General features: G+C 38.9%; 6 protein-coding genes and 1 pseudogene across 7 annotated transcripts in view; 3 read left to right on the top strand and 4 right to left on the bottom strand.

Moving 5' to 3' along the window:
* Positions 1–13,416: 13,416 nt before the first annotated feature.
* LOC108277762 (prostaglandin G/H synthase 2) lies at positions 13,417–17,368 on the bottom strand. The gene is made up of 9 exons (XM_017490656.3): positions 17,205–17,368; positions 16,905–17,030; positions 16,664–16,807; positions 16,115–16,425; positions 15,905–15,988; positions 15,516–15,762; positions 14,915–15,201; positions 14,466–14,613; positions 13,417–14,056 (listed from the first exon to the last, which is right to left on the bottom strand). The coding sequence occupies exons 1-9, from the start codon at positions 17,263–17,265 to the stop codon at positions 13,644–13,646; spliced, it is 1,821 nt and encodes a 606-aa protein (XP_017346145.1). The 5' UTR covers positions 17,266–17,368; the 3' UTR covers positions 13,417–13,643.
* Positions 17,369–17,508: 140 nt separating this feature from the next.
* Positions 17,509–19,479, bottom strand: LOC128635315 (uncharacterized; annotated as a pseudogene).
* A 9,176-nt stretch (positions 19,480–28,655) lies between these two features.
* LOC108277763 (prostaglandin G/H synthase 2) lies at positions 28,656–31,695 on the bottom strand. Its single transcript, XM_017490657.3, has 8 exons — positions 31,517–31,695; positions 31,221–31,346; positions 30,980–31,123; positions 30,431–30,741; positions 30,221–30,304; positions 30,021–30,065; positions 29,668–29,815; positions 28,656–29,260 (listed from the first exon to the last, which is right to left on the bottom strand). Exons 1-8 carry the CDS (start codon positions 31,575–31,577, stop codon positions 28,884–28,886), a joined length of 1,296 nt encoding a protein of 431 aa, XP_017346146.1. The 5' UTR covers positions 31,578–31,695; the 3' UTR covers positions 28,656–28,883.
* Positions 31,696–34,916: 3,221 nt separating this feature from the next.
* pla2g4aa (phospholipase A2, group IVAa (cytosolic, calcium-dependent)) lies at positions 34,917–51,111 on the top strand. 2 transcript variants are annotated; one of them, XM_047161205.2, is made up of 19 exons: positions 34,917–35,045; positions 35,936–36,053; positions 36,444–36,525; positions 36,616–36,764; positions 37,327–37,440; positions 38,691–38,728; positions 38,842–38,986; positions 39,332–39,468; positions 39,597–39,819; positions 40,586–40,700; positions 41,364–41,501; positions 42,559–42,651; positions 43,346–43,411; positions 43,863–44,102; positions 44,768–44,920; positions 45,195–45,379; positions 45,664–45,853; positions 46,966–47,123; positions 49,060–51,111. In XM_047161205.2, the coding sequence occupies exons 2-19, from the start codon at positions 36,021–36,023 to the stop codon at positions 49,207–49,209; spliced, it is 2,409 nt and encodes an 802-aa protein (XP_047017161.1). In that variant the 5' UTR covers positions 34,917–35,045; positions 35,936–36,020; the 3' UTR covers positions 49,210–51,111. The 2 variants fall into 2 exon arrangements, with proteins under 2 accessions (XP_047017161.1, XP_017346144.1); XM_017490655.3 differs by lacking the exon at positions 44,768–44,920.
* Positions 51,112–52,955: 1,844 nt separating this feature from the next.
* On the top strand, positions 52,956–58,685 carry arpc5a (actin related protein 2/3 complex, subunit 5A). Its single transcript, XM_053687297.1, has 4 exons — positions 52,956–53,207; positions 54,071–54,142; positions 55,604–55,780; positions 56,364–58,685. The coding sequence occupies exons 1-4, from the start codon at positions 53,064–53,066 to the stop codon at positions 56,424–56,426; spliced, it is 456 nt and encodes a 151-aa protein (XP_053543272.1). The 5' UTR covers positions 52,956–53,063; the 3' UTR covers positions 56,427–58,685.
* Positions 58,686–60,449: 1,764 nt separating this feature from the next.
* rnf2 (ring finger protein 2) lies at positions 60,450–66,976 on the bottom strand. Its single transcript, XM_017490658.3, has 7 exons — positions 66,886–66,976; positions 65,853–65,970; positions 64,783–64,943; positions 63,968–64,183; positions 62,755–63,027; positions 61,625–61,796; positions 60,450–61,501 (listed from the first exon to the last, which is right to left on the bottom strand). The coding sequence occupies exons 2-7, from the start codon at positions 65,937–65,939 to the stop codon at positions 61,400–61,402; spliced, it is 1,011 nt and encodes a 336-aa protein (XP_017346147.1). The 5' UTR covers positions 65,940–65,970; positions 66,886–66,976; the 3' UTR covers positions 60,450–61,399.
* Positions 66,977–69,076: 2,100 nt separating this feature from the next.
* The window catches only part of niban1b (niban apoptosis regulator 1b), a 33,772-nt gene continuing 31,657 nt past the window's right edge, over positions 69,077–71,191 (top strand). The window contains exon 1 of the mRNA XM_017491389.3: positions 69,077–69,250. Within this exon, the coding sequence (XP_017346878.1) occupies positions 69,196–69,250 (55 nt within the window). The 5' untranslated portion in view covers positions 69,077–69,195. The remainder of the gene's footprint in view (positions 69,251–71,191) is intronic.

The raw sequence follows: 71,191 nt of genomic DNA, 5'->3' as shown, positions 1-71,191 counted from the left end.
GCAGCTTTCTTCAGCAATATAATTACTATCATAAGGCAAAACATAGTCAGCAATTGTCCTGCTGGTATGTAGTCTAACTCTCCACCTGTTAAATGTTCAATGTAATCTATCCTCTTTCTCAGTGGTCAGCCCTCACACGCTTGCCCGGTTCTAAATTCTTCTAGCTGCTCTCTCAACCTATTACCCACCAGCTTTCTTAAATTGCTTTTAAATTCATTATTACCAGACATCCTGAGCATTGTTAATCTGTCCCTCCAGCAAAGAGTTTTTTTCACACACCTTTAAGACAGCTATTGTTAGGCTTCTGCTGAAGAGAAACAATCTTGATTCTTCTGTGCTCAGTAACTACAGACCTATCTCGAATCTTCCATTTCTTGGCAAAATAATTGAAAAAGTTGTGTCCATACAGCTCAATTACTATCTCAACGTCAATAATCTTAATGAGACATTTCAGTCTGGCTTTCGGTCCAACCATAGCACAGAAACTGCTATTCTAAAAGTTTTAAATGATCTGCAACAAAATAAGGACTCAGGTAATCTGTCAATTCTTGTTCTTTTAGATCTTAGTGCTGCCTTTGACTCAGTCGACCATGCTTGACTGGCTGCAAAACTGGGTTGGTTTATTTGTTTTGCCTTATGGGCCTTTTAATTATTTTATTACTTTTATTGCTTATTTTTATTTATTCTTACTACTGATTTTATTTTCTTGTATCTATTGTATATGTCTTCTGCAAAGCACTTTGTAAACTTTGTTTTGAAAGGTGCTATATAAATAAAGCTTTACTTAATTACTTACTTACTATATTCATTAATAGATTGTGGTACATCTGGAGCTTCTCTTTTTTTCAACACTGAACACAAGGGACACATTACAGACCAACACACACACTTCACAGTCGTTCAACAAAATTAAATGTAACTATAAATGGATAAAAAGTACAATGTGTCATTTTTAATAAATAAATAAAAAGTTTTCTGTTCTATTCTATTCTAGTCCCTATTGCTCAGAAATCTGTGGGGGATAATCGGTATATTCAGATATATATCATTCATATGAGGATTTCTCAAACAGCTAAAAACAGATGTGTTTTAAATGAGCTCATGACATAAAAGTGCACCAATGTTTAGCCTTACAGAAGTTGCAAAATAAAACCAGTTTATAAAAACTTCACATTTGGATACAATGTTAAACATTTATACTTATTATTTAAATTCTTTAAATCTTTTGACTAGACCCATTAATTAAAGGGAAGGTCTGTTTCGGAAATCTGACTGAATTTAATTCACCCTCCATCAACTTAAACACTCCACAAAAAAACAAACAAACAGAGCATGTACCTTAGCAACAGCACGCATGCTTTCACATGAGGAAAGCCCTTATAAGTCACACACATCCGCTCTGAATTCTGTCACATCCCAGATCGCGTATTCACCTCTCCTTTACCTTATGCCCTCAAATCAGACAGTGTAATCACCTTTACACACACTTACACTAGAAAGATTTTATATGGTTTAGTTCTGCATCACAAATTTATCACAAAAGGTTTTCATTGTTTTTTGTAGAATGGAAATTTTCTATTATTTATTTATTTATTTATAATTTTTTTATTCATATATTCATTTATAGCAAAAAGGCTGCTAATCTGAAATCTGAAAACACCTATAAAAAAATATTTCTGCTAAAGGGGGCAATGCTACCTTCTTAGGCCAAGGGAGTACTTACTATTTCCACAGAAGTATATCACATCTATTGACATTTCTGTTAACTGATTAACTAATAAATGATTGAAAAAGCAAATTTTCCTTGTGGTTTTTTTCAAGTTGTGATCACTCTAGGCTGGACAAAAGGGGACAAAAGTGCTCTGAGGGTGTCTGCACGCTTACTGGGGTGTTGTAGACAGCTGGCCGTACACTCTTGAAGATTTTGTATGGGCCCTACCAGTGAGCCAGGTATTTACAGGAGGTGTTCGGGAGTACGAGGAGCACCTGGTCGCCTGACTGGAACACCCTGGGGTGGGCTGGCTGGTTGTAGGCCCTTTGTTGGTCTCACTGTATTGCTTCCATATGCTCCCGGACAATCGGTGTTACATGGTCTATTCGTTCCTCCACTAGGGAGTGGAATAGCAAGGGCTGGGCTTCTCAGGGTTCCCAGGCCATGTCCAGCAGTGCCTCTCAGATGATGAAGCGCACCCATCCTGGGGAGTTCCATAGGCGGGGCGGCTGTCATGACGTCTCCTCTCCCTGTGGAGGTCCATTTTGTTCCGACATGGGAGCTGGATGCGGGGTGGGCTGGGGGAACCTCCTCTCACTCTCCCCTCCCAATCTACAGGGTGGCTAAGGCACACTCAAGAGTCTCTTACATTTCCTTTGTGGTGCTGGAGCCTTGTGTCCCTACAGCCTTGTGTTCTTTGGGTGGCAGAGCTCTTAAAAATCTGTCCATCACAACCCGCTTGACAACCTCAGTTGTCAAATGGTAGTGTGCTGTTCTGGTTGAAGCCACCTCTTAACGGTGCGGAGCAGGGTGTCCATTTCGGTCCTAGAGATGACTTCAGAGATGTTGGACCACCGTTGAAACTCTGCCGCTGCATGGGAGACAGGCCCAAAGAGCCAGGATTTTGCATTTGAGGATCTCATAGGGGTGTGTAGTAGGCAAGTTGCGCCTCCCCCAAGAGAAATGGTGCAAGTATGTTAGGACAGGCGTGCTCCTCCCAATCCTAACGCAGGGCAACTCACACGAAGGTCTCTAGAAAGGCCTTGACGTCGTCCTCACTGCTGAGCTTGGTGAGCAGGAGCTGGGCATCTCAGCAGGGTTCCGGGAGAGGGATGGCAGCAGCGGAGTGGGGATTCTTCAGCTGCAGGCGCTCCTGCATGGTGACAGGAGGCTCTGGCCAGCTCCTGATTAACTGCCTGCTGCTGGATATTTGTCTAAAGCAGGTGCTGTTGAATGGGGTCCATTCTTGGGGTCTGGGATGGGCCTGTGCTCATGTTCACATTCTCCACCACTGTGGCTATTCTAGGCTGTGGTGGGTGGAACACAGATACTCAGGAGGCAGGTGTGAGGGAAAGCGCTCTTTTATTTTAAAAAGTGGGAGAATGGCGAAGGTGAGAGAGTGAGGAATTGTAGTGGATGTCAGGGTCTTCAAGGCATGGGGAGTGGCAAGTGGGCTGGAGCAGTGATGAGGTGGGACCCAGGGAGCATGGCACTGGTCATGGGTACCGGTTGAGGGCGCAGAATGGCCAGGGAGGTTCATTGTCTTTGCTGTCAGCGTCAGCATCGGTTTCTGCAGCTGCAGGGAACACAGAAACATAACCTGGACAAGAAAACTTGCTCCCCTCTCTGGGTTGGCTGCACCCTTTTATACTCTCCTGGCTCTCGCAGGAGGATGAAGAGCAGCAGCTCCACTCATTGGCTGCCAGCTGTGTGTGCTTTTGTCACCCCAACTTGCAGCCATGTGCTGAAGCATTTATCCATTCAGCAGCCGGGTGGCAGTTGTGTGAGCAGTACACTATTTTTGGTGCATGTGGACTGCAAGTCCGCCGTCATAAAGAATATCAACTTTATTAATAGGCACTCTTTCAAAGAAGATCAAATGTTTCCTTGTCCAAATATGTCAAAAATGCCAAGAATTTCCATGGGGTGTACTTATTGTCCATATGTACCATCACAAAAGGATTTCTAGTGTGGGGTACTGCTGCTTTCAGAAGCTTTAAAGCCTTCAACTGTTTTTTGCCTGTCAAGTCAACGCTGGAATTGCCGTTGCTTCACAAGCATGGCCACTGACTATAACTCCCAAAGCCCAGAGTGGCCCACAAACACTTTGTAAGTACAAACAAACTGTTCTTTGTTGCCTGTTGATTATTATTACTCTGAGCTTGGCATGGGAGTACAGCAGAACACAATCAGAACATGAAGTGATAAATGTGTTGCTCAGCATGAACTCATGGCTATAAGGTCTCTTCACACTGAACATTATTTGTTTTGCATGAAATGGAGGCACATATAGGTTTTAAATAAATGCATGCTTTACTGGACAGCACAGTGGCACAGCGGGTAATGTTCCCAACTGATGGTGCCAGAGTCACTTAGTTGATCTTGATCTCATGATACTGTATGTGTGGGATTCTCATATTCACATGAGTGTCTTCTGGAGTCTCTAGAATCCTCATGCTGTATTTCCCCAAAAAAAGATGGTTTGGCTACTATGCATTCGCACTGGGTGTGAATGAGTGTGTATCAGTATGTGAATGAGTGTGTTAATGAGTGTGTGAATGGGTGTGTATAGCATCCTGTCTAAACTTCCAGGGTGTATTCACACCTTGTTCCCAGTGTTCTTAGGATAAGCTCCTGATAAAGCAGTTACTAAAGATGAATGAATAAATAAATGCGTTTGAACATTTTGAAAACAATACTCATGCATTGCAATGACGTATCAGAGAATGCCTCTGTTAAGCCTTGATTGTCTCAGAATATTAAGAAGCTTTTTTGACACAAAGCCAACTTCCATTGTACGTAACCAACAATGTGCTATGGAATACTGAATATGCATGGGGGAAGTTATCATTTGTTGGGGGGAGGGGGGTGTTACTACTCTTATTCTCTTTATTGTTAAATTGCTGCTCCAAATTTTAGATGTTTACCTACATCTATGCCATGGCACACTTCAACAATGAATGGCTGTTGACTACTGACAATTTCAGGTTCTCAGCATGGAGGGTATAACCATAACAGGAAGCAGGGTATGAACAAGAGGATTTCAGAAGTATGGAGTCGGTTACTCAGCAGTGACTTTCCTGCTGGGAATCTCACTAGGAGGTGTGGTGTGTTGTGTGTGGGAATGTATGTGTAGTGTGGTGGTGTGTGTTGCCCTGGCACTCTGATTTTAGCCGCATTGTTGGCATCTGTCTTGCTTCTTGCCTCTATTAACTTTGTTTGGACCTGTCCATGTGAGACAAAGTTTGCAGAATTCGGAAGTGTATCTCAGTTACGCTGAGGACAGCCCGACACGGACAGCCGAAAAATCAATGAGATTACTGAGATTAACACTTAAAAACCAGGAAGATGGCTTGGGGCTGCAATTGATATGAACAGTTTTTCTACACTGGCTTAGGACTAGAGTTACTATGATAGCTTTAGGATTGCAATGACCACAAACAGTTTTGCCCTCAAGTCTCCAAGAGTGAACAGTGGATCACTTCAACAAAATAGACTTTGCATGAAAACTATAATGATTTTCCTGGTTATACAATTGCACTTTTTGACCATGTCGTACACAGTTATAGAGAAGATTTGTTTATAATTACCACTGCCACCTATGGCTTGCTCATTAGCAATAAAATGATCAATTTAAAATGTATATCCTGAATTTATATAATTCTGTGAAGCTGCTTTGTGACAATAAAAGTGCCATACAAATAAATTTGAATTGAATTTGATTTGAATTGCGTTATCTGTGATTCTATTTTTCTTGCTATATATATCCACTCTGGTAGTCATACTGTACATACAGTACATGACTTTATGGAATAAACAATTGGGGAAATTGTCCACACATCTGCTGCTCCCAACAGTAGCCACGGTCCTTTTCACCAATGTACTTCACCGATGTCCATATGGAACCAGTGGCACTAAGTATGCATTAACAGTGCCAGTGGGGCTACAGCCTTAGTCACTGTGGAGGCCAGTATGGCTTTGGTTGCATTAGGCGTGTTGGCAAGGCTGAAGGACTAGCAGGGTAATCGTATAAGTACCAGAGGAGGCGCAACAGGCAGTAATTCCATAGCAAGTCAACCTTTACCTTTTATCGTTTTAGAGTTCATAAAATGGTATTCATGAGTGCACTAATGCTGCATTTTACATTAGATCTTGTTGTGCAGCACTAATAGCTTAAAAATGGAGCTTTTATTAATTTGATATAGTTTTCTTTCAGCACTATTATCGCTGTGGTATCTAAGCAATGTTATTGGTTGCCAGTAAGGTAATGTGAGTGAATCTCAGACTGAACTGAATTGAGACTTATGTGCAAACATGACAAATTGATGTAATTGTCTAGGATGACTCAATGCTCTCAACTTCAATATATTTTTAATATATTACAATGGTTATAAATTTTTAATTTTTTAAAATAATATTAGTGCTCCTTTATGTCTGCTACTTTATTTATTGCTTTTCATTGTTTCGTGCTTTTATTTTACATTATATATTTTTTAAACTGTAAAAATATTCAAATCTCTCAGTCCACATTTCCTATTCCCCAATTGTTTCAGGCTTACAGTCACTTTTGTTTAAAGGTGTTGTCTAGACATAATTGGAAAAACTAAAGAAAAGCCTGGCGACATCCAGGGTGTGAACTGCATACATGTAATTTCGGTAATCTGAATTAGTCTGTTTCAGTTTAAACACCCGTTTTAACACAAACCTGAACAAATCTTTGAATTTTTGAATTGCATTCAGATTTAACCTCTGCACACTTGGAATGGATTTTTACTCTTTCTATCAAAAGTGTCGAAAGAGATGTGTCAACCCTGTCCAATAAAATTAAAAGAGTTATTCAAAAAGAACAAATGGTTTTTAGTATGTGTCTGTCAGTACATGGGAATTGCTTGTGAGTGTGTAGGAGGTGAAACAGAAGGTGAAACTAGTTCTAAGCCTTTACCAGCCGTTTAAACCAGTTTTCAGTACACGCTCTTTTAGGAGGCATGAATGCACTGTTGAGCTTCTTGCGTTGCACATGTGCCTGAAAAGGCACGTGAGTGATGCTGCTTGAGTTGGGCCACTCCTCAGATTGTACAGCGTGAGTCATAAGTTTGTTTCTCATCTTTCACCTACAGGCTCACTGATGCTCTTCAATCCTCTCTCAGCCAGTTTCAACAAGCTCGTTTGCATGATTAAAGGCTTTGTGGTTACACCTCCTACTAGCATCCTGTAGAATCTTACAGTATAACAAGCAAGACTTTGCGTGTTAAGTATTATACAGTGTGGACAAGTCACGCACTTTTAATTAGCGCTAAGAATTTTGGGTTAATCTCATCAAATCAATCTTAATTACAGCCTTCATACACCATAGGCAAATCTGGAAATGTGTTTCCTTTTCATAAGCCATGCCGAACCATAGATTTTTCTACGAATGGCTTTGAACGCTTCATTTATTCTTTCAAGTACTCTTCCTTTGATGATTATTATTTGGGCTGATCTGATTTGTAAGAATTATGAGTCCTTCCTTAAATTTGACAGACTGTCATCAATCTCTATTTGTAAACTGATAAACTGTGAAATATACTTCTTTTTATAGACAGTTTTAATAAAATATAACGTCAGGCAGGCGAGGAAACACTTACAACCTTTATTAAGAGATATATGTGACCAATAAAATATTACACTGCACATTATTATATACTACTATATACTAAAGTATACATACAGTAGTTATAGTGTACTAAATATGAAATTAATGCTAATTACATGTTGTAACAGTGTTACATAAGTGTAATTACAAACCTGACTTCCTGAGTGATAAGCAAATAAAATGATTGCACAAAAATGTACATGTATGCAAAATACCATATATACCATAACTTTGGTACAGTATGGTACATGACTCTTAAATGTAAAGCTAATGCAAAACAATTACAGTTAAGATCATGGCAGATTTTTATGTATAGGCATTAAATATACACTATGTTTTGTGTGATACTATGTATATTATTATATTATAGTACTTAATCTTCATTATCTGTTGAAGATGACTGCTTTATCCTGGTCAGAGTCATAGTGGATCCAGAGCCTATCCCAGAAACTCTGGATTTGAGGCGGGAATACACCATGGTAGGATGCCCATGGACATCATACACACACACTCATTCACACCTAGGGGCAATTTATAATTTAGAATGTTTTGTGGAGTTGGGAGGAAATCGGAGAACCTGGAGGAAACCCACATGGACACAGGGAGATACTCCACACAAACAGCAACCCAAGCTCAGGATCAAACCACAGACCCTGGAGCTGTGAGGTGGAAATGCTAACCATTAGGCACTTAAAGCACAAAAAGAATTGTATTTAATGATTGTATTTAATGGGTAGTTAAACATATAACTATGTAGGCTGATCAAATTTGAATACTTTCTTCTGACAATGACTCATTTGACCGATTGACGTGAGACCTTTTGATGTAGTTTGATGTTAATTTGATGTAGTTACAGTTAAGTACAGTTGAACTGATTCTAAAATAAAGTGTAAACGAAGCAGTACATTGTGACAATTGTACATCCTACACTGAAGAAAAATATGGACACTGTAAAAAGACTTATTTGGGTTCTAAACTAATTTACTGAATAAGGCGAGCATGCCGAAATGGACATGAGGCTATATCTCTGTAACACTTTAGCGTATTCACACCAAACTTAGTATATGTCATATCCATCCTGACATGAGGGAATGTGCACAGATTTAAATAGCCCTACCTAGTGTTTTTAAAAACTCATTTTTAAACTTCTCTTAAACAATTTGTCTGATTTTCAAATCAGACTTTCAAAAATAAAATCAGATCATATTCAGATCATTCGGACAAAAAAGTATCGAAGGCAAGTTGATTCGACAAACTGTTCTCAAATAACATGCAAATGAATTTGATGCGGAACACACCAAAATGGGCGTGTGGCTATATCTCCATAATGCTTATTCAAACCAAACTCAGTATATGTCATTGTCATGATGACATGAGGGTACCTGCACAGTTTCGGAACAGTGCCACTTATTATTATTATCACCAAAAAATGATATACTATTATATATTCTCAAGAACATATAACATATAGCTTAAGTAGGTTTTGTTAAATTTTTCATAATCAAAAACTAGATGTGGGCGCACGGTGGCTTAGTGGTTAGCACGTTCACCTCACACCTCCAGGGTCTGGGGCCATGTGTGGGCGGAGTTTGCATGTTCTCCCCGTGCTGCAGGGGTTTCCTCCGGGTACTCCGGTTTCCTCCCCCAGTCCAAAGACTTGCATGGTAGGCCGATTGGCGTGTCTAAAGTGTCTGTAGTGTATGAATGTGTGTGAGTGTGTATGTGATTGTGCCCTGCAATGGACTGGCACCCTGTCCAGGGTGTACCCCGCCTTGTGCCCAATGCTCTCTGGGATAGGCTCCAGGTTCCTCGTGACCCTGAAGAAGGAGTAAGCGGTAGAAGATGGATGGATGGAAAAACTAGATGTTTTAAAACTTCTCTTTGATGATCTAAATAAAAACCTCCCAGCCATTTCCAGCAAGACAAAGCCTGTGTTTTCATTCACAATAGTCAGCTTCCTCTTTTGGCAGAGAACCATGGCTCTGTCCTCTTCTTTTTCTATTCCAGTAAGTTCATGCTTGATCAATTTTCCCAGAAAGTGGGTTCTTTTGCTTGTCTGACTTCTAACAATCAGGCTGTGTTCACAGTGTGTCTTTGTGTTTTTATAAGACTGAATTCTTGATTCAGGTCACTCCGGGGCACAGCTACGAGTCTTTAGGTAGGAAAGACTGGAGTTTGTTTCTCTGCAGAGAATAAATACTTTGAATTTAATATTAATAGGTTGTTGCTGGGTTAGGATTGAGTCATTGTACCATTTAATACTATAGGAAAACCATATACAACCCCAATTCTGAAAAAGTTGGGACAGTATGGAAAATGCAAACAAAAAAACTCAAACAAAGAAAAAAAAAAGTCATTTTAAAATTCAATTCACCCTGTACTATATTGATAGTTAATTATTAACACAATATTTTATGTTTTACTTTGTGAATTTAATTTAGTTTTGAAAATATACACTCATTTCAAATCAGACTGCAACACACTCCAAAATTGTTGGGACTGTCTACTGTTTACCTCTGTGTAACATCATCTTTACTTTTAATAACACTTATTAAGTGTTTGAGCACTGAAGACACTTATTGGTTAAGTTTAGCAAGTGGAATTTCCCCCATTGCCTTATTTTGAGCTCCATAATGTGCCACACATTCTCAAATGGAGACAGGTCAGTACTGCAGGCAGGCCATGCTAGCACCCGCACTCTCTGCTTACACAACAATGCGCTTGTAATCCAGACAGAATGTGGTTTGGGGTTGTCCTGCTCTGGATGGCATCATATGTTGTTCCAAAATGTGTACATATCTTTCTGCATTAATGGTGCCCTCACAGATGCGCAGGTTACCCATGTCATAGGCACTGACACACCCCTATACCATGACAGACGCTGGATTTTGGACGCTGATAACAGCTTGGGTGGTCCTTTTCCTCTTTGACCCAGAGAACACTTTTTTGTTTTGTCCAAAAACTATTTGAAATGTTGACTCCTCGGACCACAAAACACTGTGCTACTGTCCATCTCAGATGAGCCCGAACCCAGAGAAGACAACACTTCTAGACAGTGTTGCTGTATGGCTTCTGCTTTGCATAGTAAAGCCTTAACTTGCATCTGTGGATGCAGCGGCGAATGGTGTTGACTGAATGCAGTTGATTTGGTAAAACATCAAATACCATCCATCCATCTTCTACAGCTTATCCTTCCTTCAGTGTCACGGGAAACCTGGAGCCTATCCCAGGGAGCATCGGGCACAAGGCGTGGTACACCCTGGACAGGGTGCCAGTCCATCGCAAAGCACAATCACATACACACTCACACACCCATTCATACACTACGGACACTTCAGACATGTCAATCAGCCTACCATCCATGTCTTTGGACTGGGGGAGGAAACCGGAGTACCCGGAGGAAACCCCCACAGCACGGGGAGAACATGCAAGCTCCACAGGGCCACGGTGGGAATCGAACCCCCGACCCTGGAGGTGTGAGGTGAACATACTAACCACTAAGCCACCGTGCACCCCCCATCAAATACCTTGTCTATATATTTAAAAAAATCAAATACAAGTCAAAGTATATTTACAAATCACTCCTCTTTGTTTTTATTAATTTAATTCTATGGTCACAGTAAATGAAAATTCATAAAAACGTGTCTTGGAGTCATGGGATTGCTTCTAAAAAAGCTACATAGTCACTCTGAAGTCCAAATATAATCATTCAACAAATATATGTTTCATCTCCATAGTTTTATAGTTAATGTAATTTAGAGTCCTATTAGAATCTGAGAGAACAATAAATAAGTCAACAAGTAAACAATTTAAGCATTAGATAGAATCATTTGTTTTATGGTTTTTCCTTATTTAACTGGCAATTGTAAAACAAGCAGTCTATATCTTAGCAGTGTCTCATAGCCAGCCCTCACGTGTGACTCCAAAGCTCTAAATTTATGCAACTCATAGGTCATTTTGTAGTGTTGCATTAGCACAGACACATAAGTGTTAACAACGCCTCCACTAAAGTGTACACATCCGCACTATTTGTAAGTAAACAGAGTTAACCCTGCTCATGCTCAATAACTTAGAGCCCGCCAGTAGGAAAGCCTATAGCACTTTCAGGATGGTATTATTTTCTCTGGGTGACATCTGTAGTGACATTTTTATACATCTCCTTTGTGATAAAACTCTCACATTGTCATATTTTATGTCCATTAACAGGTTTAATACAGATAATCATTTATAATTCAGCAACATCTAACGTTTAATCATAAAGGAACTGCCAGCAATATTACTAGGAAAGCAAAACTTGATATTGTGGCATTGTAAAAAATAATAATAATTTTAAAAACGTTTTAAAAAAATAATTAAAAAAAAAACCTTCAATGGGCCTTGATGGGACTGATTTCATTTTCTTTCTAATGCTAATCAGGTCACAATGTTGACAGTATAGATGGAGATGTAGTTATAGGAGCAAATAAATTGCTTAAACTCATCAATTTAAGGCTGTTTTAAGGAAAATATCAAATAAAAGACAAGCTTTCTATACAAAATGCCAATGTAAATGAAAATAAATATATTTGTGGCAGGCTCCAATTAACAGCATTTTTATGAAATCTCTTTATGAAAATGATATTATCTATTTTGTTCATTAAGATTTAACTTAATATACTGGAATATTTTTTTAAGGGTATGCTGTTTTATTACTGTTTATTTTACTCATGGTATTCCTCCATGTGGACAATCCATTAAATATTTAATAAGACATACACTATTTAGAAAAATGCAATTTTAAGTAATAAAAAGCATCTAAAGAATCAATGTATGTCTTTAAATAATTTATGCATAAAAGGCTAATTGGGTTTTAGAAGGTTGGGAAGCCATCATTCATTCATTAGTTAACAAAACATTTAAAAACACATTAAAATATATTTTGACATGATAGGTTCTGTCCTACAGGCTTACTATGACTGGATGGCCAGATGAGTATTCATTAATGCATTTTGAATAATGATGATTTTCTTGACTAAAGGAGACATCTTTCAAGAAAAGCATTGGATCATCATCATCATCATCATCATCACCCTCATTATTATTATCACCATTCCGCCATTCTAAAGTCTACCAACAAGTATAGTGCTAAATATCACCACCACTCGTCCAATTTAAACCCTTTCACAGGCCTTCTGTGTTTTACATTGCAAAAGTTGGGGAAGACTGGTACACATTAATTGGAGGTCTATGAAACTGACCTATGAAGGAAATATGCAGGTAGTTGCTGCCCTTACAGAAAAACCATATACATTTTACATGTGATCATAAGTTTTTTCACATTTGATTATGTGAGTGGTTACATAATCAAATATTTTAAATGTTTACTGATGGTGTTGAACAGCTGCCCTTACACTTTCATTATAACTAAACTTCAAGTGAGTTTCCTCTGTTCTTCTTTCTCAGTAAATGCGAGCATGGGGAATATCTTGTTTGTGGTAATCACACATTAGCAACAGATGGTGGACTTCTGATCAGAAGATTGTGAGTTCAAATCCCAGCACTGCCAATTTGCCACTGTTGTGCCCTTGAGCAACCCTCAACTGCTCAGTTGTATGTAATTGCACGTCACTCTGGATAAGGGTGTCTGTCAAATGCTGTGGATGTTTATGAAATATGTTTTTGTGAACACATCTATTTTCAGTGTCACAAACTCAGCAACCACTTCTATTTGTTTTTTTTTAAGTGGCTTTAGTCATTGGATGCAATGACTTTGCAACATTGGCTTTGTGTCATAAAAAGAGGTCCTTCAATGTAACTCAAAAGCTTGAGTGAGGACTTATTGCAACTCATAGGGCAGTTTATAGAGCTACATCAATACAGGCCTTTGAGTAATAATAACATCGCCCACTCTTTGTGAGTAAACAGGATTAACCCCAGACCACTAGTATTGGACAGATTTGTAAATATTTTGGTTATCGTTGTGGAAGTGCATCCTGGATTACAATTTGATGGTTAGAAATGCATAAGCCTCGAAAGAATAGTTAAATAGTAATAAAATAGATATAGAATCGATAGTAATAGAAAAACATGGCAATTTTTTATGAAAATTATAAGACTTTTATTTTTAAAAACATTTACAAAACATTACAAAAGTCATTTACTGAAACATTTTTGAAAAAACCCATAGGGTATTTCACATTGCAAATAAATAAATAAATATTTAAATAAATTGTACAATAAATTACAAATGAAGTAAAAACATTTTTAAAAAAATAAAATAAAAAAAAACTTTTGAAATCATAGTGGTGCACTTTGTTATTTTTAAAGCTCTGAAGTCCGTTCTTTTAGTAAGACAGTGGGATTGATGTCACCATCACCAGGAGGAGTCGAATTCAAATTAATCTTTGCTAAGTTGTACATTTTGTCCTCCGGCACCTTGAAGGACACGAACGGGCATGGTCCTTTAACGTTGAGGCAGACGAGTTTCCTCAGAGAGGCCGTGTTTACGATCTCAAATCCCACTTTGCCACCAAACGTGCTGGGCATCCAGTACTCAGGGGAGCAGATAGGATTTCCCATAAGCCCTTTGAGGGAATAGGGGGCACCCATCTCTACCATGGTCTCTCCAAACACAGCATTGTGCCTTGGTTTCTCCACCAGAAAGCCGGTGTAGAGCTCCACAGAGTTCACATCTCCATACAGGCTCTTCAGATCTGCAGCAAGCTCTTTATCGCCTAAAACACAACAGAGAGAGAGATGTGGACTTCAGTTTGGTTATAGTTCAAATTTCATGTTCACTCAGTGGTTCAGGTTTTGCACTGCTGACAATAAATTTATAAGTCCAAATTCCAAATCAACCGGAGAGCCACCTATAGTTAACTATAGATAACTTTTAGACACTGCTTATTTGATATTTGAATTTATGCTTCATTTTATAGCGTTATAGTAGCTAACGATCAATATGGCTAGTCATTTTGTTATTTTTAATTTGCTACTAATGTTTTTTTTTTTTCTTATATTGGAGCTAATGCCTAGCGAGCTATTTAAATTTAGGTAACATATTACAAGGCTTCTCAGTACTAATTTTTAAGAAGCCAGCTCGTAGTTTCTCAATTTAAAAAATGGTGAAAATCAATGCCTCACCTGTCAGTTCTTCGAAGGAACTGTATGGCTGCAAGTTGAAACGCTTCCTGTAAGCATTAAAAGACTGATAACGCATCTCACGGCCATGCTCCAGGATTTTAGTAGCCATTACCTGCACTCCAGCAGGCAGATTCCTTCCACCAGAGATCTAAAGAGATATAAGTCAGATAAGGATTTCAACTGAACCAATATTTTTTTAATTTAATAAGTGTTTATTTTGGAATTGACTTTGCTCTTAATTGCTGAGGAAGATTAATATATCTCTGAATTTCTTTATAGATTGTGTTTCAACAAATTTTACCTGACATCTTGAGTGCATATGAATTTAATAATATTATTTATTAAAGGTGCGGTATGTAAATTGAGGCCCCTACTGCCTAGTGGGACAATTGTTTTTATTTTCTATGACTATAGCTAATGAAGAGGGATTAATATGACGAGATACTGACCCTGCCAGCCTGTTGCTTGCTGAAAGACTCCACCAGGTTGCTGATCCCATGCTCTGCCACTATGGAGTTGTTGAAGAGAAACTGGGGGTGTGTATAGACCTGGTGCTGGATTTGAAACGTGTCAGGCATCAGCGGGTGCCAGTGGTACAGCGTGTTGAACTCAGATGCGATGCGGTTTTGATATTGGAACCTCTCGCTGAAGAGGAGCTCAGGGTCAAACTTAAGCTTCAGGTAGTAGCCGCTCAGGTGCTGAACGTAATCCTCAATCACGATTTTGATGGTCTCACCTAAAGGAGATAGAATATTATATGCTTTAACTCTCATGTTCTCTAGCTCTTCAGATTTTACAGCAATACAATAATGCTGTTTTAAAATTTCATCGTGGTTGTTAAAAATATCAACAAAGTGAATTTAAATGGAGGTCTAAACACCATATACTGTACATGCTTGGGGATTTAAATAGCAATAGAAATAGAGGGGATGGAGCCAATAAGACCAGATAAAATTGTGCTCTGATTTATTCCTTTAAATTTCCTTACAGTTATGTAAGTATCTGGAAAAATCCCAATTTAAAATATTCAACAAGCAGAGGTTTTCTCACCGATCAGTATAAGGCGTGTTGTTTGGAAAAGACGCTCATCATTCCAGTCCGGATGCTCCTGCTTCAGGATGTCGCACACACGGTTGTGTTCTCTGAGCCAGATTGTGGCATACATCATGAGGCCGGGGACCAGGCCGAACGCTTCATGGCCCACTGCGAACCGTAACTCGTCACGAATGTGAGGTGGGTAGTGCATCTCGACCTGAACGTCTTTAACCAGAGGAGGATACACCTCTCCGTCCAACACCTGAGATCACAACACACTTAAAGTCAGAGACACTGTTTCACACTAAAATGTGAAAGACTAGCTCATTTTCAATAATAAAACAAGCCCATTTGCTTTGATTTACTACTGTTGACTTTCAAAATTTCTTCAATCAAGGACCAACCTGATATTTCAGCTTTCCATCTTTGAAAAGTCTCAGTTTGTGCTGTCTCTCCAGATTATCTCCATAGACGTTACTTAAATCCACCTGAAACACCACACAATAATTAGGAAAATTACTTTAGAAAAATATAGTAACTTCTAATAATGTCACTTCAGATAAAAATCTTGTGCCAAATTAATGAATAGAAATGTGGGTGTAAGTGGCACTCACTCCATGGCCCAGGCCTTTGGTGAAGGCTGGTCCTTTCTTAAGGTCAGACTTGAAGAACTGGTGAGTGAAATGCTGGGCAAAGAATGCAAACATCAGGCTCGTGCCCTGTGGGTCAGGAATGAACCTCTGTCTCAGGAGGACTTTTTCCACCACCTGCTTGACATCAGGAAGCGGCATGCTCGCTGATGGACAGTGTTTGGGTACTGGGGGCAGTGTACGAGTGTAGTAGGAAGTGTTGGAGTACGCCTCCCAATTTTTGTACTCATAATCAGCATTGTAAGTTGGTGGACTCTCCACCAGATTTGACCTTGCTGTAAATAGAAAGGAAAATTGTTACCAAGCAAGAAAGATATAATTGAAAAGAAAGGGTGAATTTTAGGGTAAATTGACAAAATGATAACTGTAAAACACAAGATAATTCTTTTTTAAAGCTGACATAATTTCCTCCTAAAAACTAACAGGAAAAAATCTATCTCTACCATCCTACACTTTTTTGAAAATATGCAGAACAAATGATAAAATTTACTCAAAAATTTTAACTTAGCGTACACGTGAGGACGTAGCGCATCAAAGTGTTCCTCAGAAATGAGATGTTATTAATGATGCCCCATATCCATTTATAATTTGTCAGCAGGTGGTGTACTGTGTTTGGGTTTGGCTTCAGTATGGACCTGATCCACGTGGAAAGTTCCGCTAAGCAAAAAAAGAGAGAATGTTAGGATCATGAGCATCATAGTGTAAAGTGGATTTCTGATTGGACACATCAGTGTTCAGGAGTTGTATGACTTACGTGTGGTGCAGTTCTCTCCGTAGTATCCAGTCCTGGTGCAGTCACACTCATAGGCATCTAAACCTTTAGATATACACACACCCCTGTTCTGACAGGGGTGTGAGCAGCAGAGATCCGTTGTAACACCTGTACAGAGGAAACACTCTTTAATTCACTTCTGCAATTAGTGATTTCAGAGAAAAAAGGGGGTATTGTTTTTGGAAAAGAAAAAAGAAGAAGAGTAAAAGAAGAAGAAGAAGAATCTTTAGTAACTACTCTTGTGGCCTATAATTCACTAAATTTGGGTAAAGTTAAACTTACCTCCATCACAGAATAAGATCACGCTTCCAAGCAAGACCAGGCAAATCAGCTTCTTATTCATTCCAAAAACTTCCAGCTGGATGATTGTTTCAGACTGTTGAGTCCTTCTCAATTTCAGATGCGTGTGTGTGCTCTGAGTATCTGGAGCTTTCTGATCCTCTCAGTGCTCACGTCCTCTTTATATATGCGGGAGGAGAAAGTACTTACGTGCTTTGATGAGGGTAAGATGAGATCAGCCCAAAAATTCTCTTATGTCGACAGTGTCAATTCGTCACCGTGAAGCTTCTTCCAAGTTTCCACCTCGCTTCATATGAGAACTCTGTCTCTGTAATGGACTGGACAATGGGCGCCACTCTGTGGAAATTCAAGTCACATCAAGTGAACACATTTCTGTGAAGACATCGTGACTATTACCATTACTATTACTATTACTGAGCCCATTCCAATTTTAATCGCTTATTAAATTCATTTAAAAATGTGTAAAATAGTCCCAGTGGAAAGTTTAAAGTTGATCTGCTTGTGTCATTTTTAAAAAGAAACTATATACACACAGGAAAGGCACCTGTAGTGCCGATATAAGTGCCATGTATGGCTAAACAGTTCATAGTCACGTGACACAGCTTTTAGCACTCTTAACTTAAGCCAGTGGTTTTCAAAGTGGGTTAGATTCTCACCTGCCGCTCGGCCCGGATGAGGATTGACCCTAGTCAATCGGGCCAGATGCGGCAGCCGGTAACTGTCACCTTACAATTAAATTTATAACTTCATTAATATTTCTTGAAAAACATATGTAACTACTTGTGTTGTATTTCAACAAATGTATAATGTCAACTCGTATATAAAATAGGAAGGACAAATGTATAAAATCGCAAACGTAACAAAAAATTAAAACACCTAAAAAAAATTTTTTTTGCATAAATCTAGAAAAAGTGTTAAGGTAAACATAAATATAAGAATATATGAAAATAATTGCACAAACAACAATCAATGTAAATATTTGTTAAATTGCTTCCATCCTCCATCCCTGTCAGGAGCAAGTTGTAGCCATCTTTTATAGTATATTTTTCCACCTCTCTATCAGTGAAGCTCATGGTGTGGGCATTTTTCTTTACAGCATCTGTGAACAGCAAACAATTTGCATGTGTATATGGTATAAGAGAATGTTTCAATGAAGTACATGCTTTATTTTATATGTATATATAAATCAACTTGCTGGCTACAACAGTCCTAAGGGCTAATGTACAAAAGGCCACTTTTTTGTTTGCTCCACTCCAGTGTATTCTTTTAGCCAATGAGGTGGTCAACTGCCAATGCCTCTTTACTTGAAAACCCACCAATTATTCCAAAACAGAATATCTTGAATAAACACACACACACACACACACACACACACACACACACACACACACACACACACACACACACACACACACACAAAATTAAACATCAAACTGGCTATATTAACAATAAAACAGTAATACAATACCATAAAAAAATAATACACGCATTGTGTTAAAAGAAAAAGAGTGGTGCAAAGGGTATCTGAATACTGCATTTAACTTACTTAACTTTTTAATTTGTTCTGGCTACTCCTTCAATTGGCTTTCATGCCTTTCCAGATCAGACAAATCTGACAAAGGGAGACCAAATGTGCTGATGCGTGGTAGGTCACCATCATTTTGAGACTGAACAGTGAATCATGATCATTTAGAGTCATGACCAGCTGTTTCTTTATGACCTCTTGTGCTCTTAAAACTTCAGTCAGGGGGGCTGTAAAATACAGAAATAATAAATGAGCATTACATCAACTTGTAGCTTATTGCCATAGTGTTTGATAAGAGAAACATGACAATTAAATGTTATCCTGTACCCATTGGAGACCCAGCAAAAAAATAGAATAAAATAAAATATAAATAAATAAAATATCAACTTGACAGTGTTTTTATTTTATTTTAGATATTGTTAAAATTCTGTAGTTCCCTGTTACTAGTTAAATGAGGAGTTTTTGTGAATACTTACAAACACATGACTGATTACAACAAGTTCTGTCTATATCTTCAGCTGCAGTTGTAAACAGATTGTAAATGTTCCAAGAGGCGCTGGGACTCTCAACACCATCTGTCCATCTGGATGGAATTCTTAGGGCTTCTGCATGTGGTGCAGCTGCAACCTCTGAAATATCCTCAGTTCTGCCTTTTTTTCTAGTCTCAACAAAAAGATCATCCCAATCACTCTCGCTTGAATGGTGTCTTTTATTTCCTCTGATTGGATCAATAAAATGATGTAAAAAAAAAAAAAAAAAAAAAAAAAAAAAAAAAATTCAAAGATTTAAACAGTACCATAAAAAATGTGTGGGTTGTACTGCAATAGCCAATGCAATATATTTGCAATTTTCTTATAGTTCACCCTAAAATGAAAGTTCTGTTATCATTTACTCACCCTCAGATTGTTGTTGCTGACAAAGTTTTCATTTTGGGGTTTACTCTAGTAAAAGGAATTACTTAAAATCCAAACAAACCTGTTTTTTTCTTTATGTGTGTGCATCAGAGTTGCCTGTGGAAGTTTGCATTTTATACATTTTCAATTCAGATTATTTTGTTTCATAATTATTTTCAGTGGCTGACAGAAATGGTGAGCTGTGATTGTAAAAGTAACAAAAGAACACCATCATCATCGAACTGAATGTCACTTTGCAAGACATACCCCCCTTGTCTCCAAACCCTTACCCTGTAACACTCAAAGATTTTGACAACAATTTCCAACTATAGACACTTCATACATGCACTAATTGCCTGCACATGCATGAAGGGTATCCTATATTATATAAAAGGTGCACCCTGCTGATATCAATTTAAATGCAGTAAAGGTAGACAGATAAACTTTTTTATTTTTTTGAAAAGGAAGAATTACATTTTTAAGTGAGTCATCAATTTTAGCACATTTAAAATCTTGAGATAGATTTGACACCACATGAAATCCTGTCTGCAAGAATCAAATGAGTATTCATAAAATCTATCAACTGACTCAAACTCAATATATATTATGTACACGTCATTATTCTGAATACAGATGTTCTGTACCAACCCAAGCCTGCTATCAATTTTGACACTATTATCTCCTTTTGAAACCTTCAGGCAAAATTCAGGGAAATATATTTCTTTATATTGTCTCACTGCTCCTGCTGCAAACAGCAACATAGGGCCATCAAAATGCTCTTTACGTACATAACTTTTATGAATGTCAACTTAGAACCACTACTAGATATTTCAGATATCCTGCGGACAATTTGTGCAGCCGGATGACATGGACATCTGACCAGTTTTTTAAATTCCCCTAAATAATTTTCAAATGGAAATGTTGTCAAGAGGACCAAGACATTTCACATTATCAGCTAAGTGAACAACGTCATGCACATTATATACCACATATTCCTGGCCATAGAGCTTCCCAAAGTGCTCCACAAAAGCCACTGATAATGTCTTTGCATATTCACACATTAAAGCACATAGGGTTAGATCAATAAGAATAGAAATTGCAACTGAAAAAAGCATGCACTTATTGTAAACAGGAGTGCTTACAACATAAATAACTACTTATCCTGTGTAAAGTAAAAACTGTCTTAGTTCTGTTGCCTTCCATCTGTTTTTCTCTTCAATTGCCCTTGGTTTATGAGCAAATTCCAATGAGACATAATTCTTAATGGAAATTAAGTTTTATTATAATTTGACTACCATCTGAGATGGCAAGCGGGTCCGGAGAGGACCACTGGTCCATAGATCTAATAACCTTTGCATCACACCAAGACACACTAAATGCATATAATCATGGGGGAAACATGACACCATCTTTATATCAAGCTCAGTAAGTGGAGATCTAGTTATGTGGTTCATCACACATGCTTCTGAATGTTTCATTCGTTCTCAGCGATGCACTGGTCTCAGGGAAAATCGTGCTTTTGTATGTAGACACTAGACTGTACACATTTATCACATGACAAATAACCTGACTGAGACTTAATTCCCTTAACATATGCACAAGTAGGTGCATCACAAACTACTGAACTAATTTTAAGAAGTAGTTCCTTTCCTCTGAAACAAAAGCCTGACTGCAGGATCTTTACTTCCTCCTTCCTCAACTAAAAAAAAAAAAAAAAAAAAAAAAAAAAAAATTGCACTTACACCTCTACTCTGCACTTTGCTTCTTCTGGAATTCAATTAATGGATCTTGTATGGTAGCACTTATTGTATTGTTCTCTGCTTGATATCGCTTTGCTTGTATCTTTCTCATTTGTAAGTCGCTTTGGATAAAAGCGTCTGCTAAGTGAATTAATGTAAATGTAAATGTAACTAAGCTTTTTAAATAATCAACCAAGATTTTGGGTTTGGAAATTCCACTGAATATTGCAATTAGGAAAGGCTTTTTGGTTATGGCTTGTAATAGGCCTAAAAGAGGCCAGAGCTGCATATTTGAAGTCTTGTGCAAAGGAATGCCATCAAAATTCAACTGCAATGTCAATGTATGTCTGTTTGGTAGATCGGACAATATTTTATCAAGTATTCCTGACATTGCATTAAGAATGCCAGAATAGAAGAAAGAACCTCCTGCTTTTTTTCTATTGTATACATTGTGTTAGTCTTAACCAGTGTATGAGTATCTTCTGGAAGGTTTGGGTGCATACTTTGCAAGACTGACAAAAGAGCGGTTAAAGCAAGGATTGTGATTCTAAATTCAATGGGCAAATCAGCCAAATAATTTCTAAAAGCTTCATAATGACTTTCCTCAACATTGTCACCAGTATTCTCAGAATCACTTTCTGAGTCTTCAGACATCACTGTATCATAATTATGAAAATTAAGAGAGTCTTCAGACAATCCTCTAGATTATCAAAATCCCTGTCTTTAGGTACCCTATTTTCACTAGTACAAACCTGTGGATTATGAGGACTGTCACTACTAGTCTTAGAGTTCTGAGTTTGCATAGACTTCACAATTCAAGTAACACTTAATATTAGAATTCACGGTGTACATCTCATAGTTTTCAACCATGACTTACATATAATGGTCTCTGCTGTGCTGAGTCTGGTTGCTTCAGTGATCTTGACGTCTGTGGAAAAAAAGTGCATAAACAATGTTAATCTTTGTTAGAATCGATGCAAAACATTTTCAGTTAATACACTGTGTTACGACCCGGTCTAGGTCGGGCCACAACAAACAATAAAACAATGGGTTTGCAAGACCGGGATTGCGTTTGCTTTTTTTTTTATTCTCACTCTTTTTTTCAGAAACTTCAGAAACCAACCAGGCCAAAATAATAAACAAAATTTCCCTCTAACTGTATAAAAGGAAATTAACTATCCTAAAAAAAATGAAAAAAAATACTATTCCTCCCTAGCTAAGCCAAAACCAAGAGAAACACGAATCAATATATTTTTACAGAACTGGTTAATATTGTTTAATAAAAATGCAATTGTTCATTCATATTAATTCAGAATGATGTACCTAATGTTAACAGATACAATGTTGGAAAAGGTATTGTTCATTGTTATTGCATGTTAACAAATAAAACCTTATTGCAAAGTGTTACCAACAATTTTTACTTTAAAAGCTGAATGTTAATATACAACAGTTAATATATTATGAACATCAACTAACATGAAATATAGTCTATTTATATATTAACATGAAGCTGTATGATAAACAAGATTGTGTGCTGTAAGCTGACAAACAAAAATAAACAAATAAATAAAACCTTATTGTACACTCAAAGATATCTATCCATCAAGCCATCCATCTTCTATACCGCTTAACCTTTTCAGGGTCACGGGGAAACCTGGAGTCTATCCTAGGAGCATTGGGCACAAGGGGGGGTACACCCTGGACAGGGTGCCAATCCATTGCAGGGCACAATCACATACACAGTCACACTCCCATTTATACACTACAGACACTTTGGACATGCCAATCAGCCTACCATGCATGTCTTTGGACTGGGGGAGGAAACCGGAGTACCCGGAGAAAACCCCCACAGCACGGGGAGAATAAGCAAACTCCGCACACACAGGGCCACGGTGGGAATTGAACCCCCGGCTCTGGAGGTGTGAGGCGAACATGTTAACTACTAAGCCACCCTGCACAAAGATATCTAAATATTTTGTTTTTATAGAAACCTTTTTATGAGTTCCATTTACTTTGTTCAGTTTTTAAAAAGACCTAACTAAACTTTACAAGAATAATGTTTTAAAATAGTAAAATTTAACAGAGTCACACAGTCGACAGTATATCAGTAGCAGAAACCTTACCTCAGTGACTGAAGTCCAAAACTGTTGAACCTGAAATTCGATCCCGGAGTGCACATGCACCTTTATTGTCTATTCAGTAAAACCATCATCCAATCAGCAGCCACCGGCTACGGAAATACATCATTGTTATGCAAGATTAGAAATTTGATGTGTATGTACTATTTCAAGCTCAGCTAAATGTAAACTTAAAACTTACCCAGTCTTTCTGTTTTACACATCTTTCTGTTAAATATATGCGTAATAACAAAAGTTACCAATGTTTGATATGGGATTCACCTGCCTAGCTTAAAAGCCACTACTGAAAACAAAATGCATCGAGTTATAGTATTACTTACTAGTATAAACAAATCCTCGTAACTCTCACTAAAGCCTTAATTGTCCTTGAATAAATATGGAATCAAAATAATGTTTGCTTAATACAAATGGAGTCATAAAAATAAGAAGGGTATGGAAAGTAAAAACACAAATACAAACAACCCTGTTCTTTCTCCTTGTACACGCTGGTCAGAGTGTTTATTGCAGCATGAACACTCAGTTTTTACAAGTTCCTTTATGTGTGTCTGCAAAGTAAAATACCTTAAATGCAAATCGATGCTTGCCAGAATTGTTTTATCTAAATGATCCCATATCTCTTGGTAAATAATCCATTGTTCTGTTTGTTTCCAAAAAGCACAAGACCCCTCCCACTACCACAGGTACAAGACCCCTCCCATTACCACAGGTGCAAGACCCCTCCCACTACCACATGTGCAAGACCCCTCTCACTACCACATGTTAAAGACCCCTCCTACTACCACAGGTACAAGACCCCTCCCACTACCACATGTGCAAGACCCCTCCCACTCACACAGGTACAAGACCCCTCCCACTGCTGTGCGATGAAATCAGATGAAATCACCTCAACAAAGCACATTGCAACTAAATAAAAGCATATAAAAGACTGACCTGCTGTGTTATATCTAAATATATTTGCTACTGTTATAAATATTAGTGCATGTTTCTGTCTTATACTATTATTATGTTTAATTTATATTTTACAGTAGATACTTTGATGTTTGACAAATTCACAACATTAAACATGCAGTTAACACATAATCAGATACTGTCAGGGAATTAAGTCAATTTTATGTTAAGCATATAATTATTGCTTCATTATAACATAGCCATCTGATTGAACCAATCTGAGCCATTGCAAGAAGTGGCTCTATAGCCAGATCCGCACTGGTTAAGGTGAGCAAGAATCGGCCCTGTGATTTACCACCATAACAAAAACACATGTGCCAGATCGAGCTGCGGGCCACACTCGGCCCGGAGAGTACATGTCAATGCCGAGTCTGAGCCGCAGGTGCTGCAGTGCTGCCAAGCTCGGGCCGATTACTACATGCTATCTGGACACTAGTGTCACATAGCAGTATGAGTCAGCAGACTCGGGCGTGAGCAAAACTTGGTGGGTTGCGACATCGGTTTCAGGCATGATCAGAACCTGGTTGGTCATGACGCCGGCTTCAGACATGAGCAGAACCTAGTTGGTCATGATGTCGGCTTCAGGCGTGAGCAGAACCTGGTTTGTCGTGACGTCGGCTTCAGGCATGAGCAGAACCTGGTTGGTCGTGACGTCAATTTCAGGCATGAACAGAACCTGGTTGGTCGTGACATCGGCTTCAGGTGTGAGCAGAACCTGGTTGGTCGTGATGTAAGTTTCAGGCGTGAGCAGAACCTGGTTGGTCGAGATGTTGGTTTCAGGCGTGAGCAGAACCTGGTTGGTCATGACGTCGGTTTCAAGTGTGAGCAGAACCTGGTTGGTCGTGACGTCAATTTCAGGCATGAACAGAACCTGGTTGGTCATGACATCAGTTTCAGGTATGAGGAGAACTTGGTTGGTTGTGTCAACAGACTCAGGTGTGAGCATAACTTGGTTGTCCATGTCAGTGACCTCAGATAGGACCTTGTCTTTGGAGGCTGTCTCTTCAACCTCAGACAGAAACTTGGTTTGGGAGGTCGTCTCTTCGACCTCGGACAGGAAATTGGCTTGAGAGGTCATCTCTTCGACCTCGGACAGGAACTTGGCTTGAGAGGCCATCCCTTCAACCTCGAACAGGAACTTGGCTTGAGAAGTCGTCTCTTCAACCTCGGCCAGGTGATGACCTCATCTCCTGAACACCAACCTGAGACCCACGAGGCAGTCTCATCCCCAGAGCTCCAGCATGAGACCCAAGAGGTGGTCTCATCCTCAGAGGTTAAGCATGAGACCCACGAGGTGGTCTCATCCCTAGAGTTCCAGCATGAGACCCACGAGGTGGTCTCATCCCTAGAGTTCCAGCATGAGACCCACGAGGCGGTCTCATCCCTAGAGCTCCAGCATGAGACCCAAGAGGCAGTCTCATTGCTAAAGCTCCAACATAAATCAAGTTCCTGCTAGAGGTCAATGAGGTGACCTCCCAAGCCATGTTCCTGTCCGAGGTCGAAGAGACGACCTCTCAAGCCCAGTTCCTGTCCGAGGTCGAAGAGACAACCTCTCAAGCCCAGTTCCTGTCCGAGGTCGAAGAGACGACCTCTCAGGCCAAGTTCCTGTTTGAGGTCGAGGAGATGACCTCTCAAGCCCAGTTCCTGTCTGAGGTCGAAGAGACGACCTCTCAGGCCAAGTTCCTGTTCGAGGTCAAGGAGATGACCTCTCAAGCCAAGTTCCTGTCCGAGGTCGAAGAGACGACCTCTCACACCAAGTTCCTGTCCGAGGTCAAAGAGACGACCTCTCAAGTTAAGTTCCTGTCTGAGGTCGAAGAGACGGCCTCCCAAGCCAAGTTCCTGTCTGAGGTCGAAGAGACGACCTCTCAAGACAAGTTCCTGTCAGAGGTAGACGAGGTGACCTCTCACGCCAAGTTACAGCTAAAGGTCGACGAGGTGACCTCTCAAGCCAAGTTCCTGTCAGAGGTAGACGAGGTGACCTTCCATGCCTAGTTGCAGTCTGAGCTGGACGATGTGACCTTCCACACCAAGTTCCAGCTAAAGGTCGACGAGGTGACCTTCCATGCCAAGTTGCGGTCTGAGCTCGACGATGTGACCTTCCACACCAAGTTCCAGTCTGAGATCAATGATTTGACCTTCCACGCCAAGTTCCAGTCCAAGGTCGCTGACACGACCAACCAGGTTCTGCTCATGTCTGAAACATCATGACCAACCAGGTTCTGCTCACACCTGAAGCTGACCTCATGACCAACCAAGATCTGCTCATGCCCGAGTCTGCTGAAACGGACAAGTAAGTTCTGATCACGCCCGAGTCTTCTGACACGGACAACCATGTTCTGATCACGCCCAAATCTGCTGACACAGCCAACGAAGTTCAGCCTGCAGAGCCGGTGAAGAACGACACTCAGCCTCTCAGTGTGGCTGAGGACAACGCTTCACCTCCCTGCTCCGCTGAGGATGTTGCGCTGCCTCCCTGCTCCGCTGAGGATGTCGTTTCGCCTCCGTGCTCTGCTGAGGACGTCGCTCCACACCAAGTCAAGCCCCAGTCTAAAGCTGACAACACAACTTCCCAAGCCTGGGTCTTGCCTAATGACCCCGGCAAACCAGACCCAGCCCCATGCCTGCTCCTCGGCTCCTTGAGGAACATGCTACTTGTTGGACAATGCCTGCATTTTGACCACACTATTGTCTCATGATTTGGATTTGTCTGCATGCCTCTCTTTATTAAAAGCTCTTATCTGCAATTGCTTCCATCTCAGCCTATGTGACACCTACAGACTTACTATAACTGGATGGCAAGAAGAGAATTCATTGCTTGCCATTTTTGGCATCAGAATGATATTTAAAATAGCACAATAAATGCAGTTTGGAAAATGTGTTTTGAATAATAATGAAATGCCTATCCACACCATTTAATGATTGCCTTGACTAAAGGAGACATCTTTCAAGAAAAGTATTTCTTTATACTGCAGTGTACTGTATTGGATCTTCATTATTATTATCACCATTCTGCCTACATATTTTCCCACAAGTATAGTACTAAATATCAGCACCACTTGCCCGATCTAAACCCTTTCACATGCCTTCTGTGTTTTGCAAAAGTTGGGGAAGACTGGTACAAATACATTGGAGGTCTATGAAATTCACTTATGAAGGAAATATGCAGGCAGTTGCTGCCATTCAAGAAAAATCACATTTTACATGTGATCATATTTTTTTCATTATAACTAAACTTCAAGTGAGTTTCCTCTGTTCTTTTTTGTCAGTAAATGGGAGCTTGGGGAATTTCTTGTTTGTGGTAATCACACATTAGCTACAGATGCAATAGACAGAGATTAGGTTTAAAAATGTTGGAGATTTTACGAAATATGTTTTTTTCATTGTCACTAAACCCAGCAACCACTTCTATTTTGTTAGTGGCTTTAGTCATTAGATGCAATGACTTTGCCACTTTAGCTTTGTGTCATAAAAAGAGTTCTTTCAATGTTACTCAAAAGCTTTTTTTTCGGTTTATAGATCTACATCAACACAGGCCTTTGAGTAATAATAACATCGCCCACTCTTAGTGAGTAAACAGGATTAACCCCAGACCACTAGTATTGGACAGATATGTAAATATTTTTGGTTATTGTTGTGGAAGTGGGCGCACGGTGGCTTAGTGGTTAGCACGTTCGTCTCACACCTCCAGGGTTCGGGGTTCGGGGTGTGTGCGGCGTTTGCATGTGCTCCCCGTGCTGCAGGGGTTTCCTCCGGGTACTCCGGTTTCCTCCCCCAGTCCAACGACATGCGTGGTAGGCTGATTGGCGTCTCTAAAGTGTCCGTAGTGTATGAATAGGTGTGTGAGTGTGTATGTGATTGTGCCCTGCGATGGACTGGCACCCTGTCCAGGGTGTACCCCGCCTTGTGCCCGATGCCTCCTGGGACAGGCTTCAGGTTCCCCATGACCATGAAAAGGAGTAAGCGGTAGAAGATGGATGGATGGATGGATATTGTGGAAGTGCATCCTGGATTACAATTTGATGGCTAGAAATGCATAAGCCTCGAAAGAATAGTTAAATAGTAATAAAATAGATATAGAATAGATAGTAATAGAATAACTGGCAACAACATGGCTATTTTTTATGAAAATTATAGGAATTTTATTTAAAAATTAAAAAACATGAATCCAGTCATCTAATCAAACATTTTTTAAAAACCCATATGGTATTTTAAAATATTTCACATTTCAGCGGCAACAGTTAAATAAATAAATATTAAAATAAATTGTGTAATAAATTACTAATGAATTTTAAAATATTTCACATTTCAGCAGCAGCAATTAAGTAAATAAATTTTAAAATAAATTGTGTAATACATTATAAATGGATTAAAAAATTTTTTTAAATACTTTTGAAATTATACAGTGGTGCACTTTATTATTAAAGCTCTGAAGTCTGTTCGTTCAGTAAGACAGTGGGATTAATCTTTGCTAAGTTGTACATTTTGTCCTCCGGCACCTTGAAGGACACGAACGGGCATGGTCCTTTAACGTTGATGCAGACGAGTTTCCTCAGATAGGCCATGTTTACGATCTCAAATCCCACTTTGCCACCAAACGTGCTGGGCATCCAGTAATCAGGGGAGCAGATAGGATTTCCCATAAGCCCTTTGAGGGAATAGGGAGCACCCATCTCTACCATGGTATCTCCAAACACAGCATTGTGCCTTGGTTTCTCCACCAGAAGGCCGGTGTAGAGCTCCACAGAGTTCACAGCTCCATACAGGCTCTTCAGATCTGCAGTGAGCTCTTTATCGCCTTAAACACAACAGAGAGACAGATGTGGACTTCAGTTTTGTTATAGTTCAAATTTCATGTTCACTCAGTGGTTCAGGTTTTGCACTGCTGACAATAAATTTATAAGTCCAAATTCCAAATCAACCGGAGAGCCACCTATAGTTAACTATAGATAACTTTTAGACACTGCTTATTTAATATTTTATTTTATTTTTATTATTATTTATTATTGTTATTTTTAATAAACAACTCCAAAGACAGTTCTTCATTGTAATTCTAGTAATGCTTTATTTCTTAGCTTAGAGCTACTGCCTAGCTAGCTATTCATATTTAGGTAAAATATTCCAAGGCTTCTCATTGCTAGTTTTTAAAAAGCTAGCTCACAGCTTCTCAATTAAAAAAAAAAAAAGTGAAAATCAATGCCTCACCTGTCAGTTCTTCAAAGGAATTGTATGGCTCCAAGTTGAAACGCGCCCTGTAAGCATTAAAAGACTGATAACGCACCTCACGGCCATGCTCCAGGATTTTAGTAGCCATTACCTGCACTCCAGCAGGCAGATTCCTTCCACAAGAGATCTGAAGAAGTCAAGGATTTAAAATAAGGATTTCAACTGAACCAATAAGTTGCGTGTTTATTTTGGAATTGATTTTGCTCTTAATTGCTGAGGAAAATTATCTCTGAATTTGAGATAAGACTGTGTTTCAACAAATTCTACCTGACATCTTGAGTGCATATGAATTTAATAATATTATTAATGTGAGGTGGGTAGTGCATCTCGACCTGAACGTCTTTAACCAGAGGAGGATACACCTCTCCGTCCAACACCTGAGATCACAACACACTTAAAGTCAGAGACACTGTTTCACACTAAAATGTGAAAGACTAGCTCATTTTCACTGAGAACCTTGAATAATAAAACAAGCCCATTTGCTTTGATTTACTACTGTTGACTTCCAAAATTTCTTCAATCAAGGACCTACCTGATATTTCAGCTTTCCATCTTTGAAAAGTCTCAGTTTGTGCTGTCTCTCCAGATTATCTCCATAGACGTTACTTAAATCCACCTGAAACACCACACAATAATTAGGAAAATTACTTTAGAAAAATATAGTAACTTCTAATAATGTCACTTCAGATAAAAATCTTGTGCCAAATTAATGAATAGAAATGTGGGTGTAAGTGGCACTCACTCCATGGCCCAGGCCTTTGGTGAAGGCTGGTCCTTTCTTAAAGTCAGACTTGAAGAACTGGTGAGTGAAATGCTGGGCAAAGAATGCAAACATCAGGTTCGTGCCCTGTGGGTCAGGAATGAACCTCTGTCTCATTAGGAATTTTTCCACCACCTGCTTGACATCAGGAAGAGGCATGCTCGCTGATGGACAGTGTTTGGGTACTGGGGGCAGTGTACGAGTGTAGTAGGAAGTGTTGGAGTACGCCTCCCAATTTTTGTACTCATAATCAGCATTGTAAGTTGGTGGACTCTCCACCAGATTTGACCTTGCTGTAAATAGAAAGGAAAATTGTTACCAAGCAAGAAAGATATAATTGAAAAGAAAGGGTGAATTTTAGGGTAAATTGACAAAATGATAACTGTAAAACACAAGATAATTCTTTTTTAAAGCTGACATAATTTCCTCCTAAAAACTAAGAGGAAAAAATGTATCTCTACCATCCTACACTTTTTTGAAAATATGCAGAAGAAATGATAAAATTTACTCAAAAATTTTAACTTAGCGTACATGTGAGGACGTAGCGCATCAAAGTGTTCCTCAGAAATGAGATGTTATTAATGATGCCCCATATCCATTTATAATTTGTCAGCAGGTAGTGTATTGTGTTTGGGTTTGGCTTCAGTATGGACCTGATCCACGTGGAAAGTTCCGCTAAGCAAAAAAAGAGAGAATGTTAGGATCATGAGCATCATAGTGTAAAGTGCATTTCTGATTGGACACATCAGTGTTCAGGAGTTGTATGACTTACGTGTGGTGCAGTTCTCTCCGTAGTATCCAGTCCTGGTGCAGTCACACTCATAGGCATCTAAACCTTTAGATATACACACACCCCTTTTCTGACAGGGCTGTGAGCAGCAGAAATCCGTTGTAACACCTGTACAGAGGAAACACTGTTTAAATCACTTCTGCAATTAGTGATTTCAGAGAAAAAAGGGGGTATTGTTTTTGGAAAAGAAAATAGAAGAAGAAGAAGAGAAGAACTCAATCTTTAGTATCTACTCGTGTAGCCTATAATTCACTAAATTTGGGTAAAGTTAAACTTACCTCCATCACAGAAAAAGATCACGCTTCCAAGCAAGACCAGGCAAATCAGCTTCTTATTCATTCCAAAAACTTCCAGCTGGATGATTTATCTCAAACTGTTGAGTCCTTCTCAATTTCAGATGTGCGTGTGTGTGTGTGTGTGTGTGTGTGTGTGTGTGTGTGTGTGTGTGTGTGTGTGTGTGCATTAAGTATCTGGAGCTTTCTGATCCTCTCAGCACTCAGGTCCTCCTTATATATGTTGGAGGAGAAAGTGCTTACCGTGAAGCTTTTTCCAAGTTTCCACCTCGTTTGATATGAGAACTCTGTCACTGTATTGGACTGGACGATGGGCGCCACTCTGTGGAAATTCAAGTCATATCAAGTGAACACATTTCTGTGAATACATGTGTCATCATCACTATTACTATTACCGAGTCCTTCATCTCAGCCCATCCCAATTTTAATCGCTTAATAAATTAATTTAAAAAGGTGTAAAATATTCCCAGTGGAAAGTTTAAAGTTGATCTGCTTGTGTGATTTTTAAGAGAAACTATATACACACAGGAAAGGCACCTGTAGTGCTGATATAAGTGCCATGTACGGCCAAACAGTTCATAGTCGTGTAACACAGCTTTTAGCACTTTTACCTTAAGTATATAAGTATAATATATTTTTCATCAAAAATTTGTAAACTCTAGAGTCCAACTCACAATTTGCTTTAATAGTCAACCCCATGCTGACAAAACAATAATTATTCACAGTGATATTGTCAAATATTAAATTGCTGCCTTAAGAATTAAAAGCGTATCGTATCATATGTAAGACTGCAATTTACAACCCTTATTAATGCCCCTCATATTCCCATATAGTTTACACAATTAATATTTCCACTCATATTATATATTTAATTTTGTATATTGGATCCTTGTTGTACTTATTGTAATATATTTTGATAATATTTGTATGTGTGTGTGTGTGTGTGTGTGTGTGTGTGTGTGTGTGTGTGTGTGTGTGTGTGTGTGTGTGTGTGTTCCTGTTATATCCATGAAAAGCATTACAAATTCTATGAGGGTTTCTATTGCTTTTTTCAGCAGAGAGCACTCTGAAAACAGATGTGTTAAAAATCACACATCACGTGTTAATTTTTAACACACTTGCGTGTCTAGGTAAGGACAACACATTTTGTGCTGCTTTCAACACAATCAATGTGTAAGTACATTTAACACAATCTGTGTGTTAGTACATTAAACACACGCTGTGTGTTAGTACATTTAATTCATTCTGTATGTTAGTACATTTAATACATTCTCTGTGTTAGTACATTTAATACATTCTGTGTATTAGTACATTTAATACATTCTGTGTGTTAGTACATTTAATACATTCTGTGTGTTAGTACATTTCCACACAAAGATGTGTTACAAAATAACACAAAATAACACAGAGATGTGTTGTTTATACTTTTTCCCCTACTATTATCCGAAAATATAATCTGTTTGTATGCTAAAATTCTAAAATGCCCACAAAATAAACAAACAATTTCATGAAATTCAGGTGACATTTATGAAAATCAGTTAAACATTTTATAGATGTAAGAATTGGAGTTGATGCATCGTCTTACAAATTTCCCTGCCATCTGGGAAGACAAGAGTCCCACTCCCTTCCATTTGAAAAGCTGTAAAAGAGCAAAAAGAGTGTTGGTTAGTTGTTAGCTACACAATGTGGACAAATGCCTTTGGGCTTTAACTTTAATTGTGTTAGAGAATCCAAAATTGTGTAATTTTGGAAATCTGACCTCTACTCTCCTAATGAACAAAATTATAGACTATAATAATATATAGACTATAGACTCACCAGGTGAAAATCTATGTATTTTCCAGCTTTTAGCATCTTACCACCAATTTTTTGTTTTTTTTTTCACAACCTAATTAATTTAACCAACTTTACAGAGATAGTGGAAAGCATTACAACTATTGTAATCCCAACCTCTCTTTTTTTGTCACGTTAACCTTGTGAAGAACTTTTGGCCTTAACATTACTGAGGTAGCTAAGTTCCGTTAGCCACTGCCTGTCTGTACTTGTTACCCAGCATTAACATTCACCAAATATATGAAGAAACATGGCTCTAACCCATCCTCCTAATGCTAATTACTACAGCTTGCCTTGTCCAAAACACTTGCTAAATGTAGTTAACATTAACCCACTCTCTGTATTACATCATGGTGAATAGCTGTAACGCTATGTTATTGTTAACTTTCAAAAAGTTAATGGGAATGTCTAAGATTACCGCGAGTTGTATACTAAAGTAATGTCATCAACTCAGGTGAGCATCTAGGTTAGCATCACTCATCCCTACTGTGATTGGTGACAGTATCCAGCTAGCTAACCCTAACTCAGAGCCTCAGATAAGATACAGACTCGGAGAATTATAAAATAACCTCAGTCTATATTTCACAGCCAACATAAACACATGACACTTGTAGTATAACAGCAACACTGAGGAAGCAGTACATGATATTCACTTTTGAAGCGATCGTGATAAGTAAAGTTAATTATCACTCACTGAGTTACTATTTTCCAGTGAATAAATAAACATCACAAACTTGGCCAGGCATTTTCAGCAGCATTAACGCTAAATAGTAATAAATGCTAACTTACTGTTCTCAACATACTTATCTTTTTTTTAACACATTTTATTGGATAATTTAACACAACATGTGTTGAAATAGTAATAACACAAAAAGTGTGTAGGATATTAACACATCCTTTCTGAGAGTGTGAATCTGCTATGATACGATACAATATGGTTCAGTTTAGTAGCCTCTGATCGACATGTGACCAGAATCTGGAATTGCCTACCATTATTATCCATTTTAAGTATCAGAGTTATGTGCAGATAACATTGTTAGCCAAATTATACATCAGATTAAAAATATGTTGTTTTTTTTACACAACAGTTGTCTATCCTTTTTATTTATTTATTTATTTTTAAATAATAGTCAATTTAATCAAGTCTTATTGATAATAATTGATTTATAATCACTTACAATCAATAATAATTAGTTTATGATTGTTGCCTCGACTCATTTCAATCCTTGCCTTTTAAATAGATGTTCTGATCCAAATCCACCTATCATTACACCCCTAGTGAGGTCAAAATAATACTAAGTGAGCTCTAATGCCACGACAACGGAAGTACAGTGGACATGTAAAGAATATGATTATTCATGACTAAAGACTGACTCAATTCGAAGGAAATTTTCTTCAGACGCCTAAAGCTACAATTAAATCAACTCATTCCTTTACAAACGGTGAGCTATAATAATAAAGTGTGTGTATGTATGTGTATGTGTGTGGGTTTGTGCACGTTTTGGCTTTCCATAGTGGGCGGGGCTTCTGTAGATCGGCTGATTCACAGTTTCTCGTCTTTCTCTCCTGCCCAGTACCTCCACTTTCATCGAGAGAGAAGGGGAGAGTGAGTGAGAGAGAGAGAGAGAGAGAGAGAGAGAGTCGGCTGACTTTTAGGATATGCTTCTGCTCTGCGTTAAAGGTAAGTAGAAATGAAAACTCTATTCATTTTAATGTAACTTCTTTTTAGTAGTAGAAAAACCTGGACATTGTAAGCTGTGGTGTTAATTAAAATAAAGTTAGAGAGCAACATTATTAGTTGGATGTGTGTTTGGTTTCCCAGAGTTATTGGTTTTGCACTGCTTGAACATTGCGTCTAATATAAAAGTAAACATCCAGAAGATTAATTGACTGATTCACGATGTTGGTGGAAACACGCATGCGCGAGAAGTTAATGTATTTGTTGTAGAGTTGATTTCATGAAAGGCGTAGATAGTTTCTACTGCTGCAACACATACAGACCTCTAAAAGAAACACCAAAAAAAAAAAAAAATACAAACACAGCTATGCACGACGTTTTGGTTTCCTGTTGCTCTCGTAATAATCATAGTGAAAACAACGAAGTTAGATAGATTGGTAGATAGAGCACAGAAGATCTTAAAATGTCTTGTTTATATATATATATAAGAAAAACACATGTGGTCACAAAAACATATTACAAGAAGTACAGTAAATTATATATATATATATATATATATATATATATATATATATATATATATATATATATATAATTTACTGTACTTCTTGTAATATGTTTTTGTGACCACATGTGTTTTTCTTGAGATAACACAAAGCACTTTTCAAGATTTTAACACAACAAACATTGTCTTGCTGAGATATTGACCTAATTAATTTGAGTTGTTGAAAGAACATGAGATAACAAGCTGGAAGTCTATTCAAATATACTGCTACATCACACTTAGACCTTTGGGAATTTAGTTATCGATAGAATCTCAGAGCTCACTGTGATGTTAAATTGTTTGTTACAATTTTATTGATTGAAACTCTTACCACATTTTTCTCTTTTAGTTAACAGATGCCACCCAAGACAAACAGAAGCCTTTCCTGACATATAAATGTGTTTCCCTAGGCTGAAACTTACATTACTGGCAGGATGTCCTCCATAGACCCCTATCAGTACATTATAGTAAGTTCAACCTTGTATTTTGAAGGTAGTCTTTTTCTTTTTTTTTTTTTGTAGTCTATTTTACATGAAATGTGATGTTGTTCATACCAGATCACAAAATTTTTTTTTTGCCACAATTCAGTGGCAGGGCTGAAATGTGACTCATATATGCATGACACATCATTCAACAGTTTCTCCAGACTGCATTAATTTTACTGTATCAGTTTTTTTATTTAATTGGAGAAAGTACGGGATTGGTTCACATCTACAAAACCCAAATGTTGATATGTATATAAAAATCCCATCCAGGTCTATAAAAACCCAGTTTATTTCTTTTCTCAACTAACCTGTCATCAGCTGTTTCTCTTGGCTGGTTGCTTAGTCACTGATATGAGTGTTTTGTGTCATCAGGTTGAACATCAATATTCTCACAAGTTCAGAGTGACTGTGGTGAGAGCGGAAAATGTCACTAAAGGCGCGCTTGGGGACTTGCGTGAGTGTAGACTTTGTTTTGTTAGCGCTTGTTGTTACAGCAAGATGTTGCGTATGATGAAGCATTCATTGTGTATCTGTTTGTGAGCAGTGGACACGCCAGACCCGTATGTAGAGCTGTCAATCCCAACTGCTCCCGAGTCACGAAAAAGAACACGTCACATAGACAATGACATCAATCCCAGGTGGAACGAAACTTTCGAGTTCCTTCTGGACCCACAGCAGGACAATGTGTTGGAGGTGAGAAATTCGTTATTGAATATATCACCGGATTTTAATAATCAGATCTAATAGTATCGAATTCTACGACAGCACTGTTGAATTCTCAGTTCTGGTAAGTCAGAACATAATTTCCTGTAACAGGAGCTTTGATACTAGCACTGTCGGCATATTCTATTAATGTGCTTGTTCTTATGTGTTATCATTTCTGTAGTAACAAATCATTTACAGGGAATTGTATGGCAGACACTCACATAATTAAAAGCTAATAATAAACAGATTTTTAAGTAATAACTAAAATATATAACATTAAATATTATTCAATGGATACATAGGATGATGTTCTTTAATAAATAAAAATGTGTAATTGTTGGAACATTGCTGTGATGTAAGAGAAATAAAACTCTTTGTTGTCGTAATGGCACTCAGTTTTGTTATTTTCATATTATAGCACACCCTGTTGTGTTATACTCCTTTCACATATATCATCCAGTCACTGAATTACCGGTAATGTGAATTAGCAATGATAAGTGACTATCACTGATCTTTCTTTGTCATCACACTCTCCTTTCTCACATTTTAGATGACTTTAATGGATGCCAACTATGTCATGGATGAGACTCTGGGCACAGCTACATATCCAGTCAGCAAACTGAAAGTAGGACAGCCAGAGATGGTGACTCTGCCTATTGGCAAGGTAGGCTAATGCGTATTAATGGGGTCAGATCAGATTGTAGTGTTTAAATTGGTATAGAAGAAGTGAGTGGGGAATGAATAAGGATGATGATTAGGTATTTTCCCGCAAACGTGGTCAGTCAACAGACATAGTTGGTGTATGACGTTTGCCTCTTTGTTTTAGCACTGAATCTATAACTGAACTGTATGACTACTGTAAATCATGACACATCCACCTTCAAAACGTTGTTTTTTTTACCAACTCAAACAGACTTGCTTATGTGCCTTCTGACTTTGTATCACATAATGTTATCTATAAAACTGGACAAAAGGACATCCCAGAGCAACAGTACCCATGTTAGAGACAGAATGTTGTGTAGAGACTTATTGCCCAAACTGTTTGTTCAGGGTGGATAAGAAATGTTAACTTGCTTTGAAGAAGCATAAAAGAAGGAGCATGAAAATATTCCATTTGTCAATTTAATGTCCAATGCTTTCATTTCATAAATAGAGCTATAGTAATATGGTTTCCAAAGGAATATGTGCAAGACCTTATAAAAACACTGTAGCTGGCAAAATGTCAAATTTGTACATTTCTGGTCCTGGTACATGTTGTGTGAAGTCTAGCTCAGGATTAATGTCACTAATAGCTTGTGTCTGTACATGGGTGTGTTTGAATGTAACTTCTTCACTGTGCTGAGTGATTAAATAACACAATAATCCTGACAAGTGATCAGTAATATTTAGAGGTGGATGACATAAGAGTGTTGCGAAACATTGGAAAAGAATGTGGAGTAATAACACACTCTACAGTATGAAGTATGTGTCTGAAGTTTTGGAGCCAAACTGGTGGTTTATCAGAACTTTTCTGCTTAAGGTCTTTCTTCTGGTGGGTGTAATACCTTTTAAAATTTTCATTAAGCAATAGTTTGGCCAAAAATTAAATATACAACATTTTCCACTTATTGTAAGTGTAGTTTCATGTTGTTGTTGTGTCTGACATTTGCTTCATTAGTTTTCCACTAAAGCTATGACATGGGTAAGATAGGTAATGGAGATAAGTGGAGATAAGGGAAGGGAATCATAAGCCATCAGTGAAGGGATTTACCCAGAGCAGACTGATTTTTTTCTTATTTCCTGCTGTTTTTGTCTCTGTGGCCTGTGAAAATGGAATAATTAATATACCAGGCTTTTTTTTGCTGTCAGTAATGCATGCAAATCCAGAAGGCAGACTTGGCAAAAAAATAAATTAATATTACTTTATATCACCAGACTACAAAGGTGCACCTGGAGCTGTCATTGGAAGTCTGGTAAGTACATCAGTCTTCTCAGAAAAGCAAGGCTTTGTAAAAAAAAAAAAAAAAAAAATTCTTGTTGAGCCTCCCGTGTTAGTGTTACTAACGACAGCTTTTTCTCTCTGTAGTTCGTCCACTGACCTGCGCTTCAGTATGGCCCTGTGTGATCAGGAGAAGCTGTTCAGAGAGACACGTAGAGACAGAGTCATACTGGGCATCAAAAGATTCCTTAACATGGAAAACCCAAGGTTCCTGCCCACCTCACAGAACGAGGTGAGCTCTAGTCACTTATAAGTGTGTCTCTCCAACTGGGCAGAATGTACAAATCACCCCATTTTCTACATTTTTGGAACTTGTATACCATGAAAAGCTTTTACAGCAGGGAAACACATTAATAAGCCTATGCAGAATTGCAGAATTTTTCACGAGGGATCTTGAGGCATTTAATAATTATTTTTCCTATCTATAGTCAAGTGTGTTTGTACATAATATGTATACATTCACCTACAATATTTGTTACGCATTGGATATGTTGCCCTATTTCTAACAGTAAATCTGTATTAATTATTACCATGTCTTATTATTACCTTATTACCTATATCTTATGGCTGTGTCCAGGTTCCCACCATCGCTGTTGTGGGATCAGGAGGGGGTTTTCGTGCCATGGTGGGCTTCTCTGGGGTGATGAAGGCTCTGTATGAGTCTGGAGTGCTGGACTGTGCTACATATGTGGCAGGACTTTCTGGCTCAACATGGTCTGTATATGAATCTGTATCTGTTTTTTCATTCACTTTCTCTTCCTTCCTTCCATCCATCATTCCTCATCAGTGAGCACTGTACTGGCTGTAACACTCTCTGATCATTAACGGACACGTTTGCACAGGTACATGTCCACGCTATACTCACACCCAGAGTTTCCAGAGAAAGGTCCCAAAGACATCAATCAGGAGCTGATGAAGCGTGTGAGCAACAATCCACTCAAACTGTTGATGCCACAACACATCAAACGCTACATTAAAGCTCTGTGGAAGAAGAAAGCAAACGGCCAGCCCGTCACGTTCACTGACATCTTCGGCATGCTCATCGGAGAGACACTTATACCGGGGGTGAGAAGGTTACACACACGCACACACAAAAATAGAAGTGTCATCAACAGATGTATTAACCTGAAGTCTAGATCATCGAGCACACACTTAAAAAGGCATCATTTGGCCGCCGTTGCAGGATAAGTATGCATGAAGCAATTCATATACAAATCAAATTGGGGTTAAATTTATTGAAAGAATTTAATCATCCAACTTTGTGCCACATCTCCTGATTGAGTGTGATGATCAACTGAAGTGACATCAAACTGTAATCTGTGGAGATGTTAAGTAACTCTGTGTTCTGGGTAGCTGCTGCTGTTTTAGCTTTAGTTTGTTCTTAGATAAGAGCATATCGTACAGTTTAAGAAACCCCACTAGCACTGGACACAGTCTGAAAGCAGTGTGTGATTATTTTACAGTTTGCACAGGTCGGAGTTTTACCACTGTAAACTTTTGAGATCTACACTGGCAACAGTGTTAATACTCTCTTATCACTAAAGCACCAATCCTGACAACAGTGCCAAGCGCACTGAGGCAAGCTCATATCTCCATAAGAAAAACACAATGTCCTGCTCTGACGTGTTCCTCAACATGCTCTCAAAAGTTTGGAGCCCATAAATCAGCCAGAAGCCAGAAAAGAGGGCCTGGGTCATGGAAAGAATTCAAATCTTTTATCACTGAAACGTTATTCTGTTTTTCTCTGTGTGTGTGTGTGTGTGTGTGTGTGTGTGTGTGTGTGTGTGTGTGTGTGTGTGTGTGTGTGTGTGTGTGTGTGTGTGTGAGACAGCGGATGGACACGACACTGAGCTCCATGCAGGAGAAGGTTAAGCTAGGTCAGTGTCCCCTGCCTTTGTTCACCTGCCTGCACGTCAAACCCAACGTCTCTGAACTTATGTTCGCCGGTAAGAGCATGCTTCTTACGTTTAAATTTTTTTGTGAAATTTAGTTTCAAATAAATAGCTTTTTACATTTTTGTCCATCTGTACCATGAACACAAGAATACTATATAACATACTATATAATCTATATAACAGTTGAAGCTATGCCAGCTATTTCTTTCCTTTACTAATTCCCCATTCATTTCCGTCACCTAATTCACCTCATTTCTGTCATCACCATTAATTCAAGACTAACTCGGCAGGTCAGAAAGTCAGCATTTCATTCAGATGGAGTTGGCCGTGGGCCCACCTGATGCAGCATGGTGGCAACAGCTAAACACATTTGCTTAGATTTGTATAGCTTGCAGCAGACATGCAAAGCACACTCATGATCAGCATTGCTGTATTGACATAGTACTGATCTATCATGGAGGCAGTAACAGCTCTTCCATCTATTGTAGTGAAACTGTCCTGTAAGATGATAGTTTGCCACACATGACAACTTTGACTAAACAAAGCAGAGTGTCAGGAGGCAGAGTTTACAGCAGGCATCTGGCGATTATTTTCGAGATAGTTGTTTTATTTCACGGTGTAAACAAACTGAAACTGACTAAAGATTTCTGAGAACTTATCACATAAACCAGGTAGAACTTCCTGTTAATTCTGTACGCATTTTTCCCATGACAGACTGGGTGGAGTTTAGTCCTTATGAGATTGGCATGGCAAAATATGGCACCTTCATGGCCCCTGAGCTCTTTGGCAGCAAGTTCTTCATGGGCAGCGTTGTGAAAAAGTATGACGAGAACCCACTACACTACCTAATGGGTAAGATACTGAGGAAAGAAAATCTGTCCTATTAAAAAAAACGATATAAAAACTTTGATAACTAGATCTTCATCATAATCTATACTCACCTGATGCCTCATCCTCAACATGTATTTTAATTTTTTTAGTTACCTCCAGAATTATTGGCACCCTTCATGAGAATAGAAATAAAATAATTGTATAAAATAAACACACGGTGATTGGAAAACTGACTTCCTTTAACAATCATCCTTCAACAAAAGTTATTCCAGTTAAAGCATTCTTTTAAAAAAATTTATTTATTTTTTTCTTCAAAATGTGGCAAAATTATTGACACCCTGAAAGAATATTTAAAATGCACACAAATGGTCAGACTAAAAATGCTGCTTAATCTCTAGAAACCATGTTGACTGAAAATGAGTTTGCCCGCATGTAATATCCTTTCATACTTCATCACCTTAGGGAAAAATCAAAGAGCTTTTAACAACAAAGGGACAAATTGTGATTAGCCCATACAAGTCAGGTTTAATGGATATAGAAAATGCATAAGCAGTAAAAAAAAAAAAAAAAAATCTCATCAAGTGCAATCAGGGCTGAAAAGTTTCAAAAGTCTATGACAGTAAAAAAAAAAAAAAAAAGAAGAAGAAAGGCAGAAAGTACACACTGAGGAGGATGGTGAAGGAGGCATAGAAGAACCCAACTGCCACAGTTTTGTTAATTCTTTGGATTTAAAAATCAGTTAGACAAACCTAATAATATATCACAGAGGGCTGGCATTCACAGTAATAATGAAGTAGCACACTGTAACCTGTGACAATTGAAATATTTACATTTGTCAGTATTGTTATATGACAATAATAATTGAGAAATTAGGTCATGCTCTGAAGATAATGGAATTGAAACTCTTCTAAATTTGTCTAGTGAAGAGTGATTCAATAAATGGTTAAGCCAGTGTATTATGTATAATTAACTTATAGGAAAGGTCTCCTAGAAGTGAGATGGCTGAACAGAGTGGTGTGTGTGTGTGTGTGTGTGTGTGTGTGTGTGTGTGTGTGTGTGTGTGTGTGTGTGTGTTTAGGTGTGTGGGGCAGTGCTTTCTCCATCCTGTTTAATCGAGTCATCGGAGTGAAGGAGACAACTGGATGCAGCAGCACTATGGAGGAGGAGCTCGGTAGGATTGGTCGCATCCTTTTCTTACAATATGACTATTTGCGACCTTTAACTTATTGCAAACACGTTGAAAATCTATCATCTGTAAGTGATGGTGGTATGCTCTGTCTGAAAGTAGGCCAGTCAGTAAATAATGTCTTTCTGTCTGGTTTAATTGGTCGTACTTGTTCTGTAGAAAATTACACTTTTTTTCTTCTTCTATAAACTGTGGGTGCGATCACTGGGTGGATTATGACTTCCTTTCTCACTCTGAGAAAAGACCGTGGGAAATTAATCAGTTTAGACCTTAACACATTTCTTTCACGCACATGCACAAGCTGATGTAGCACATTGTCTGAATTGTGACTGTAACAAAACAAACAGCATGTTCAGTATTACTGAATCGATACGAGTTTCTCTGTATCTGTAAAGTTCAAAACCGTGTCACCTTTGCATGAGCTGTTTCATTCTTCTTGTCCTGGTAGTATGCAATTCACTGAATCATTTATACATATAACTGTATTATGTGTGTTAAAATGTCTTTTTAAAATATGTAGCATATGTTTAAATTGTACTGAAACCCAAAAAAAGATTAAGGTTCATATTTTATGCACCAAACAATATAGAATGGAAACTAAACAAAAGTAAGAGCTGAATCTGTAAGTGTAGAGAATTTCTATACAGCTATTTCATTGCTTTGTGCTTTTTATTTGCAGAGCAAATTAAACCAGAGCACATTCTTGGAAACGACACAACAGATAACGAAGAGGAACTGCGCAGGAGTGAGTCGCTTTTATAGTTCTCTCAAATACACTTTGTCAAAACTGAATTCACACTCAGTTATCAAATAAGCCATTTGTCTTCCTTCATTTCTTGCTTTGTCTCTTCTTTTTCTGTCTTTTTTGCCTTCTCTTGCTATTCGCTCATTCTTTTTTTTTATCCATCTTTTTTCCCTCTTAACTGTATTTATTTTTCTCTCTATTTTTTGTCTCTCTCTTCTTGCTCTCTCTTTGTTTTACCTCCTCTTCTTCCCCCTCTTTCCCTGTCTTCTTCTTGCAATATTCCCCTCTTCTTTGACTCTTTTTATCTTTCTCCTTTCCTCACTTTTTCCTTATTCATTTCCCTGTTTCTTCACACCTTCCATTTATTCTTACCTTTACTCTTCCTCTTCCCCTGTTTCTTCATCTCTTCTCCCTTGTTTACATATTTTGTTTTCCTCTACCTGTGTCTCAGTGGGTACAGAGTCTTCTGAGGTGGAGGAGGAGCGGCAGCGTAATGCTCAGGCAAGCTGGGTGCAGTGGATGTTCACCTCCATGGTCGGTGACACGTCACTGTTTAACACACGTGAAGGCCGTGCTGGAAAAGTGCACAACTTCATGCTGGGCCTGAACCTAAACTCGTCTGCGCCTTTCACACAGCGCCATCCTTTCCTGCCACAGGTCTCTGTTGAGGATGAAGTGGACGCCGTCACAGGTGCACAAACATGCATGCTTTATCCATTAGCTGTTTAGGAGAAAACTCTTAGTGTGCAACATCAGTTTTCTGTAAATCTGAGAATTTATGCCCTCCATAATAAATGACCATTTATGTTATGCAGGCATACTTGCTCCTCTGCATGCCACTGCAGGTTTGGCCCTAAGCGCTGTGCTGTGCTGCACTGCTTTCAGTTTGTAGCACTATATAAAGGCTTGTTTCAGTGAGTCAACTTTAGTGCCAGTTCCCAGTCACACTGCAGTGAGGAGAAAACGCAGTTTATGTTCAGTACTCCTTCTAAAACATAAGTGTGGAATTTTCAGACTACTTCAGACCTTTAGCATTATTTAATGTTAATGTGTACCATAGTAGTCCATTATCCTGCATGTGTTTTGACAGCTTGCTCCTGGATTAACAGGAAGCTCCCTAAGTTCATGTTGATTATGTTTTTGAAAAAGATTTTTTTGAAGATTTTAAGGAGGAAAGTGTACCATTCTTTTTTTGATACATAATCAGTGATTGTGTATGGAAGGTACTTTTAAAGCATTCCTTCCCGGAGACTGACAGGTACTGAGGCCACGCCTCCTTTACAGGGATTGACAGGTACAGAGGGCATGCCTATTCCACTGAGACAGACAAGTACTGAAGCCACACACCCTTTACAGGGACTGACAGTAGAGAGGCCATGTCTACTCCATTGAGACTGACAGGTACTGAGGCCAGAGCCCCTTTACTGGGACTGAGAGGTACTGAGGCCACACCCCCTATACTGGAACTGGGATGCACTGAAGCCATGCCTCCTTCAGTGAAACTGACAGGTACTGAGGCCACACCTCCTTTGCTGGATTAGACAGGTGCTGAGGCCACATCTCCTTCACTGGATTAGAGAGGTACAGAGGCCATACCTCCTTTACTGGATCTGGTAGGTACTGTAGCTACGCCTCCTTTGCTGGGACTAACAGAATCAAATGAAGACTTGCTGAAGAGTCATAATTCATGCACTCTCCTCAAAAAGCACAATAATCTAAATGGCTCAGGTGCCGTTCATAATCGGTCACATTTAGAGTCCTTATAGATATACTTTTCTTGTAGATCCCAATGAGTTTGTTCACATCTACGAGCCTCTGGATGTAAGGAGTAAGAAGATTCATGTGGTGGACAGTGGCCTAACCTTTAACCTGCCCTATCCACTGATCCTGCGACCCCAGCGGGGCGTTGATCTCATCATATCTTTCGATTTCTCAGCCAGGCCGGGTGATTCCAGTCCTCCCTTTAAGGTTAGTATGGAAAATAGTCCAGGTAGAGACCATGATTCTTTTTTGCATCATGTGTCATGCAGATGAGAACAGGTTATTGCGGCAGTTATAACAGCAGCAGAATAGGCATAGGGGGACAAAATCTGGAATGGGATGTTCAAAAAGCACATATGGGTGTGATGGTCCAGTGTCCACAGACTTTTGGCCATATAGTGTAGCTGCATATTCTAAATAATTTAATATGATTGTATCTTATGACCGTTTCAAACCTTTAATATGATACTGTGACATATCTTTTCTCTCAGGAGCTTTTGTTGGCCGAGAAATGGGCACGCATGAACAAGTTGCCTTTCCCTAAGATTGATGTGAAGGTGTTTGATCGCGAGGGTCTACAGGAGTGTTACGTGTTCAAGCCCAGGCCGGAAGACAAACACTGCCCCACTGTCATCCACTTCGTCCTGGCCAACATCCACTTCAGGGAGTTCAAAGCTCCCGGTGAGGACAAAAAACATATTTTATGGAGCTGTTTCAAACTGTGTTCTTTGCATAATTTTAGTGTGTACACACTGAGGAATTCAACAATATAGTGCACTATTAATACATACTACAATTGCTGAAGGTATCTGGACTAACCTACAAACATCCAGCTACTAGAAAGTCAAATATATAGCGTATGGTCTAAGACTTTAGTGTGCAATTTAGGAGACGAATAATTCATTAGTTATAAAGCCGTTTTTTTTTTTAAGCTGCAGTAGCTGTGATGCTTACATTTATAGAATATTTCTTAGTACAAGAAGGTTGTTTGGTATTTACAATAATGTCCTGTAAATGTAAAAGGTAAAGGGTTTTGACTTGTTAGCAGATTATGTATCCACATACACTGAAGATATAGGTTTAAAGGCATTTTAATTTCTCAGTTTCCTCCTTAATTTGGTCACCTGCCTATTCCCACCCACGAGGCAGCTCTCTCTTATCATGTGACATCTACCGTGAAGGCTAACACATGCTTCATTTGAGATATATGAAGCCAGTCAACCACATCCTTCTAAACTGCTACTCATGCTTGACAGGGGAGAGGCAGAAATGTTACCCCTCCCACCCAGACAGCACAGACGGTTTTGCTTCCGAGCCATTGTTGGGATTCAAAATCGATTCAAAATCATGATCTCTGAACAATAGGGTGAACATATTTTTGTTGCATCATTCTGGAGCCATCGGATTATTTAAAAATCCAATTAGTCAGCCGAAAGCTCACCTTAATATCACCTCACACTCTGCTCTGCTAGCAAATCTTCCAGTTGCTAGTTCACCAATACTAGCTATATTTAAAAAAAAATAAAAAATCCTGCAACCTTGGCTGTATGGTAGAATGGCTCGACAGTGGAACAGAATTAACACATAATCCACGTTTGTCATGCTGTCAGTGCACAGGCTCATGACTGCACATGAGAATGCGACCTTACTGTAACATCTGATGTTTGTACATTGTTGGTTGCTAGCCTGTGTCCTGTCTATTCATTGGTTAATCATTGTTAGTGTTATATTAAAGATTCCTTTGAGCTCTTTAATAATGTAAATAAAATGTCTTTTATGTTATTGTTCTGAAGGAGTTCCCAGAGAGACGGACAAGGAGAAGGAGTTTGGTGACTTTGACATATTTGACGATCCTGAGACCCCGTATTCCACATTCAACTTCCAGTACTCAAACCAGGCATTCAAACAGCTGCACGACCTCATGGAGTTCAACACGCTCAACAACATTGAGGTCTGTTTTCTCCCTCATTCAGAAAGGAATAGCTGAATACAGACTACAGAAAAATAGATCTTAATCAATATTATAATATATAGTGTATACAGCATATACTGTGCTGTATTATACAGTATAATTCATAAATTATAGTAATAATAATTATAGTAATTAAGTAATAATTTGTTTTATTCATATAATGCCCATCTCATACTCCTGATTGCTTTATAATAATTGTATAATATTTAAAGCTAATATAATGTGATTTAGTTTCCTAATTATATTATTAATGAATATTAGGAATTATATTATCTAAATGATTTCTAATGTACTGTACATACAGTGCCCCCTAATAATATTGGCACCCTTGGTAAATATAAGCAAAGAAGGCTGTGAAAAATTGTACCTTTTGAATCTTTTGTGCAAAGAAATCACAAAAGTACTCTGCTCTTAATCAAGCAATTGCAAACAAAACACAGGTTTATCAAAAAAAAATATCTTTGTTAAATATGTGTGGCACAATTATTGGCACACTTTTAGTCAGTACTTTGTGCTACCTCCCTTTGCCAAGATAACAGCTCTGAGTCTTCTCCTATAATGCCTGAAGACTTTGGAGAATACAGGGCAAGGGATCTGAGACCATTCCTCCGTACAGAATCTCTCCAGGTCCTTTAAATTTCGAGGTCCACGCTGGTGGACTCTCCTCTTCAGTTCACTCCACAGGTTTTCTATGGGTTTCAAGTCAGGGAACTGGGATAGCCATGGCAGGACCTAGATTTTGTGGTCAGTAAACCATTTTTGTGTTGATTTAGATGTATGTTTTGGACCATTGTCCTGCTGGAAGATCCAACCACGGCCCATTTTAAGCTTTCTGGCAGAGGCAGTCAGGTTTTCATTTAATATCTGTTGATATTTGATGCCATCCTTGATGTTATGTATCCTAACAAAATGTCCAGGTCCACTGTCAGAAAAACAGCCCCAACACATTAAAGAGCCAGCACCATATTTAACCATGGGCATGAGGTACTTTTCCATATGTCTACCTCTCTGTGTTTGCCAAAACAACCTCTGGTGTTTATTGCCAAAAAGCTCTATTTTGGTTTCATCTGACCATAGAACCCGATCCCATTTGAAGTTCCAGTAGTGTCTGTCAAACTGAAGACGCCTGAGTTTGTTTTTGGATGAGAGTAGAGGCTTTTTCGATGCATTTTCAATGCTTGTGCTATTTTCGTATAGCCACTTCATATTTTGTGAACTCAACAACTTTTTACCGCACATCACAGCTGTATTCCTTGGTCTTACCCATTGTTATGAATGACTAAGGGAATTTGGCCTATGTGATTCCTCATATTTATACCCCTGTGAAACAATAAGTTATGGTTGAATAATTTCATAATCTGGATGTCCTAAAATATATAAAATATTAATGGGAATATACTTAAAATATATTTTTCTCATATGAATTCATAAGGGTGCCAATAATTGTTGCACCGCTATATTTAAGATTTTTTTTTTTTTTTTTTGCTGATACACCTGTGTTGTGTTTGCAATTGTTTTAAATCCATGAGAGCAGAGTATTTTTGTGAATTTTTTTTTAACAGAAGATCAAAAGGTTAAACAATAAAGACAATTTTTCACAGCCTTCTTTGCTCATATTTACCAAGGGTGCCAATATTAGTGTAGGGCACTGTATTTTTGGCCACACCTCCTAACTCGCAAACCTCCTAACTTGACTGTTTGCTGAGTAAGAAAGTTAACTATCCTCAGTCTATTTCTGTATGTGTGTGTATATGTGTGTGTGTGTGTGTATATATGTATATATATATATATATATATATATATATATATATATATATATATATAATGATTTTAAATGACTTCAGGTTCTCTGGCATCGCCCCCAACCCGCCCCCACCCTTTGTTGTTGTTTTTTCCCCCCCGCATTGTTTTGCAGCTTATAAAAGACGCCATCAAAGACAGCATTCTCCAGAGGCGGATGAACCCGTCACGCTGCAACGTCTCTCTTTCGCTCAATGAGATTGAAAACAAGAAGTTCCTGAAACGTGGCACCAGCAGCATAAAGAAGGCCACACCTAACAGATAAACAGAACCAGCGGATAAATCACAGTCTCGGCTTCCTGAGAGTTTGGATGTGGTATCAGAGTTTGCTGGACAATAGGTTAAAATGGAAATAAGTTAAAGCAAGCAGAACTGGATACGCTATGTTAACGCGCAGTATGTAACTGGCATTTTTGTGGCGTTTCCAACATGTTTAAAGCTTTTAGCAGTCATTAACAAAGAGACAGATTGTGTTGCCTGTGTACACACACACACACACACACACACACACACACACACACACACATACATACATACATATAGATCTGTGGTTAAGGTTACAGTGTAGAAAACCACAAACTGTTCAATATGTAGTGCATAGTGATGTCTGAAAACCACGTCTCTGCACTCCCACAGAGAAATCCCACAATGCACTGTGGTATGAATAACATGTGAATTTCCATAACAGACCATGGAGTTTGGCTAGAATTCATATTTTAAAAAGAGTCCCAATCTTGCGTGTATTTCCTGATTTGTAAGTCGCTTTGGTAAAAGCGTCTGCTAAATGAAATGAAAAATGTAAATGTAATCCTTTCTTCCAAGATGTCTTCCAAGTGTTTATATGGTGTAGTTTCAGTGGCTAAGAAATAGTGTATATTGCCCATAAGGCACTGTCACTGATTTTCAATTAATCAAAATATTGTAGAAAACAAAAAAACCCACAAAACTATGTTATTTATAACAAATAGCTAAAAGTAATTTATTTTACATCTCTGTGATTCCTGTCAGTTTAATCAGGTCTTTATGTCATGACAAGTTATACCTCGTCTCGGTCCTGATCCTGTGTAGTGTTCGACCCTTTTCTGTAAATCTAGAGTAAGTTGTCTAGTGTGCATTCGGTTTAAGACAACTTGCTGACTGTAACACTTCGTTTGTTTAGCTCCATTTTGAAGACCTGAGACTTCTAGTCATTGAAAGATTAAATTACACAGAAACGCATACTTTCCCTTCCACAAGCTGCCTGAAAGGATCAGCAGAAAGTGATGGCATGATGTGACATGTTGTGTACACTGTACACGCACACTTCCTGGCATCATACACACGTTCCAGTGTCTGAATGATGTCTGCTCATGAAATTCAAGCCTTTTTATACTGGAAACTTTTCTGTAAGATAATATGCTCATTCCTGTAAACTGTATTTTGGAAACTGGTCACATGACCAGCCGTTTGAGTGTGGGTGAGGACTGGGATGACCAGTTCATTTGTTTTTATCATTATTATCATTATTATTATTATTATTATTTAGTATGTATGTGCCATTTTCTGTGTATGTACCAGATATCAGTACTGCAAATAAATATTTCTGATGTTTCATTAGAATAAGATTTATTTATACTGTTAATTACAAAGTTCAGGAGAGTCACTCAAAGTAACTTTTATGTTTGTAATCTTAGTATTTTTGTGTAGTAAGTAGACTTATTTATGAATCAAGTATGTTTAACATCATCTAAGTTCTGTGGCATTATTGAAGGCAATTTGACCTCATGACTTTATAGTTAACTCTACAGTTAATAGCACATAACACTGTACAATTGGCACTTGATAACACTAACAATGAAAATGAGATACAACAAAATGTACTGCAGAATGAGAACTGTTTGTCTTCTTGGTTATGGAAATAACCAATAATTTTTGCAGACAAATCATTCATTCTTTATTTTTTGACAGACCATTGAAGAAAAAAAAGATTTTCAGAAATCACCATCAGTGGTTGATGTGAGTTACACTTACTTCAGGGAGTATGTGCTTGATATGCATCCTGAATTAAAGACTGTTCAAATAATGATATTCAATAGTTTTGTTGTATTTTATTGGATTCAGAATATCTCTGTAATTATTTAAATTGTTGTACCTTAATAAAAATCCAGTTCAATCTGGATAACCAAGAGTACTGAATATCATCCTTTCTTGTTTCTTTGCAAAAACACTACATAAATTACTAACGAATAACTACAAAACCATCGTGAGCAACTATAAGGTTTCTGTCGGATCATTTCTTTTCAGCAGAGATTGGCTTGTGAATTGACTTGTGGTTCACAGACCCAGCTGGTGACCTGAGGCACGACCCCCGAGTTGTTGCAACCAACAGATATCCAGACACACATAAACAAAACTAATACATGGATTATCCTGATCCACTTCATGTCCGGCTTCATAACCAATGTAATAAACTGGATCCAGGGTTATTATAGTTTTAGAAATACTGCTAGTTTTTATTTTTATTTCGCTTTGTATTTTGGTTTTCAATTGCAGCTTCATTTTAGTTTGTTTTAATGGTGCATAAATAGTTTTGATTTCATTTGTAATTTTTATTTATTTATTTATTTTTGAAAATCATTACTTTTCATTTGTATTTAGTTTTAGTATTGTTTTTGTTTTTAATATTGTGGTAAAAATCCTTAATATTTGTAAATGTGTATTTGACAAAGGTGTCAAAGAGGTGTATTTGATAAAGGTGGAATAAATGATCAAAAAAACAAGATAATCTAATATCTAACAAGCTACAAAAATCACTCACTGTTGAATATCGCTGAATTTCTGTCATTTATGATTGGGTAACATTGATGGATCCACGCCGTTCAACCTCTGTTCTCAAGTCAGACGGCTCCTCGGGACACTGTGTAGTATAAGCGGTATAGAAAATGGATGGATGGGTGGATGTCTCTGTGAAAATTGGGTAAGACTCGATGCCCAAAAAAGTGTCGATTCATGAAAGACGCTTCAAAGCTTTGGAATCGATTCCACATAGAATGGGTTGGCTCAAGTTTGTACACACAGACTATGTCAAGTGAAAAAAGAAATTATTTGATGTCGCTGTCTGACAAGAAACTCTCTTTTTAATATAAACATCCCGCAGTTTACCTTATGAAACCAAATAAAATGTAAAACTTTCGCAAAACACAATAAAACAGTGTTGCCGAAAGAGCTCCGTTAATTTGGCTTTATTTAGCATGATAGCATTGGTGGCACAGTGAATATTTAAATGGTAACATATTAGCCTACGTAATATGAATAAATGTAGCAACCATTTGCCATGGATATTATCAATCATAATAGTGCATTGTGTCGAATACATAATTATTATTGCATGGTTTTGCACATAATTTCTTTCCTATTCTTGTCGAACTCGTGTCAGAAAACGTGTGAATCGGCGCCCGTTATCGACTTGACTGAATCTCATGTACCGAAGTGTCGTTTGTAAACAAGTCGACTCTTTGAGTCGGCTCTTTTAGGTAAAGTTGGGAGTCGACTCGCATATTTGAAGAGCCGTAATTCATGTTTTCTGCTGAAAATGTGTTCTGTATTCAGCAGTAAAGCTTCGGAAGTATTATTGTTATTGTTATAGTGTATGTAGCAGGCACAGTAATATTTACTGTCTGTCAGTGCGACATGATACATTTTATAATAAAGACAATGTAATGTATAAGCTAATGCTAATCAGTTAATCAGAATGTAGATTAAGGTGGGTAAAATAGATAGGTAAGATTCAACAACTTTGAACAGAGTTGGGGCGAGGGGGGCGTTGTGAGGAGCCGAAAGAGTCGGCTCCTATAGGTGAGCTGAGCCGATTGACCTGATTCACTGAAAAGAGTCGATTCCCAGATTTCAGTCCTTAACCCTATGCTGCTGTGATGAGATTTTCACATAGAAAGCTAAACATTGACACCTTGTGGTCGAGTTTGTGCATTACAATGAAATAGAAACCGGAAGTCCTAGACCGCTTGAGGGCGCTCTATGCGGAAGTGACTGCGGAAGGATTGCTTGCTTCCTGAAAAGTGCCGGGGGCTCGGGCTACTCTTTCTTTTTCTGTAATATAATAGCTTTACAAGACATTTAAACATGTCGAAGAACACGGTATCGGACCGTTTCCGAAAGGTTGACGTAGACGAATATGACGAGAACAAGTTTGTGGACGAAGAAGAAAAAGGCGGTGAGAATCAACTGGGTCCGGACGAGGCCGAAGTCGGCTCCCTCGTCAGACAATATCCTTTATAGTTTATTATTTATTTATTCTAATCAAATATTCACACCTGGATTCGTTCACACACCGGTCGTTTTTGGCTACGCTATTTTTACTTAGTGGTTTATATCTTGCTGGTTATTAACCGGTGTAGAAAAAGCCTCAGTATTGTCGACAAGGAAATGTAAAGGGTGTGGTTAGCGCTCATTCATTCGTTACACCGGCTGAATCTTAAACAGCACCTTACTCCCTACACACTACACACTACTTAGGTGACGTCACAGGAGCGTTCTACAACCCTAGTAACGTACTATATAGTTTAAACGAGTTGTATTTGGGACACGACTTCGAATAGTCCTTGTTGCTGAGCGTTTAACAACCGTGCACAAAGATTGACAGTCAAGCAAAGATCATGTGTTTGTGTTTAGAAACGACTTTTCTCTTGCTTGTATGCTTTAGCAGAGTAAATCTAAACACTTCAAAGTTATAAACTTCTGTTACTTGTTAGCAACATTAGCCTTGCAGCTTCAGTGTAAAACTAAAGAAGCAAGTTAAAAACAATAAGTACGCCTTGGTTCAATAAACTGTATTTGGGTAAAGTGGAAAACCTTACATTTTTGGCCTTAATATAGCTTTAAATGTTTATTTTCCTGCATGTTAAAATGTTGTTCCTAAAACTAGGAAGGTAAGACATAAAGAGTGAAGTGAGCAGTGCGCTTCTGGATTTAGTTCACAAGTCTAATCAGGCTGAGAATGTTAACAAGTGGTCCTGAGAGATCCTGACATAACATTCATTATTTTCTTGGTCAGATGTTCCTCAACATACAGCAGGTAAGATTTTTATTGTGATGCTGTTCCGGTAGTTTCTTCCTTAGCACCATGCACAGGGAATATGATTGGCGCTCTACAAGCCGCGCTGAAGAACCCACCGATCAACACCAAGAACCAGAACGTCAAGGTGAGTTCCATCAAAACCGAGAACCAGACGTTTGCTGCAGGTTTGCCTCGCGCCTCCGGGGTTGGGGGTTCGAATCCCACTTCTGCCCTGCGTGCGTAGAGTTTGCATGTTCTTGCCGTGCTTTGGGGGTTTCCTCTGGGTTCTCCGGTTTCCTCCTCCAGTCCAAAGACATGCACTGTAGGCCGATTGGTGTGTGTGTGCGCGATTGTGCACTGCAAAGGGTTGGCACCCCGTCCAGGGTGTCTCCCGCCTCGTGCCCGAGTTCCCTGGGATGGGCTCCCAGCTCCCCACGACCCTGCGGTACAGAAAATGAAGCGGTCCATACAAGATTTCTCAGAGGTTTTTTTTTTTTATCTGATCGTTGCGGCCAAAGATTCTTTTGCTTTTTTTTTCTAAATTTGCGATGAGGTTTGTAGAGTTTATTGTGCTTTTTTTTTTTTAATTGGTGAAATTGCAATCGCACGGAATTGTTTTACGCGCTCTTTCGCAGTGATGTTGGTAAATGAGACCTTTTAGCTGTACTCATGTTTGACGCATGTGAATCGAAACAGGCTTTGGCTGAACGCATGTTGTGACGATGTCAGATGATGTGACTCGGCCCAAATTTGTGGAAAATCTGCAGTTATTTTGAAAAATTGCAGGCTCCTCCGGATATTGTAGAGTTTGCTTGATTTGGTGTTCATTTCTGCAGTCGCTAAATCCTGGAGGGAGAGGTGGGTAGATGGACAGACGGACGGACATACGGGTGGGTGGACGGACGGATGGATGGAGTACTACACGACACTGATAGATTTAACCAAAAAAAATGAAATACATTGAAACATTTTAAATATTTCAGACCTAAATCAGCCCTTTGTGCACTGGTGTAGGAAAAGGGCTCAATGTCATTTATTATGTAATTAATTTTCACACATTTTTAATTCTGTTTTATATTAGATATGAAATATTGAACCAAGTGTGTATACACAAATAGTATGGCATGTAAGAAATGAACAAATTTCCAGCAGGCATTCACTTCACATTTTCTTCAGTGGCTAAATATAAAATGCCACATAACTCATTTGGGATTTGGGCTAACAGCAGGGACCGAACCTGCATGAAGACAGCATTCTTCAGCCACGTTAGAAATGTAAACTCAAGTTGAACGAAACCCGGAAAGGACACATGAACGTTTGTAAATAAATGAAAAATGAATTTGGACCAAAAAGCGAATGATGATGCCGCTTTAGAAGTTTCTTGACTCAAGAAAGTGATTACAATATCTTTACCCACAGTGGTTTATGTGAAATGAACACGGTGTAGAAGCCACGCCCACTCTGTCTCTGGAGTTAGAGTTATGAGTTCATAGACGTATAAATGCACTTAAATACTAAACCTACTGGCTAGATATAGATATCCTTCTGATGTTCAGTGCACTCGTATACCAGACATTTTAGCTAACCTGTATGTGTGTGTCTGCAGGACCGGGCTGAGGGTCTGGTACTTCAAGTCCTCACTGCCTTTAAGACTAGCGATATCGAGAAAGCGGTACAGTCTCTGGAGAAGACTAAAGTGGATCTGCTTATGAAGTACATCTATAAAGGGTTTGAACGACCATCAGAGAACAGCAGTGCAGTGCTGCTCCAGTGGCATGAGAAGGTACGCTGTGTTCATTGTTTGTTTCAATGTGGGCGAAGCTGAGTTTTTAAATCACAATTAAGTATTTCTATAGTTACATTTGAGTGCAAAAGTTTGTACCCCCATGGCTTCTGGATGAATACAGTTGTAGATTACGCTATAAAATAAAGAAAAATGTTGTTTGAGTGAGTTGATCTTCATGCTTATAGCTCAGTTAAAACACACTTGATGAACGCAGCAGGATGAATGGGGGTGATTTCAGGAGCTGATGTGAATCGAAACCTTGGTTAAAATAGAAACAGATCTGTCCCCTGAGCCTAAAATCACAACTAAATACTCTTTAGAAATGCTTTCAGTATGAATTGGCCTTTACTCACTTTCACACATTCTTATGAAAAGTGCCAGTAATTTTGGGCTACTTATCTAAAAATACGTAAATAAAAAAAATCCAATATGTGGTGATAATTTGAGCTATGATAAAAGATTATGCAAGTGTTTAAGGACAGGGAGAGATGCCTCATTAATGCTGCTGATCATCAGCAGTTCAGTAATTACTGTAGACCCTTGGAAGTTGAACCTAAATGCTTTGTGTGTGTGTGTTTAGGCACTTTCTGTAGGTGGTGTGGGCTCCATCGTGCGAGTGCTCACAGCTAGAAAAACCGTGTAACTCTCTCCATCAGGACGCCTTGGCAGCGCTGGCACAGGGATTGGCTGGCACAACCTCAGCGCCAGGCTCATCATTACACTGTGGAGGACGTCAGCCTCTCTCTCGCTCTCTCTCTCGTTCTTTTTCTCTGTGACTTTCTACTCTCATTATTTTTCTCCCGTTCTGGGTTTCATCCAGCGACGGCAAAGTACAGCAGCTCAGATCTGTACATCACCTGAACAGCAATGTTTCTATTAAGCGGATTTGCAGATCTGATCTCTGTCCTTCACATGTTTACAAAAGCAGATGCTCCTCTAACTCCATCTGCTCCACCTCTTACACCCCAAGGAACTGTTAAAATAACTTAACATGAATTAAGATACATGTAATTCCGGTATATTGTTGTTGTTATGATTATTATTATAATATACTGGAACGTATGAGTGTTGCAGGGATGACTGCTGTCATGTAAGATGAAATATCATACAGTCTCTCACCCCACAAACAACTACCTAATTCTAATTAGCTCGCATAAGGGCACATGTGCGCTTATGAAATCTGCAGGGCCTGAATCAGGTGCTTTGGTGCTATTACGTGTCAGTAAATGACTTTAATCAAATTGAATCAATCACGGTACAACATCCTACACCAGCCTCAATGCTTAGCATTAGCATACTTTCCTGGCTATAAGTCCCAATGGAGTATAAGAGGCATCCGCTTAGATTCTGTGACCGTGTCCGTCCATCTTTCCAACACAGTAGTGTGTTAGTGCTCTGTTAGTCTTCTGCCACAGTCGACACCTCTGCTTAACGGATCACCTCTTCTCCTCTCTGTGTGTAGTTACGCTCAGTTGCCATCAAAGCACCTAACTGACTTACAAACTATGCCTGTGTCTTGCAAGCATCTGACGACAAACATTAAAGGTTTAGCCAAAATAAAGGACATTATGTTTGCTTATAATTAGTGGTAGGACGGTATACTGTTTTAAAAATAGGTACAGAGTTATGAGGTACCGGTACACATCACTATATATCCAGGTGTGTAAGTACAAAATTTTTTTTATAAACATTTAAAAATGATGAAACTCAGACAACTTTGTATCTCTGCATTTTTTTTTCTAATAAACGACAAGTGGTAAACATGTAACAGTTTAACTAACGGAATAATTGAACAGTCACGCTGTCACTACAGTGTCATTTGTGGTGTTAAAATATAGTCGTGTTGACCATGATAACAAGAAATGTCCATACACATGGCCTTGTGATTTTCACTATTTCAGACGTCACGGGATGTGACGCAATACTGACCTTTCTCAGAACCTGTAGAACCTCATGTTACGTGTAATTAGTTCGTTTTAGTTGTACGGAGTCTATTCTTACAAAGTGAACATCATATCCGAGGAAAAAGTTGATGTTCTTGATCGTTTGGTCTTGTTTCCATGGTCGCGACCCTTTCACGTTGACCGCATATAAGATTTAAACGCTACACAGCGCTTTAACGCCGAGGAGGCCATATTGCCCTGTTGCCTAGCAACATTGCTCTCCCTCTTGAACATTGACCACATTAGTTATCCCAATTCCCATTCTCAAAGCACAATTCTACAGATTAAAAGACCATGATGCTAGTTTGTATGATCATCGTACTGTGTTTCTGCAATACCGTTCCACCCATGAGTTTTAGCTAAACATTTTGGCTTTATTTTATTACTGACAGCCTGTTCCTCACAGATGCTGATTTAGGATCAGCTCTTTACCATGTTTATCAGGACAGGACAAAACCAAAGACTGACCCAGCATCAGCATGCAGACTTTTGATCAAATACAATCCATTATTGTATTGTACTGAAATGTGTTTATGTATATCTCAATCACATGTAAAGACGTTATTTGGGTCTAAACTTCGCTCGTGGTCTGCTGTTTAGTTTTAGGAGCCGACTTCCGGGAAGCTCAACACAAATACACCGCGTGTGTGTGTGTGTGTGTGTGTGTGTGCGCGCGCGTACGCACGCGTTCCCTCGAGTACTGCACTATATTGTTGGAACTAAACATTTCCAGCTGAAGTGTGTATTCAGGGAATGCTCTTAGTGTAGCCTTTATGTAGTCCATCAAAGAAACCATATGTGATGAACAGACTGACATGGACACGTTTGAGAGTTTCTAGTTGTGCATAGCACTCAAGTGCGACTATAATGTACCAGTTTACCAACTGCCTTATGAATTATTCCTTTTATAATGTGTTGTCCATTTTGGAAGCAATAAAAATTGTATTAATTATAAACTAGTCTCATGTTCTGGAGTGATTGTTCTGCATGTCTAGTACACAAATAACTGGGTAGAATAAAACAAGTTTCTGGACAGGTGTACTATACATTCTTATATCCAGGTTGGCCCCCTGGTGCCACCTTCAGCCCCTAGTTCAAGGACTAAAGCAGTATCTAAATGTTTTCTTGTACTGATTAAACCAATTTCCACTAATGTACATGTGATATGTACTTTGTCTGCTGATTTACTTCAGTCACATTTGAGGTTAATCTCTGTGTACTTTTTAATACTTAAACATCATTATCAGGTTGTTTTTCTACTGTACTAAACAAAGCTAACTCTCCCATAACTTCTGATCTCACACGTTGAGGTAGTTGTTCTAAGCTGATTTAGACTTGGCTGCAGTGGGAATTACATCGCTGGTGGATGTATTCAGCTAAAAGGCATATCTAAACTCAGCCACAAGTTAATCTGTTAATGTTTGAATAAAAAGCTGGGCTGAGATTAAAATAAAATGTCCACAGCACAAAAATAGTGTTTTGTCTGTCATGCTGGAATTGGACCTCGACGCAGCAGGCAGCTGTGAGAAGAAAAGCCAACTCTGGAAAGGCTGCTGCATGAGTGAAAAGCAAGTTTGAAATAAAAGCTAATGAGACTGTTGGTCAGCAAATCAGTCACATTTCAGGCATTGATCCCAGATACTAGAGAAGCACAGATTAACCCTTTTATTTTTGGACACTTTTGGGTATGAGCTCAATATCAGAGCTCAATATCAGCCAATTCCGGATACTGACATCATCTCGGTAACCAAGCCTCCTGCTTCTTATGTTTATGCAAAGCATAACATGAGCAAATTTATGTCCGGTGTTCATGTGCAGAATCAGAAATTTCCCAATCTAGTCTGATGAGATACTAATGCAGTGTTTCAGCCTCATACACTTTCATGCAGTTTCTGTGGCTCTAACCGAACAACAACTGCTGTAAATGCAGCATTTCCAGTCCACACAAGTTCTGGCTTAGGCACTTGGCGGAAACTTGCCAGGGGTGGAACCGGCGCATTGTGTTCTTAATAAGCACTCCTGAAATAATTTCTGCTGGTCCACCCCCACCCCTCGTCCCACAACACTTTGTGTTCTGACAATACACACCGCAAGAGTGCAGAGTCCTCATCAAAGCGGTCAGGAAAACAGTACTGGCAACAAGCAATCAAAATCCCCACTCTTCATTTGTGTTTATGATGTTGCACTGATGTTTCTGGTCCCATCTCCACATACCATTGAGTGTTCTCAAGTCTGTGTTTTTCCTCGGAATTGGATTACTTTGGAACTCCTGTAGAAACATTACCATTACCATAACATTACCACAAGAGATGTCCACCAAGTGGACATCTCTTTCTTCCTCAGCACAACTCGCACAAAAGGTCTGTTGGTATAGGATTCAAGTATGAGGTCTGACACGAACTTTGAAAGTGAAAATGTATGTCAAGATATGATTCATAGGATAACATTTACTATTTTATGAAACTCTTTTTATGTGCAAATGGTATTATGGAGTCAAACGCGAAACACTGAGACACAATGCTAATCTGGTAGCTATAGCTTTCCGTTAGCTCCAAAAAAGCAAACTTTGGACATCAAACATGTCTTTGCTGATCCACTACATATGCAGTAAGTAATTAACAGCTAATAAAGAGTTGACTACTATAATATAATTGAGTTATTAATGACAGTATAATAAAGTAATACTATGCGAATCATATTACCGAAATCACATGTACAAAAGATTTCATTGCAGCACTTGCATACTGTCTTTTATTTTCCAAACAAATGTGGTTTACATCTTTTCCCCGAAAACATCAACATGAACCCATACTTATGCAAATGGTGTCCAACTAAAAATACTTCATGCTCTGAAAGGTTTGTCATGAACGGTGTTGCTTTTATGAAAGACGCCTATATCAAAACTCTGCTCCATTTCGGTGTACAACTGACGGCTACTGATGTATTGCGAGTAGATGGTTGCTTACTGTGACCGGTTTCCAAGATGCCTTATTGTGAAGTGATGTCATATGTACAAAGTCAAGAGGTCAGTACAGCCAGCTGAAAATATACAGTAGTAATATAATGTCGATGTGTGATGTGACATGGACAGTGCAGACCAAATTGAGTCTTCATATTAACCTCAACACAGTGGCAAAAAAAAGGCAAGTCAGCTTTTGTAAATGCTTATAGAAGCGGAGCGATTGGTCATTAAAATGCACTTATGATCTCTCACAGCTTGGGAGATCTCACTGGTTTACACTAAGGTGAGAGGATATTGCCATTGGCTGCCATAGATGGTTAAGTTTTCCCCAAAGCCAATCAATCACTATGAAAACACACATTTACATGGTGTTGTGATTGTATTATTAGATATGAACCTTAGTGAAGGCTGCATCAGACTCCTGTCCATAACAGACTGCTGCTCGGTATGGGACACTATAAACTGACCGTGTCAACTTAAAGGGGAAAAAGAAAAGAGTATCAAATACCAGTATGTCTCCCAAAGTCTCCCCTCCCCCAATATCTATAATCCCCTGGGCCTGTTTTCCTACAAAAAAAGCGATTTTAAAAAAGCAGCCACAGTTGTTAAGGAGCAAGGGCTCCACGCCAAGAGAAAGATAGAGAGAGAAAGGAGGAGAGAGAGCAAAAGAACATCCATCAGTCCATCCTAGAGCCTCACATCCTGCCGGATTCATTTGTGCTCCTTTGTAGGAGCAAAGTACAGCTCCATGGGTTTGTTAACTTTCCAGTATTTCTCGCTCACCAGCTCCAGGGAGAAGGAGCCATTGAGGACCTGAGACAGAGAAAGACACGACACGCTTATATAGTGGATCAGTCGGTTGAACCTTGATTTAAATATACTGCAACACTGTAGTGGGACTAAAAACCTGTACATGTTCAATGTTAAATCACTCACTGTGAACTGGTTGTTGGCTGTGGGAATGTAGATGGTGTACTGTTTCTCGCTGGCAGCCTCTACGTTGATAGGACTGGCCTCTCCGTTCTTGCGCAGTTCCTCCAGGGCGAGTCTCACGGCCAGGTATTTTGAGAGGTGATCAACTGTTGCGTTGCCCGAAGTCTTAATGTACCTAATAGCATGCAAAAATGTCCTTATTAACCCTCAAAGATCAATAGTTTTAATGCTGAATAAAGGTTCAAAGGTTGACCAACTTGTTGACACTATATAGCTAAAAATATGTGGATACCTGCCTGGTGTGCATTCTGAACATCCTGATCCAGATAGTTAGTGCCCCATTGCTGTTCTAACAAACTCCACGCTTCAGGGAAGACTGTCCACTAGATTATGGAATGTGGTTTTGCATGAGGGGTTGAATGGGGATTTGCTCATCTAGCCACAAAAGCATTACTGATGTCAGGAGAGAAGCCAGGGACTTACAATTTATCCCAAAGGTAATCAGTGGGGTTGAGGTCAAGGCTCTGAGCAGGCCACTCAAGTTCCTCCACACTAACCTTGTCTTTATAGAGCTGGATTTTGTGCACAGGGGTATTATCATACTTGAACAGGTTTGTGCCTCCTAACTCCAGTGAAGGGAAACTGTAATGCTACAGCATACAAAGACATCCTATACAACTGTGTGCTTCCAACTTTGGGGCAACAGTTGTCCACATACTTCTTGTCCATATAATGTATTCTAGAGATTAGATTAGCATTTGATTCAATTGAATAAAATGTTATTTTATAAAGCAGCTTTACAGAAGTCTAATGCCGACTGATTCACATCACTGAAGATCAAATGAAACAATATCAAAGGAAATAGTTCCTCATCGTAGGTGTGTGTGCACAGGTGATGGTGGAAATACTAGATGGGGACACCAACATCTCTGTTTTGTCTCAAATTTACAAAGACCAGATAGTTTCATTTCACCTTGCTACTCTCTCAGGTTCAAAATGACCTGGCCATAACCTCTTTATGACTGTTAAAATGAAAATTAGTAGTAGAGACTGTAGTATTGTTCCAAGTTGACTGAAATAGAAAATAAAATGCAAACAGCTCTAAAGAAACCAGTTTCTCAGTGTTCAGTCACCTGGTTTGGGCAGCGTCCTCCTTCTCCATGAGAGTAGGATGAGGCCTGAAGACGAGCTCAATCTCGCTGGCTCCATCCAGAGCTGTGTCCCCTGCTCCATTCTCTGTGGTGTTGTCCATGTCCAGGCCCGAGTCGTCTGAGGTCTTGGTGCGTTTGATGCTGGGTCCTGCCTCCTGGTTACTGTGGACAGAGGCATTACTACAGTGCGAGCTGTCGCCGTTGTCTTCTGCCCCGCTGCCGTTCTCGATCTGGTGCTTCTTCCCTCGCTGCAGTCTGGAAGAACAGATATTGGCAGATCCACAAAAAATTTGATTAGACAATAGAAAATGTCACAGAAGCACCGCTAACTTTACACCCTTTTTTTTTTTTTTTAAATCCACGATTATGCAAACTAGAACGGCTTTTATCTCTATGTTGTGTCCCAGTCTGTGTTTGGATACTGGAGCACGAAGGGCTTGGATATTTGTGATGCAATAACGCTCATCTGTCATGTTTAAGACTATTTAAAAATGTCAGATTCTCTTGATTAGTGTTGTTGGCTGGTTCATTTATTTTTTATTGATTTGGGGTTTCTGGTGTTTTTTTTTGCAATTCAGCTGTTTTAGCACAATTGTCAAGAAATATATTAATGAAATAAGTGAGATTAATGATTAAGCTTGTAGGTCTAAGAAAATAATATCAAAATTGTATCTGTGTATCTATCTATCTTTCTATCTATCTATCTGTTTATGTAATAGTGTAGTCTTTTTAATTGAATGCAGGCATCATACAGCATGAGATCCCAGAACTTTCAAGGACTTGCTTGCCAAGCAGTTCCTCATTATCCAGCTGGATTATCCGCATGCTGGAATTGAGTTGCATTTTCCTGGAATCATTAGGAAACCAGGCCAGTGGGTGTGAGGTATGAACTTGTGTAGCCTGAAGAAGAGTGAAATTGATGCCTATGGTTCATTTTCTACTTCTTTAGACAACGTTTAACATAAGGAGCATGTGAGAAAGGGTGGGACTACAAATGTTGATGCAAAACTGAGTAATTATAAATAAAGAGGCATATACAGAAATCATGGTGGGGGTAAAGCATGGAGAATAATGAGCTGGCCATTTTTTTTTGGCCACACCAAAGTGTGAAAACTTGTGAACTATACGGTTTAACCAAAACTCCAGATGTTCGATATTTTTAATACACATATATAATAATGGAGTGTGTAGTGACCTGTTCAGGGCCTGGATCTTGAGGCCCTCCTCGATGCTGTGGCTCAGAGCCTGCTGGTTGTTGTGTTTGCTGATGCGAGCCAGCACTCGCTCCTGGTGCGCCTCGTACTCGTCTCTGCTCGGGTAGATCTTGCTGATCAGGGCGTCAAAGTTCGGATCAGGACGGAGCGAGCGCTTCGACACCAGCTTCTTCCTGCACGTCGGACACTCTTTATTCCTGCACAAAACAAGATGACGGGTTACTCATTAGACTTGTACTGAATGTCACAGAACTGTCGCGATAATCGGGATCATTTTAAATTCATTCATGGGCTTACGCATCAAAAACCACCAACACATGCAAATTAAGTCTATTTAAAAACAATTACATTTTGTTCCCCCACCCCCTCCCTGACTTCCAGGTCATATGTGCGTCTGCTTAATCATTTCTATGCTTTTTACAGTCATATTTTAACTGCTTCTTTCTGTATCATGCCGAGTATGACTTTGGGCTATATTCCCCAGGTAAGTGCTTATAAGAACGCAAAAGGAGGTACAAGACTGTCCATAACACACCCAGTTGACTTTACTGTACACACTGCTGTGTCTATAGCTATATTTTTACACCTTCTTTAACCTGACCTTTTTGTTGGATTTTTTGGTTTGTTGGTTTTATATGTTCTAATTGTGAATGCCTCTTATAATCTACAGCACTGAGTTAAAGAAATGCAATGTATATGCATATAAATATACATGGAGTGTGTGTGTGTGTGTGTATCGGTAACAATCTACAGAGCAGTAAGAAGGGTGCTGTTTTGGAAACAGTGTGTGACTGACCCAGATCTGAGCGCTGTGATGATGCAGTCTGCACAGAAGCGGTGCAGGCACTCCTTGGTGGTCATTGTGTTCTTCAGCATGTCCAGGCAAATGGGGCACATCAGCTCACTGTGTAGGCTACGAGGGGACACAGCAATCTCCAGACCATCTGTGATGGCCTCCTGATTGAAGAAGAACAGCAGCCAAAGAGATTAACACCAGGAGCCTTAGACAATGACTGAGTACTGAGACAACGCACTAGTGTACCGTTAGTCGTATTGCTGATCATCAGCTTTTTCAAACATTTCCGTTCTAGTTTGCGTGTCTTAGCTTGCACACTGACAGAAAAGCCGAGAACGTCTTCATTTTCCCTTCGCAGCTCCCAAATCAAATATGATTACATTACAGGGTTGTCTCAAAAGTCTCCATACATAGGGGGAATTAACACTTTAGCAAAATGTCTTCCAAAATACATATATATACACACACAAAATATATATATACAAAAATATATATATGTATGTATATATGTATATAGATAGAGAGGTAGATAGCCTTTAAGTATGCCTTTGACTAAAGAAGTAATTGAAACTTATTAAAATGATTCTTGTGGTTGGATTGGGAAGCTGTCGCAATGTTGCGATGGACTTTAACAGCAAACGTGGCGAGCACATCACACGACGTTGTTGCCAAACTTTTTCACCAATTCAAAAACCCTGGAAGTGTTGCGGACCAACCAAGAAGTAGACGTCCAGGAACATCCACTGACGAAGGCACAACCGACATGGTGCTGCAAACATAGTCCCCAATATATGGACACTTTTGGGACACCCTGTATTATTAACTCATTAGTTAAGGATTTATTTGGATATTATATTTAATCCCATTGACAACTGTAGGTTTGGTTTAAAATATTCTTATATAATCGTTATGTCTTACAGAAAACAAAACCCCCAAGGTCCAAAAGGCAAACTACTTTTTCCGAATGGTAAATCACGATCAAGGAGACAGGGGTACTGAAAGCACCTAGTGTTAAGTGTTATTATGTTATTGGGCAGTATGATATAAAGTTTTGGCACCCTTACACTTACCTGTGGAGTTCTCTGTAACTCATAGAGGCTGAGCTCCCAGGTCTTGCTGAGGGGTTGAACCCCGTTAGTCTGCACTGTCTGAGTCATTGCTCGGCGCTGATGTAGACACGAATCACCTCTATGACCGAGCGAACAGAAGGAGCATTCATTAGATTCATGTTTTAAACACTGAGACTCGTACCCGTCCATCTTCAGCCACATACATGTAATAATCCTTCCAACAAATCTAGACTGAAAGCAATAATGACATTCATTCTGAACACCTGTCAAGTACCTGCAGTGTTTACCAAGATAACTGGCTCACACAATTCCACTTTTTTTTTTTTTGTTTGAATCCATCACTTCACATGATGATGGAGTTTGATTTGCATGTTAGATCACTAACTAGAGCTCAAGTTAAACAGGAAAGTAAAACATGATCCATCCATGCAGTCAAACAGGCCAGTGTTTCCCACAATCTGCCCACTTTATCCTCTTGCACGGCACATTTGAGTGCTTTCCTACACTCCAACACCCAGTTTGAGATCATATAATAATACTGGATCGTGTTTATTCAGATGTACTGAAGCAAGACATTTACAATGTGCTAAGTATTACTGTGGCAATCACGGAAAGAAAGAAAAACTGTCCACAGCTAATATTAGCTAAAGAAGCTTCTCAACTCTTTGTGTTAGCAAATACGTAGGGTGGTCTAACAAAGCAGAAAAACATGCCCTGTGAACGTCTACTTTAACCCATGAACTCATTGTAAAAGTGCAGAAACGTTTTAAATGAGAGTGAAAATGCGGGTGTGATATCGTTTTGTCTCGCGCTGTCAAGAATAATCGCAGTTAAGGAGCGACGGCGGCGAAGCGTCTGGCTAACGCAGCTAAGGATGTAGCTTTAATTAGCAACATAAACATCATTCTGCAAGTCAGATTAGATCATTCTCAGCCGCTAAATCATCTTATACACTGAGTGTTTACGGCGAAGTCTTAATAACCACCAACGAGCGTGTAAATAAAGCGTAAATAGAGCTTGTTTACACACTTACCCTTTTCTGTGTTGTGGATACTGTTCCTTTCGCCTGCGCGTTCTGAAAATCTCAATATGGCGGATTTTATGACGACCCCGCAAAGGATTGTGGGAAATGTAGTAACGCGAATGTAGGAAAACGGGACAGTTGCTTAAAAAAAATTCACACCAATCTTTTTCAGATTTTTTTTTAAAAAACAGGTAGGTAAACTATGTGCTCAGGATCTGAGCAGAAATTTTATGTGTATAAATATTATTGGCCTAAGTAGGCTACATACAATATATTTTTTCAACCCTTAACTTGTATTTCATCAGCAAAAATATTCTTTTAGTACCTGAATTACCCAACCACAACAAGATCAACAACAACACTATGAAGAAAAACAAAAACAGTAATATCAACAACAACAACAACGACAACAATAACAACCTGTTAGGGCTGCACCATGGCTAAAATGACAATCATCTTTTTTCATTTTTAAAATGAAAAGAGAAACTGTGGTTTAACCCTTGGCCTTAACAAAAGTTTATTAAGTTGCTGATAAAAACCCATTTGGAATGCTTGTTTGTGTTTGTGTCACCACAGCTGCAGCCGAATATCCCTACTACTACTACACAGTAGGCGAAAAGCAGCACACCAAAGGAGTAGTATGTCTGAATTCTGAGTATTAATAAAACAGTAGAAGAGAAATTCCTGGATGACCTACTGCTTCCACCGAGATTCTGCAGTATGGAACCAATGGACACTGCGCTATCCCATAATGCAATGGGACTGGCATGGAAGAGCTGTCAGAATCCAAAATGGTGGAAGTCAGCTCTTTTTAAACATGAGAGCTAGAGATATTAAACATTGTTCCTTTTGGTTATACCATACTTGTTTAACAACACCTGAGTAAACTGATAACTTGTTGAAGGTTTAAACAACAAAAACAGTTACATTTTTGTGATTATTATGATGTCGTAGGTCACATGACAATGCCAACATGGTGGATGTAGTAGTAGTAGATGTAGATACTGATTAGTATGTACAGTGCTGTGAAAAAGTATTCAAAGGACCTACAGGCCTCTCTTGCATCAATAAAGGTCCCTGTTCGTGGCTACACTATATAAGACACTGGGCAAAAATGGCATCCATGGAAGAGTGACGAGGTGAAAACCACTGCTAACCCATAAGAACATTAAGCCTCGTCACCTTGATTATCCTCAAACCTTTTGGGAGAATGTTCTGTGAATTGATGAGTCAAAAGTGGAACTGTTTGGAAGACAGGGGTCCCGTTGCATCTGGAGTAAACCAAACAACGAATTCCACAAAAAGAACATCATGCATACAGTCAAGCATGGTGGTGGAATTGTGATGGCGTGGGGATGCTTGGCTGCTTCAGGACCTAGCCAGCTTTCCAAAATGAATTCTGCTCTCTACCAGAAAATCCTAAAGGAGATTTCGTTTGAAGAACTATTTAGTATGAAATATACATAAAACCAGAAGAAATCAGGCAAATGGGGCAAATACTTTTCCACAGCAATGTACTGAATCGAATGCTGCAGTAGTTACTGCCACAGACGCACTGTATAGGGGCTACCTAAGATCCTGGGGCGGAGCTTCGTGAACATGGGCGGGAATCTTAATTGTTAGACACTTAAACTTGCAAATAAATAATTAAATAAACATGAATTTGACCTGATCCACATTTAATTCCATCAATATGGGACCACAATTGTTCTAGTGCATATTAGCTTTTATTATTTCTAATATATATATATATATATATATATATATATATATATATATATATATATATATATATATATATATTTCAATGTATTTTCTTACACTTACACATTTGTAAACTACAAGCTTGGAGGATAATAACACTTTAGGACTGAATACATTTATTATGAATCTTTCAAGCGCCAAATGTAAATAAATAGGCTACATAAACAAATAAATAATAACAATTCACCTTCTACTGCTTCTGCTATGACTATTTCTCCTACTACTTGGCCTAATATCCTACGTAAGTTAGTTACATAATTCATGAATAAAGCTCAGTGTTGGCAGAATGTGTGTGAGCGTCACTGCTGAAAAGGGTGAGCAGGCGGCGCTACAGTTTGAGAAACGTGTAAATATTTTAAAGAAAGGGAGTCAATGCCGCTAATGAAGCACTAGGGAATCGATTCGCTTAAATGAGTCGTTTATGAAGATCCGACTCGTCCGTGACTCACGCGTCAGCGTTGGTTGTTTCTCTTGACAGTGAAGACGTGCTGGAGTTTGTGACTAACACCGAGTTAACGGGAATAACGGATACAGACTGAGAAAGGGTTCTTCACCATGGGAGTGTCTTCCTCCAGCCTTTTAGACGAAACTAAATGTAACTACATCAGAGGTAGGCAGTGTTTCATGAGATATCTGAACTTTGTAACTGAGCATCACGAGGAAAATGTTGCTCTTATATTCTGCTTTACACTGAGTAACTGTGTAGGTTTGGGTGGTTTAGGTGCTTTCTGCATTCTGTCTACCATGAAATGTAATTCATCTTTTGGCTTTTAATGATCTGAATGGGACTTCTGGACAGGACAGTCATGAGGTTTCAGTATCCATACAGTGCAGTCTGTCCTGAAGGACTCCAGAGAGGATGTGGAGCTTTTAGGTTAATCATAAATTTCTTAGAAAGAAAATAACAGAAATGTGTTGGTCAGCTAATGTTGATTACTTTCCCTCCAGTTTGTTATTTGGACACCATGTGCTACTAGACCATATGGCAAAATATCATCATAATCCTTTGATGTGTTTTTTAGTTTTAATAACAAAACTTTGACAAAAGCCATATTCAGAAATGTTTGTTCAACATGTACAAAATATGAAAGACTTTTATGATGAATATTTAAACAGATGGTACAAAAATAGATGCATTCATTCATTCATTCATTCATTCATTCATCAGTAGCTGCTTTATCCTGGTCAGGCTTGTGGTGAATTATCCAGGGAATACTGGGTAAGAAGCAGGAACACACCCTGTGTGGGATGCAGGGCACCACACACACACATTCAGACATTCACTGACACACAGGGGCAATATAACATAGCCAATCCACCTACCCGCATGTTTTTTGGAAGTGAGAGGGAACTGAAGAATCCAGACATGTGGAAAACATGCTCAGATACTCAGGATCGGACCATGAAGCCACCGTGCCACCACAAACATCACTACTCAGAATCACAAAGTTAATATACTACATTTTCTATATCAGGGGTTATACTCAAACTTTTTGCAGTTTACTCAAACACTTTTTGCAGTATTGAATCCACAAATTCCCCCAAATGATTACTCCGTCAGAACAGATTTCATTTATGAACATGATCTAACTATTCAAATATTATGGTCATTATTTAAATGTGTACAATAATATTCTGACTATTTATTGGAGCCAAGGTTTTCTCAGGAAAAAAAAGTTTCAGATTGGCATTATTTATAGTCCTACTAATTTTTGTGCTATTGAGTTTTGGATTAAACTCGTACATTTAAGTGAGTGGTCAAATTGGCTAATGACTATAAAACTCATTAATACATACAGTTAAATTGGTGGACCCCAAAATCACTGACCGCCTGCCTATACTTCACAGAGACCTGGGGGTTCCTGGACTACACTTTGAGAATCACTGGTCTATATATAACCAGTATAACCCAGTCTTCACCTGCACCATACACTCTACACTAAATCCATTTCACTTGGATGGTGTCCGTTAAATTCCGTATTAAATGGCGTTCAAATTGATTCTGCAGGAATGTGAGAACACTGCCACATCTGTCCAGCTCTTTAGGCTTAGAAGCATGGAGGGGTTTATGTCATGCGGGGTTCGGCATGATGAGAAGAGCGTGTTTCCTTCCTGTGTTTGGTAGCAGCTTGTCCAGAGGATTGTTTGCTGATTTAGGGGAAGTGCCGGATAAAAGAGGAAACCAGCTCTGTTCTGCACCCGTCTGGATTGTTCAGCTTGATCAATGGAGTGGTGTGCTTACTTCCTTATGCACACTTTTCACAGCTTGGTTAAAGATCCCGAGGCCACTCTAACCAAACCAGTGAGAAAGAGAAAAGAAGAGGAGAGACAGAATCATGAGACTTGAGCAGAAAGAGAGAGAGACAGGGTTAGGGAGAGACAGAAAGAGAAATGAATAGAAGAGACAAAGAGAATGAAGAACAGAAAGAAAGAAAGATAGACAGACAAGGACATAGGGCGATATGGAGACAGCGAGTGAGATACAGACAGAAACACGGAGTTCACGGATGTATAGGACACAGAGAAAGCTACATGCTATGTAATTAAAAAT

This window comes from Ictalurus punctatus, chromosome 17 (genome assembly GCF_001660625.3).
Source record: "Ictalurus punctatus breed USDA103 chromosome 17, Coco_2.0, whole genome shotgun sequence".
NCBI lineage: Eukaryota > Metazoa > Chordata > Actinopteri > Siluriformes > Ictaluridae > Ictalurus > Ictalurus punctatus.
The sequence above is the reverse complement of the archived record's forward strand: the minus strand, read 5'-3'. Positions and strand labels throughout refer to the sequence as shown.

Bases quoted from the DNA above. Each gene is read 5' to 3' on its own strand.
- LOC108277762 (XM_017490656.3), bottom strand. From the start codon at position 17,265: ATGAATAAGAAGCTGATTTGCCTGGTCTTGCTTGGAAGCGTGATCTTA. The intron at 16,808-16,904 runs GTAAGTCATACA...TTTTTTGCTTAG, and splicing joins CGGAGAGAACTGCACCACAC to CGGAACTTTCCACGTGGATC. The intron at 16,426-16,663 runs GTACGCTAAGTT...TTCTATTTACAG, and splicing joins GATGCGCTACGTCCTCACGT to CAAGGTCAAATCTGGTGGAG.
- LOC108277763 (XM_017490657.3), bottom strand. From the start codon at position 31,577: ATGAATAAGAAGCTGATTTGCCTGGTCTTGCTTGGAAGCGTGATCTTT. The intron at 31,347-31,516 runs GTAAGTTTAACT...TCCTCTGTACAG, and splicing joins GATCTTTTTCTGTGATGGAG to GTGTTACAACGGATTTCTGC. The intron at 31,124-31,220 runs GTAAGTCATACA...TTTTTTGCTTAG, and splicing joins CGGAGAGAACTGCACCACAC to CGGAACTTTCCACGTGGATC.
- pla2g4aa (XM_047161205.2), top strand. From the start codon at position 36,021: ATGTCCTCCATAGACCCCTATCAGTACATTATA. The intron at 39,820-40,585 runs GTGAGAAGGTTA...TGTGTGAGACAG, and splicing joins GAGAGACACTTATACCGGGG to CGGATGGACACGACACTGAG. The intron at 45,854-46,965 runs GTGAGGACAAAA...ATTGTTCTGAAG, and splicing joins CAGGGAGTTCAAAGCTCCCG to GAGTTCCCAGAGAGACGGAC.
- arpc5a (XM_053687297.1), top strand. From the start codon at position 53,064: ATGTCGAAGAACACGGTATCGGACCGTTTCCGAAAGGTTGACGTAGAC. The intron at 53,208-54,070 runs TATCCTTTATAG...GCACCATGCACA, and splicing joins TCGGCTCCCTCGTCAGACAA to GGGAATATGATTGGCGCTCT. The intron at 54,143-55,603 runs GTGAGTTCCATC...GTGTGTCTGCAG, and splicing joins CCAAGAACCAGAACGTCAAG to GACCGGGCTGAGGGTCTGGT.
- rnf2 (XM_017490658.3), bottom strand. From the start codon at position 65,939: ATGACTCAGACAGTGCAGACTAACGGGGTTCAACCCCTCAGCAAGACC. The intron at 64,184-64,782 runs GTCAGTCACACA...TGTTTTGTGCAG, and splicing joins ATCACAGCGCTCAGATCTGG to GAATAAAGAGTGTCCGACGT. The intron at 63,028-63,967 runs GTCACTACACAC...CTGTTCTTCCAG, and splicing joins AAGATCCAGGCCCTGAACAG to ACTGCAGCGAGGGAAGAAGC.